This window comes from Scylla paramamosain, chromosome 43 (assembly GCF_035594125.1).
Source record: "Scylla paramamosain isolate STU-SP2022 chromosome 43, ASM3559412v1, whole genome shotgun sequence".
In the NCBI taxonomy this organism is placed as follows: domain Eukaryota; kingdom Metazoa; phylum Arthropoda; class Malacostraca; order Decapoda; family Portunidae; genus Scylla; species Scylla paramamosain.
The window spans coordinates 9,209,784-9,277,283 of record NC_087193.1 but is presented as its reverse complement, the minus strand read 5'-3'; the positions used below and the strand labels follow the sequence as shown (position 1 = coordinate 9,277,283).

General features: G+C 46.2%; 9 protein-coding genes and 1 non-coding gene across 27 annotated transcripts in view; 5 read left to right on the top strand and 5 right to left on the bottom strand.

The window, feature by feature from the left end:
• LOC135093724 (uncharacterized) overlaps window positions 1-460 on the top strand; it is a 6,742-nt gene extending 6,282 nt beyond the window's left edge. For both annotated transcript variants that reach the window (XM_063993264.1, XM_063993263.1), the window contains exon 5: window positions 1-460. This exon is cut by the window's left edge and continues 670 nt beyond it. The gene's annotated coding sequence lies outside the window, so the exon portion shown is untranslated.
• Window positions 461-611: 151 nt separating this feature from the next.
• Window positions 612-15,395, bottom strand: LOC135093723 (dynein axonemal heavy chain 2-like). The gene is made up of 9 exons (XM_063993262.1): window positions 15,176-15,395; window positions 14,453-14,618; window positions 13,588-13,734; window positions 13,091-13,305; window positions 12,676-12,793; window positions 8,617-12,456; window positions 3,337-8,423; window positions 972-3,160; window positions 612-881 (listed from the first exon to the last, which is right to left on the bottom strand). Exons 1-9 carry the CDS (start codon window positions 15,346-15,348, stop codon window positions 751-753), a joined length of 12,066 nt encoding a protein of 4,021 aa, XP_063849332.1. The 5' UTR covers window positions 15,349-15,395; the 3' UTR covers window positions 612-750.
• A 559-nt stretch (window positions 15,396-15,954) lies between these two features.
• LOC135093588 (uncharacterized) lies at window positions 15,955-19,535 on the bottom strand. Its single transcript, XM_063992981.1, has 9 exons — window positions 18,888-19,535; window positions 18,417-18,547; window positions 18,144-18,272; window positions 17,741-18,033; window positions 17,436-17,549; window positions 17,219-17,343; window positions 16,920-17,083; window positions 16,312-16,513; window positions 15,955-16,098 (listed from the first exon to the last, which is right to left on the bottom strand). The coding sequence occupies exons 1-9, from the start codon at window positions 18,894-18,896 to the stop codon at window positions 15,955-15,957; spliced, it is 1,311 nt and encodes a 436-aa protein (XP_063849051.1). The 5' UTR covers window positions 18,897-19,535.
• Window positions 19,536-23,044: 3,509 nt separating this feature from the next.
• On the bottom strand, window positions 23,045-26,184 carry LOC135093482 (innexin inx2-like). The gene is made up of 3 exons (XM_063992761.1): window positions 26,030-26,184; window positions 24,341-24,540; window positions 23,045-24,197 (listed from the first exon to the last, which is right to left on the bottom strand). Exons 1-3 carry the CDS (start codon window positions 26,042-26,044, stop codon window positions 23,159-23,161), a joined length of 1,254 nt encoding a protein of 417 aa, XP_063848831.1. The 5' UTR covers window positions 26,045-26,184; the 3' UTR covers window positions 23,045-23,158.
• A 4,521-nt stretch (window positions 26,185-30,705) lies between these two features.
• Window positions 30,706-32,359, bottom strand: LOC135093406 (larval cuticle protein LCP-17-like). The gene is made up of 3 exons (XM_063992680.1): window positions 31,733-32,359; window positions 31,182-31,384; window positions 30,706-31,058 (listed from the first exon to the last, which is right to left on the bottom strand). The coding sequence occupies exons 1-3, from the start codon at window positions 31,754-31,756 to the stop codon at window positions 30,926-30,928; spliced, it is 360 nt and encodes a 119-aa protein (XP_063848750.1). The 5' UTR covers window positions 31,757-32,359; the 3' UTR covers window positions 30,706-30,925.
• A 1,872-nt stretch (window positions 32,360-34,231) lies between these two features.
• On the top strand, window positions 34,232-34,303 carry Trnaw-cca (transfer RNA tryptophan (anticodon CCA)). The gene has a single exon. It is a non-coding gene; the product is annotated as a tRNA-Trp (tRNA).
• Window positions 34,304-36,256: 1,953 nt separating this feature from the next.
• Window positions 36,257-42,832, bottom strand: LOC135093647 (monocarboxylate transporter 12-like). Of its 10 annotated transcripts, none has more exons than XM_063993096.1 (6): window positions 42,706-42,832; window positions 39,655-39,917; window positions 39,001-39,271; window positions 38,113-38,895; window positions 37,727-37,918; window positions 36,257-37,201 (listed from the first exon to the last, which is right to left on the bottom strand). In XM_063993096.1, exons 2-6 carry the CDS (start codon window positions 39,844-39,846, stop codon window positions 37,053-37,055), a joined length of 1,587 nt encoding a protein of 528 aa, XP_063849166.1. In that variant the 5' UTR covers window positions 39,847-39,917; window positions 42,706-42,832; the 3' UTR covers window positions 36,257-37,052. The 10 variants fall into 10 exon arrangements, with proteins under 10 accessions (XP_063849166.1, XP_063849165.1, XP_063849163.1 ...); XM_063993095.1 differs by having other exon boundaries at window positions 39,655-39,970; window positions 42,706-42,827; XM_063993093.1 differs by having other exon boundaries at window positions 39,655-40,221; window positions 42,706-42,820.
• A 2,589-nt stretch (window positions 42,833-45,421) lies between these two features.
• Window positions 45,422-50,832, top strand: LOC135093648 (monocarboxylate transporter 12-like). 5 transcript variants are annotated; one of them, XR_010263441.1, is made up of 5 exons: window positions 45,422-46,457; window positions 47,698-47,968; window positions 48,190-49,041; window positions 49,268-49,445; window positions 49,773-49,911. XR_010263441.1 is itself a non-coding variant. In XM_063993102.1 (5 exons), the coding sequence occupies exons 1-5, from the start codon at window positions 46,353-46,355 to the stop codon at window positions 49,925-49,927; spliced, it is 1,575 nt and encodes a 524-aa protein (XP_063849172.1). In that variant the 5' UTR covers window positions 45,429-46,352; the 3' UTR covers window positions 49,928-50,832. The 5 variants fall into 5 exon arrangements, 4 of the variants coding, with proteins under 4 accessions (XP_063849172.1, XP_063849173.1, XP_063849174.1 ...); XM_063993102.1 differs by having other exon boundaries at window positions 45,429-46,457; window positions 49,254-49,445; window positions 49,773-50,832; XM_063993103.1 differs by lacking the exon at window positions 45,422-46,457 and adding an exon at window positions 46,492-46,751 and having other exon boundaries at window positions 49,254-49,445; window positions 49,773-50,832.
• On the top strand, window positions 49,521-52,788 carry LOC135093650 (putative L-type amino acid transporter 1-like protein MLAS). Of its 4 annotated transcripts, none has more exons than XM_063993110.1 (4): window positions 49,521-49,772; window positions 51,177-51,600; window positions 52,313-52,533; window positions 52,648-52,788. In XM_063993110.1, the coding sequence occupies exons 2-3, from the start codon at window positions 51,234-51,236 to the stop codon at window positions 52,507-52,509; spliced, it is 564 nt and encodes a 187-aa protein (XP_063849180.1). In that variant the 5' UTR covers window positions 49,521-49,772; window positions 51,177-51,233; the 3' UTR covers window positions 52,510-52,533; window positions 52,648-52,788. The 4 variants fall into 4 exon arrangements, with proteins under 4 accessions (XP_063849180.1, XP_063849179.1, XP_063849177.1 ...); XM_063993109.1 differs by having other exon boundaries at window positions 51,046-51,600; XM_063993107.1 differs by having other exon boundaries at window positions 50,980-51,600.
• LOC135093587 (Y+L amino acid transporter 2-like) lies at window positions 52,641-55,627 on the top strand. Its single transcript, XM_063992980.1, has 7 exons — window positions 52,641-52,873; window positions 53,257-53,301; window positions 53,411-53,534; window positions 53,617-53,817; window positions 53,903-54,052; window positions 54,413-54,590; window positions 55,151-55,627. The coding sequence occupies exons 1-7, from the start codon at window positions 52,641-52,643 to the stop codon at window positions 55,210-55,212; spliced, it is 993 nt and encodes a 330-aa protein (XP_063849050.1). The 3' UTR covers window positions 55,213-55,627.
• Window positions 55,628-67,500: the final 11,873 nt, after the last annotated feature.

The window sequence follows — 67,500 nt, the reverse complement described above, 5'->3', positions numbered from 1 at the left end:
TATTCCAAATGACATGTTAGATACAGGCCTAATACTCTTCTGTGGCATTATACATAGTTGTTTTCTGGTGTCTTCTGCTTGTATGCCCTTGTCATTCTTCCTATACTACACTTACTGCAGAATATGTGGTTTATGCATAGAAGGAAACACCATTCTCAGTTTTCCTTCTATATAGATGTACAAAAATATATATGGATAAGTGATGTCAGGTCCTCACCTCATTGTGGTGAGCTTCAAAGAAGTGGCAGGGATAACATCAGGGTGTGAGTGGCTAATTGGCAAGTCCTTTGAATTATGGCCTTGCTGGGACTTGGAAAGGGATACACTCACCCTCTTGTACTGCTTGTATGGGTCATTATTAGGTTTTATACTTGCACACCCTGACCCTTCTCTTATACTCACTACTCTGCGATTGAAAAGTGCAAATGTATTATGTTCTTGAATATATATTGATGGCTCATCTTGATTTTTCTTCTTTTCCTTCCCTCTGACATCACGTGAGATGTGGCATTGCACAATGGATAGAAAGTATAGCTGATCTATGAGTATATTATAAGTACAACTATAGGTATATAATCTTTCATTTTCAAGACACATATTACTGAGATGACAATGATAGTGGTTCAATTACTGTGTTAATACATATATGTTATTGGAAAGGGATGACCTTCCTCCACAAGGCTCTAACACAGTGCACCACAAGACAAGCCATCTGATAAATGTGGCAAGGCTGCAGGAAGGTGCAGCACCTCAGGCTGTGATGAGGCGCACACCACTCAGGAGACAAGTGTGGCTGGTGATGCTGGAGGCGAGAGGCAGGTGCACCCAGAACAGTGGTGTGCAGGTGTCAGCCCCACCCACATGGACAGGTGTGCGGTGGACTGCAGAGGGAAAGGAGTGGTGTGAGGGGCACAGTAGTTGTGGCAAACATGTTTTGATACACAAGCAGTACAAAGTCATAGCTGACTTACCTCTTCCAATTTTCCTGAGCACCTTCTTGACACGATTGGTGCACTTGGTGACAGTGAGATCCAGCGTGGTGGCAGCTGGCAGACCAGCACCCAGCTCCTCTGTCATGAGCACCTCAGCTGCTGCATCCCAGCAGGCACCACGCAGCACTAGCTTCTCCAGCACCAGTGAGGGGCTTTCCTCTTCATCCCCAACACCCTTCACATCCTCCTCTCCTCCCTTGGCGGCCAAACAAGCACTCAATGCCCTGGTCAACACTGCCACCTCCAAGGCTGCTTGGCGTAGCTCACCCCAGTAGCTGCGTGTCACTGCTGCCCAAGCTGCTTCTGGTTCCTGCAGTAGGCCTAAACGGAGGTTTCGTGGTGGTTCACAGCTGCCAGCCATCTCCCACAGAAAGTCTGCCCTGGCATTAAGCTTCTTCAACCTTGCCTCAGTTTTACGTAGTTCTGTGTCATCCTTGGTGATGTCGAGGCTTGGAGAACTATCCTGCAGCAGACTGTTTATGGTGTTCAGGTCCTCTGTGACAGCCAACTTGGAGGCCACGTGCTGCACAACTCGTGAACAGTCCTCATATTCTTGCCTCATAATAGCCTGCAATGCCCCTTGCACCTTCTTGCCCTTTAGCTTCCTGTCTCTCAGCTCAGCAAAGCGACGTGGCCAAACAGTATCTCGCAGTGAACGCTGGGACATCTTCTGTTCATTCAGGGTTCTTAAAGCAATGTTGATGTCCCTGGCTTCATCTCGCTGGTTCTGCAGGATAACCATCGGTGCCACACCAGTGAGGGACACATTCTGTGCCAGATAGATGAACTCCATCTGTGCCAGGTGTTCCTCAAGGAAGGTGGCCCTTGGTACAGTGTAGTGGGTGAGTGCTGACACCCTCCCAGGAACATTTTGTATGGCTTCGGGAGAGAGATAAGTGGACATGAGCTGGGTGAGAATGCTGCGGCTCTCCTCGGTGAGGCAGCCTGCGAGGTACAGATCTGTCAGTGGAGGGATGAGGGAGGCAACAAGGGAGCTGTCAGCAGGGTGTCCTCCTGTCAGCAGTGTTCGCAAGGTGTTTTCAGCCTCCTCCCACTGGGCATCGCCCAAAGTGACTGCCAGAGGGGTGCTGTTATTTTCCAGTGTCTGGCGGGTGATGAAGGCAATGTGGAACAATGCCAGACTGAGCAGACACCACTTACTCCACTCGTTGGTGTAAGCAGCGAGACGAGACTCTCCGACCAGTTCGTACAAATGGCGCAGCGACTCCTTTACTGTGCACGGCAGGCTGAGGTACACCTTGCGGCAGGCGGTCATCAGGCTCGATGGCAACTCATCATCATTGTCAAAATACATCCAGATCTGAAACCGTTTATGGGCTGCTGTTAAAGACTCATTCCTCAGAAACTTGGTAAGGCGAGAAATGCAGGTACTGGAGGTGGTGCCTTTCTTAAGGAGGAGCCAGTGACCCTTGACAAGACACCGCTGCAGCCTAAGAGTGAGGCTGTCTTCCCGCCCCTGGCCCAAGGCCAGCACGTCCAGGGCTTCAGGATCTGAGGAGATGATGGGGTGACATAGGGCCTGGATTTGGTGAAGCACAAACTCCACATCCAGTGGAACAGAGCTGTACAGGATTATTGGTGAGGCAGCATTGCCTTTACCAGCTACGGAGAGGAGTGCCTTGGCTGTGGCCTCGCTGGCTTCGTGTTTCAGTACCCGCTGCACATACATCATGGATGCCTCATCCAGGCGGTCTGGGCGCAGGCAATTTATCAGAATGAGCTTGGCCACTCCCCTGATCTTTCTATCCATCTTCTTAGGTAACGTTCCAGATTCTGGCTGCTCGGTGATGTACCAAACACGCCACAAGTTCTCATGGGTCACCATGTGGTCTGCTAACTCCTGGAATGGCTCAATTTTGGATAGGGCAATAACCTGCAACCACTGTCGTTCAGTGAGCCACACAGGCCGCAAGGCTGCATGTTGGCCTGGGTCAAATGGCTGCAGAAGGGAAGTGCTATGGGACTTTGCGGCAAGATAAGGCTTAAGGTCCAATGGAAGGGGGCGGGATTCATCCTGGTCCACCAACTGAGTGTATAGCAGCGAGCAGAACTGTGGGGTGGTGAGGCCAATGTGACACTCATACCAGGTGGCCAAGATGAGGCCCACCGTCACCAGGGAGATGGGGCTCACCTGCTCCTCCAGGTGCCTGAGGGAGAAATGTGACACATCAATTATGACTTAGCATGACCTAAATATATATATACAGAATCAATACACATTTTACTTGAGATATGACTCAATATCTTCAACTTTATATGTCAGTAATATGCATGCAATACTCCTTGGTGGTAGCAGCCTTATGTTGGTAACACTGTGACTCACCTGTAAACACTCTGCAGCATCTTGATGACAACATTCTGGCCCAGCATTCGACCCCATGAAGTGACAAGACTCTGCAGGTGCATCTCCCCAATGATGAGTGTACTAAGGTGCTCCAGGCCCAGTTCCAAGGAGGGCTGCAGACGTGGAAATCTCTCCACGATGAGATACAGGCGTGTCAGGAGCCCTGCAATCTTTCTGTATGTTGCATTCCCTTCCTTGGCTGCATCCAGACTCTTTCTGAGGTCATTACACTTACGTTTTGCATCTGAGGCCCTGGAGCATGCTGTCTGCAGCTGCTCCATCAGGGTGTTCTCCTCCAGTACATCATCATCAAAGCGAGACATGAGTGTTCGTATGGTCTCTTCCTGCTCTGCCAGCTGTTTCTCACGGTCCAGAAGGTCCCACTCATTCTTCTTTAGAGATTCCACAAGATCAGGCTGGTAGTGTGAAGCTACACGTGAGGTCAGCAACACTTCCAGACCCTCCTGCTGACTCTGCATGCTGACAACATTGGCAAGGCTTCTCATGTTGCTGGTGATCTTTGGTTCTCGACTTGTCAGAAGAATCAGCATCCTAAAATTGTCATGGACTTGCAATTCAGTGTCCCCAACCAGCAGCAAGTTCTGGCCATCACGCATGTGTTGCTCCATCTCGAGCACCTGCAGCACACTGGTGGGCAGAGCCAACTCCTCCTGTACAATGAGGCAAGTTGAACCACTCTGGAGCAACTCCGCCAGTTTCTGCATGTAGTCGCTCTTTTCAAGGTCCACCTCAGTGGTATCACTCCAGTTACGAATCCACTGCTCAAGGACATGATGAGGATCAAGGATTAGCTGAGGGAGGCTAGAGTAGCAAATAATGGCAGCATTCTCCAAGGAGAAGGCATCAAGGGGAAGGCCCTCCTCATGCCACCTGACTCGTGCATGGAGTGGTGCCAAGACATCCAGAACATTCCTTTCTGCTGTGTGAAAGAGGCACAGCTCCTCCATCTTCTCCTGCCAGTGTGCCATCACTTCACCTCGAGCCACATGTGTGGTGCCACCCAAGTACGTGACGTAAGCTGCTGCTAGCACTGCATCACCAAAGATGTTCCTGAGCTGCACGCTGCTGTGAGAGAGTGCTTCTTCCCAGTGGATTTTGTCCTGTCCAAGCTGTGTCATCACTTTCTGTGCTAACTGTATGCGGCCCTCCAGCACCTTCATCTCCTCCTCTGCTGCCTCCAGGTGCTGCTCTTTCTCCTTCAGTTGTGCCATGAGTGTCTGATGCTCAATGCTGAAGCCTGCAAGGTCATTCTTGTACTGCTTAATGGACTGTTCAGTGGCATCAATCTCCTTGGCAATGATGTCTGCCTGCACCTTGAGTGGGTGGTAGTCCTTATAGACACGGACATACTTTTCAAACACTTGCAGCCATGTTAGGAATGTTGCTGCAGTCTCTGACTCCCCAGTTACTTTTTCCAGAGTCAGTTCTTCCATTTTCAGGTAAGATTGAATAACTGAGAGGATCTTTTCATTCACCTCTTCAACAGGTTTCTTTTTTATGCCTGATATGAAGTCCAGTGCATTAGCCATTTGTTTTTTGGCTTCATTCCAGGATGGGTCAAGCTCTAGTGTGGTGAGCACTGCATCAAACACAAGCTCCACACTACGTGGTGGCCGGCTCAGGCCCCTCAGGCTCTCCATTTCTGCCCGTGTGACGCGGTCCAGCCGGCGATGAACAGTTTTCATCTCCAGCTTGGGAGCTGTCAGGTCACGGCTGATCAATTCTCGTATTCGTGATGACTCATCTTTTTGGCGCTGCAGAAGGGCATCATTCTTGGCAAGATCTTGCTCCAGACGACCCTGTTCTGATCTGATGTTCCTCATCTTGAGCACCACGCTGCCACAGGACTGCTGGATGTAGGTCACTTGGGCACGCTGCTCCTCCAACTGATTGGATAACTCCTTCACTCGCTTCTGTGTATCCTCAAACTTGACAATGCTGGTGCTCAACTTCTCCTTCTCACTGATGATGTTGTCATAGAGTCTGCGGAACACCTGCAAAAACATCTTGAGGAATTCAAGAAACTTTGATGAGGGTTTAAGGCTGCTGGTGGCATGGATGAATGCCATGACCTCTGTGATGGACTGCAGGATGATGTCTGAGAGCCTTTCTCCAATCTCGCTGCTCAGGATTTGTCTGCTTATGACCTGAAGGTCCTCTGTGCTCCACTCCTGGAAGTTATCAACACTGTAGTAACTTGACATGGCAGGAAGAGACCTGAGAGCCTCATGAGCTTCCTCCAGTGATGGCACAGACAACAGGATCTTAAAATTTGCTGGAGGGTCTCTAGGTGATCGCCAGTAATACTGTTGCACCAGCAAGTCATTCAGAAATTTTAGGTTTCTCACATTTTGCAATATATTCCAGTCAATGATGACTAAGACTGGGATGCCTGACAGGAGATCTTCAGTGATCTGTTTTGTTGTAATTACTTCTTCTTCAGGGGTTCCTGTCACATCGTGTGTCTTGTAACCCGCCAGGGAGGACACCAATCGGGCACAGGTCTTCTTGCCACAGCCCTCAGGGCCCACCAAAACCACATGGCCTCCAACACTACCTAGGGTCAGTGAAGGTTCTTTGTCCTCTTTGTGCTGATATCCCAAAATTCGTAGGAGTCGCACCACGTGATGGACGAGGCTGTTGAATACCACAAAGGTCTGGTTAGGGCCTAGGAGAGCCTGTCCATTTTTCTTGAGGATTTCCTGCAAAGACTGGATATTGGCATCATCATACAGATCCTCATCATTGCCAAGCCGTGTCAGCATAAAATTAGAAGGATCGTGAGTGACAGTATTGAGAGGAATGCACAGATACTCTGTGAGGACCTCATTCATAAGCTGGTCAAAGGCTAGTTGAGGCATCACACCAAGGTCATGGAATACACGGTAACACTCATGGGTCAGGTGTCGCAGGAAGTTGTCCCTGTCTTGTGTTTCCTCATCCCCCAGCTGGAGGCCCTTGAGCACCGAGAAAATTTGGCGTGGATGGTGCACAAGAGATAAGTAGTCTCCACAAGCTACCTGGCTCTTCTTTCCCATGCACCTAAACAGATACACCACACCCTCAGCCAACACAGTCCTCAGACATTTTACCTCTTGGTCAAAATGTCCTAAAGCTTCATCAAAGAGCTTACTGAAAATTCCTTCCAGTTCTTTGTCACAAAACTCTGGCAGCGTGAGGGAGTGAAAGGTCTCTAACCAGCGGGCATCTATGTGCTCGTTAATCTCTTGAGTTTTCTCCTGGCCAAAGAAGCAAGTCTTCCTCTGCAGAGTGAACAGATAACAGAGTGGGGGCAGTGTCAGGAATGCCTTGCTGTCATGGCTAAACAATTTTCCACGCTGAGTGGTATACCTAACAGTGGCCAAGACATCATGCAGGTGAGCACTCCCCTCACTGCAGTGAAGGTCATCAATGAGCACATGCAGCTTAGATTTCTTACAGGCCAGTGTATTCTTGCCCTGCTTCATGAGTTGGCTCTCCAGGGTGCTTTGGATATTTACAGGGTGAGTGTTAGCTGTGAAACTGAGCAGAACAGCCATTTGCTCTTTGTTTGGAATTTGTCTGAGCACATTAATGATGGTAGTTTTGCCTGAGCCTGGTGGTCCTGTAAGCAGCACAGGTATTCCCTGGTCCATCAGGGTTCTGATAATTCTGGTATACTTGATGATGCGTTGTGTGGGAACAAGACTTGACTCCACAACAGGGAGACGAATGTCGAGCTGCTCTATCTCTGAGGAGAGGTGACTCCAGGAGAGGAAGCTCCCACTGACAGGATCAACAAAGTAGTCATAGATTCCCCCTTCAGGCACATCCTCAATCATGCGGGTCACCACTTCCTCAAATTCAGCAGCTTCCCTCTGAGAGATGTTTGCTCCAAAAGACCAGATGATACTGAAGATAAAGGCAGGAGTGAGTCTGGCCACCCAGTCCTCAGGCTCAACTGACATTGTCTGTGCTTCCATTAAAGAATTCATGATGGCAACAAAGGCCTTTGCCTTCATGATCATCTGAGGCTTAGCTACAAGCTCAGCATCCAGGATGTTAATGAAGTTTGGCAAGTTCTTTTTAATAAGAGTTTGCAGGGCACGAGACACCCGCACATTGGCAATGGTTGCTCGCCAACTCTGAATGACATCTTCCCACAGTTGTGGCTGGGCAGGAAAATGGATGGTGTAGCACATGGACAGCTCACCAGGAGAGAGGTGGCCAATGTCTCCCGACACCTCCAGGATGATCTTCAAGTTAGAAGGGAGGAAGACATTCTGGCGCAAGCCACACAAGAAGGTGCTGTTGGTGGGATGGATGTGAAGGAAGAACTGTGAGAGCCACTTGTGGTCCTGGGGTCCCTCCAGCAGCAGCCACAAGTCAGATGCAGGTGGTGCCTTGTGGCACTTCTGGATGAGGCGCATCAGGTGTCCACTCCGCTCTCCAATGGCCAGGTCTTCATGTGGGCCGTACAGCAACTCTTGCTCCACCACCAACGGGCTGAGAGCCTCCAGCCGGGCAAGTCTGATGCCTGCATGGCCAGCCTCATTCAGCTGGACTGTGGTGGTGTGCAATAACTCAATGGAGGTAGACTTCCCAGAGCCTGAAGGCCCAAAGGCAATCACTATCTTATTTTTGGAGATGGCCTCATGCAACTGAAGAGTCTTATCAGTGTACACTTCCTTCACTATCAAGGTTCTGTTATTCATTTCCTCTATTAGCCCCTCCTTCAGGGTCTCATGGATGATTGGAGCAGCTTCAAAGTCTGGAAAGAGGGTCTCAAACACTTCCTTGAATATTGGGAGTTCATTCTCCCTCAGCTGTGGCAAGAGATGCTCCCGCAGGGCTAGAGGCACTGTATCCACCTCATCCACTTCTGGCTGCCGCCTGATAATGTCTTTGGCCAGATTCACAAGCAGGGTAGCACCGCGGATTCCCAGCTGCCAGCGGTACCGTCGAGGGAGGGCAGAGGTAAGACTCTCCATTGCTTCACTCACTTTCAATGACAAACTCCTGCTCTCCTTGAAGCCTTCCACCACCATCAGACACTCAGTCATCACCTGCAGGGCAGAACCTCTCACAGTCATCTTACAATGTGCAACAAATTCTTATTTACAATACTACTCATGAACAGGAATGTGTACAAAGAAGATGGTGAGTATGGTCCTGCAAATCATATTCAATAAAAAATTGTCAGCTTGCCACCAGTAGTGTAAGAAATATTCCCACAGACACAAAAAAGCATGACCTCACCTGAACATCTGGTCTGAAGGTGACGACAGGACGGCATGCCTCCTTTAGAATATCCATTGTCCTTCTTGCAGCGGCCTGATCTGGCTGCATCTCCAGCACAACAGCAGCCAGAGGCGACACTGTGAGACGGATGCCCTCCAGGACAACAGATGGCGGCAGATGCAGCTTGGAGCCTCGTCCCCCACCTGCTTTAACCGCTACTGCTGCTGCTGCCCGTTGCCCTTCCTGCACCACTCTCAGCATTTCCCTGAGGGGTGGCATGACATCCTCATCCAGGCAGTGAGCAGACTCCAGGAGTAGCCAGCTGGGAGACTGACTGACACCTAGCAACATCTGGGCCAAATGAGTGGCTGTTAGGGCAGGGGTACACTCCACAACTACCAAGTGACGCCCCAGTAGATGGGCAAGGCTCTTCACTGTCTCTGTTTTGCCACAACCATGGGTCCCAAGCAGACCTATTGCTGTTCCCTGACACAACACCTTGGCCAGCTGGGTGAAGGCCAGGGTGAGGGAGGGTGTAAGGGCTGTGAAAGACCACAGTCCCTGGTACTCCCAAGAATAGGGCAAGTCGTGGGTACCAATTTGAAGTAATAAGTTGTCTGTGTCCTTCTCCCAGGTGTATCGAAGTGGCATGTCACTCTCTGAAGCAACACTCCATTTTCCTTCAGCTGCTCCACACAAAAAGTCCCTCACCTGCAGCACTGCCAGGTAAAACAGGCGTACCTTCTCCCGCATAAGCTTGGGCAGGCTCCCCTGAAGACAACCGTCAAGACGCATCTGTGAGTCCCTCACCTTCTTCTTGAACACCTGCAGCGAGTCACCATTGAGGCAACCCTTCGTCTTGGCGAGGGTGCGGCTCACCTCCATTGTCCAGTGCATGAGGAAGGCAATCACTGTTACCTGAAGAGGCCAGAGCTTCACCACATCATCCACCTTCATGGCCACAGACTTCATGCTGTTCCTGCACTGACGCACATGCTCCTTCAGTGTTGCTTCAATGCTGGATGACAGATTTCTGAGCCATGTGTCGAAGGATCCCATAAGAGGAATGTAGGAATTGAGTTCCAAAAAGTCTCCTTCTTGGGAGTACACACCAATAACTTCCATTGTTGTCAGCTGGCTATTCTTCTCCTGTTTTATTCTTGCAATGTTGGTGAAGAGCTTTGGCAAGAAGGGCCTGGCTGATTCCCCATCTATTACAGTGGACAGTGCAGCCACCAAGTCATTATCAGAGAGGAGCCAGAAGCGGGTGTACTGCTCCCGGCGGTCCTGTAGGTATGGCCTCACCTGCTGGGTGAGGCGGCGGAATTCAGATGACATGTTCCTCACTTCCTTCCTCAGGTGATCCTGCAGTGCCACAGGCTTGAGAAAATGTTCTGTTGTCATGACATTTGACAACTGGCACCACCTCTCATTGAGAGAGTCAAAGATAGAAGTAGCATAGACCATGTGGAGCCTCACATCTGGCACAAGGAAGAAAGGCTCCCAGGTGCCCCATGTTCTCTGCAGTGCCTCCATTTCTTCCAAGAAGGTAATCATAGAGGACAGCATTGCACGAATGCCATCAATGTCTTCAGCATAGGGATGTGCATGGTGGGAGGCTGACAGAACCTGCAACCGTGTATTCAGTTCCACAATGGTTTCGTTAGCAGCTGTAGTAGACTCTAGAACAGACACACTCATGCCTGGTATGGCCCTAAGATTGAGTGGAATGTCTGAGGCAAGACTCTTGATGTTGTCAATCTCACTCACTAGTTTGGCCTCCTCTGTGGAGTTCACAAGGATAGCTGACATGTCTTTCTTGTAGGAAGTAAGGTTTAATTTCTGGAGAAACCCTAGGGTAAAATCTGGTGAGTCCTTGTCAAATTCTGCCTTGACAAGTGCTTTTATCTGATCCCAGTGGTGAGTTCTCAGCCTGGCATTCTGCAGATTGAGAGTTAGAGGAACCAGTAGCTTACATAGCTCAATCCTGGTGAGGAATTCCTCTTTCAACTCCCAGTCACCCTCTCCCACACCTGCCCTTGTACTTATTTCACCTACTGCAAAGGGCTTGATGGCCCTCAGCTTGTGACCAAAGGTAGAGAGCATCTCCTGAAGGCCAACAACACTCACCTCCCACACTATCATGTTTGCCCAACCCTCCCATGCTTGCTGCCACTCTTCCAACAGTGACCACATCTTTTCTGCTGACACTAGGTCGTGCTGGAATGCTGGAAGCTCTGGAAACTCAACAGTTGGCAATGACAGCAACATAAGGGTTTCATTTACACTCAGTTTGGTGATTATATCTGCCATCATGTCTTTCAGTGTTCTAATGACACTGTAGGCATCACACACAGGGCGATCCAGCCGTGTGGGCAATGCCTGACGGAAGTGTTCCTTGAGGGCATCTACCTCCTCCAGCACCAGCTCAGATCGATCATTGTAAGTTTTGCGAAAACCATCCAAAGCAGCATTCAACTCAAGAACCTTTTCTGTCAAGAGACCTTCAACAGCATCCCACTCCTTCTCCAGCTGTTCCAGGCTGCTGTTCACTTTTGCTGGGATGTCATAATGGTACTTCCTCAGCACATCAAACTGTTCCCTAACTGGCTGAAACTCACTTCTGTAAGCTGCCAGTTGCCGTTTGGCTGAGTGACACTCATCAGCAGCCATCAGGAGGGAAGAAATATCCTGTGGATCACTCTTGAGCAATGCTCGTGTCCCTCTACTGTAAGAGTAAAGAATGTCCAGTTTCTCAGAGGCAATCTTAAAGAGGTTTTTTTCAAAGTCAGACACCCATGACTTGCACAGCATGATGAGCTGGTGCTTCAGAGTCTCACAGTTGACATAAAATGTGCCAACCTTCATATGATCCTCTGTATTCTCTATTTCTCTTAGTTTTCTCTCAAAGGTCATGATGTCTGTCTCAAAGATATAGACTGAGTTGGCCTTGGTAAGATAGTGCTCAAAAAACTCCCTTCGATCCACTTCCCACAGGTCACGGTAGGCCTGCCATTCTTCCAGTCGCTGCTTTAACTCCTCCACCTGAGCCTGGAACTCACTGTTCAGCTTAGCCTGCAGTCGTGAGCACAGCTTGTCCTCCAGCACCGGCAGGTGGGAGTGGGCCTTTGCCTTCTCTAAGGAAAATCGTCTTAGAAGACATGGAATTTTTCCCAAACTCTCAGAAAACTGGGTCTCTAAAGATATGACAAGCTGTAGCACTTGATTGACAGAAGGCTTGCAAATAATCCTTCCATCACTAAGACTGATAGCAATAGTGAAGACTGGTGTCAGCTTCTCTGTTGGGCAGCTGCGGGACCCCATGAGCATCCCTTCAAAGGAGAGAAGAGATCTTCGCAACACCTCTCTTTGACAATCCAGAAAAAGGTTATCAATCCTGGTGACATAGGCCAGCCAGGCTTGCTCTGCCTTCACACTGGTCTTGCTGATGAGCTTCTGGTGCAGAGAGTCCAGGATCTCTTCTGTCTGACGGAACTTGGACTTCACTCCCTCAGCTGCTGCATGGAGCTGTGAACCAAGGTCTTCCTGGAAGCCATCACCCTCATACACTATGGCATCATCCCGTTTATACAGTGCCATTTCCTTGGTCTTAAGCAGCACAGATGACAGGTCCTGATTCACTGCTAGGTACTGGGACACCTGCTCCTGAACATTCCTCACAACAGCAGTGCAGCGAGTTAGCAGTGTTGCCACTGCATCTCGCTGCACCCAAGTCACAGCAGACAGGCCAGGGTAGAAGTTTTTCACTGCTGCTTGAATCTGACTCTCAAACATTTGAGCCTCATCTCGAGACACCCTAGACATGAAGTTGTTGAAGCCATTGGCACAGTCCATCACCTTGGGGAGAAGGGGTGGTAAAAGTTATCTGCTGTGAGTCTGGAAGATATTTCACTGATGCATTAGTACTATTAGTCTAAGATGTTTTTGTATCATTATAATCATCATCATCATCATCCTTATTTTGTTTAACATCCTTATTTTTCTGTAATAATTAAATATTTATTTTACCAATCCTGTCATATTGAGCTAATAAGCTATTTCTTTTTCATCATTAACCTTTTTTCTGAGATCCTTGTATACAGCAATGTCAGCAAATATTGGAGTAATGGCATCAGGAATGTCAAAGCCCATGGCCTTCCATGCCCCTGCCTCCTCCAAATCCTTATACAACTGCCTGTAAGATGAAGAACCAAGGAATTTTCCCTTACATAAATTTAACTGCTTTACGTACTTTTCTGAGCTTCTTTTTTTTGGTCACCCTATAGGAGGCAATTTCCATCCAAAAGTAGTATAGCATCATACTTGGGTAAATTAAACCAAGCAAACAAACATAGAAATTACTAAAGCAGTCATCTCTGTGTCTAATGTAGAGACTTCCTGCCCTGAGACAACACTACACTGGATATGAATTGGGGATTACATGACCTTTCCTGATGGGGTAATGAGTGAGCTGCATGAATGGATTACTCACACATCAAAGTTGTCCTGCAGGCTCTGAATGGCTCCAGGGCGCCACCTGAAAATGGATTCAAGGAGACGTTTGGAAGGGTTGGACTCCAGGGAAGCAATCCAGGCGGCGTACATGTTGGAGACGACACCTCGCAGCAGCAGCACAGTCCGGCCCCAACGCCGGTAGATGGAGTCCAGGCGGGGGTAGTATGGCAGCCAGGACTGGTTTTTCAGCAGCTGTAGAGAAACATGAAAATATTGATAGGAGGGCAGTCCAACTCTGTTTAGACACTTTCAAAACATTACCAAGATACTGCCAGGACTATTACAAGCATGATTAATAGTTTTCTCATTAGTCTATTTAAGTATTGTAGCAGCTGTAGAAAGACATGACAATAATGATAGAAAAGCAGTCCAGCATTACCTAAATACTGCCAGGACTATTAAAAGCATGACTAACTGTGTGCTTTCTTTAGTCTATTCAAGTATCAAGTGTTCCTCTCCTTGCCTGCCACTCACATTGACTTCCTGCTCCAGCTTCCTGCGTGTGTCTGCTGCCCACCGTGCCATCTTGGAGTAGTGGAACCCCTCCCCGCCCACCTTCATGGAGCGGAACACATACTCCTTCTCTACTTCCTCCAGGTCACGGTCAAACAAGTTGAGAATCTGGAAAGTAATGAGTCTGTGAAGTAGTTTTCAGTAAGAGGCACTGCTGTACTGGTTAAGGAAATGGTGATGCAGTGGAACATAACAGAAGGTGCCACAATATTAAATAAATATGATGTAACTTGACCCAAGAGAGATTTTTTATAAGAGTTAAGTGAATGGTGATATTTTAGTAGAGCATAAGACAAGATGCCACAATATTACATAAATATGAGCATACTAGATCCAAGAGAGGTTAGATTAGATGCATACATTAAAATCAAATAAAAGAAGTAATTTTCAATAAGAGGCACTGGAGTATTTGTTAATATAGAACATATTATAAGGTGCCACAATATTACATAAATATGACCTGACCACAACCAAGATAGGTTAGACTAGATACATCAAAATAACATACACAACTAAGCCTTCACTCTGAACATGAGGCCTCCATGTTATGCTGCCCTGCACTTATTACCACCTCAATACTTAAATCAATAATATGAAAAAAACTGGAAAAAAAAGGTAAGTAATAAAAACATGATCTATACAGAAAAAAGCACCATGGTTATCCTTGCTGACTGTGACCCCTCTTGATCAATGATGGTTAGTGATATGGAAACACAAAACATAAAAGAAGACAATGGAACAAAACATCAGAAAGTACAGTAGGAAAAATTAAATCAGAATAAGGAGAGAGTGTTAGACAGGAGGTAAAGGCTGGGTGGAGTCTTACATGGTCAATCATCACGTAGAATACAGAGAAGAGGGACTTGCGTGCTGCTAGAGGCTTGAACACATTGAGGACCCGCAGCCCATGAGCCACGGTGTCCACTGTCTGCACTGCTGCCACCATCACACACTGGTACCGGCGCTCCACCTCCTCCATGCCTTCACGGAACCTGCAGTGCCATGTCTACGTTGATGTTTTCCATTCCTCTTCACTCCTTGCTTGTTAGTGAAGCTTGTTTTTTTTTCTCTATTATCTCCCCCTCCACCACAGCTATCATCACCACCACCTCCCCCCCAACCACCACCACACTGCTGTCACTTAGGCACACAAGCTATATTCTGTATGCCTGGTTTCATACTATATTTGTCATAATAATTGTCATACTGTCTCATGTCTCTATTACTGTGCCTTCCTGACCATCAAGACTCATTGTGGTATATAGTGGCTTGGTGATTCTGTACTTACATGGAATACAAGAGTCAACAAAATTTCTGGGGACTTAATTTAATAGACAAATTAGAGATATACTACACACAAATATAAGTGAAGTGAAAATGAGCATGGTGTACATTAAAATAATCCACATCATTTTGAAAGTAAAGAACACCATCAGTATAAAATAATCACAGCTGAGTGATAAGAAGATCAAACAGGATAACAGAATAGAATATAAATAATGAACAAAATATTACTAACAAAGGAAGTGCAAGCATACTTTTCTCTCACCTGTCAAAATGCTTGAGCCACTCCTTGGATGTGAGGTTGAAGACCAGGTGGCTCTTGCGCTGTACAGCCTTCAGTGCCTCCTCCAACACCCGGTCTACCTGTGTCAGCTCCTCCTCTAGCAACTCACCCTCAGCTCCGCCCTCCCCAGCCCCCGCTGCCCTCACTGACATCATGCCGCCCTCACCATGCCTGCACCAGTGGATTTGTTCAGAACACTGAGACACACACACACACACACACACAAAAAAAAAAAAAGATATATGAAAGATAGTATATGGGTGAGATTACTGTATAAAATATGTTAAAAAGTTATGATAATAGATGTAAAAGATCCATATCAACAAGGAAACTCAACGTTAAGAGTGCAGAGCAGGAAACTTAACAAGAGAAGAAGGGATACAGATTTGCAGAAATACAACATTGTAAATGTAGCAATAGATTAGTGGAATGCATTACCAGAGGAAGTTGAGTGCGTAAGCAAATTCAAAGTAAAATATTAGCACTTGGTATTGAAAGACAAAACATTACGAGCTGATTCAATCAAATAAGAGTGCAAACAGGTAAACATGCACACGAGAACACACAATGATAATAAAGTATTCAGGTAACCAGACAGATACAGTGATGGTCAGACAATTAAATAGCCAAATATGAAAGTGCAAACAAACTACTTGATGATGAATCAGTCAAATTGAACAAACACAAAAGTAACATAAACCAAATAGAGTGAAAACAAAATAGAAAGTAACATTGACAAACAGCCATATGGATAACAGATTTTACCTAGTGAGCTGCACTTTGCTGAGGCCAATGTACTTGAGGTCTTCACAGCGACTGACAAACAGCTCTACTGGCAGGAACACTGAGGCAGAGTCTGGCAGCCACACCTCAGGGCTGTCCTCCTCCCCAAAGTGTGTGGCCAGCTGTAGGAATGGATTCAGACAGAGGAGGATTAAGAAAACAGTAGGATGAGGTCAGAAGAGGAAAAAGGAAGAAGGAAAATTTGAAAGAAGGATGAGTGCAAGAGAAAAATCAGTGCACAACAAAGGATCAGAGAGGAGAGGCAAGAAAAATTAGTACTGTCGTCAAACACAAAGGATTAGCAGCAGAGGGAATGGTAAGGCAGTTGTAGTTACCTCAACATAACACATCCTCCACTCCTTGCAGCATTTGATGGCACTCTCCACCAGTGAGAGGGAGTCCTTGCCATTCCCACCCGAGGCCTTGGTGTTGGCGCCCTTGGTTATAGGGGAGAAGAGGTCATCCAGGGGCAGGTGTACTTGACATGCTCGGGTCACTTCCCATGACACTCGTACACACACCTCTGTCATGACTTCCCTAGAAATAGTTTAAAGGGTTAATGGGGTCAAGGGACATTATATATGAGTATATGAGGATCAGGCACCTTCCATATTGTTAACATTTGAAATCATGGATGGTTTCTGGTCTTATTTTACATTCAAGGCTAATTTTGCCATTAGAGGCCCTCGATGATGAGAGGTATTTATTATTTGTTTCCAGTTACATTAGGAGTTGAATCCCTGATTCGAGAAACAAGGTACAACACCACAGGATGCTGGAACCATAACAATCGTCAAGTCTCAATATAATTTTTTGGGTCTTTGTGCCTTTGTTCCCTGCAATAATACAAGGTATGGTATATTACCATGAGGTGTGTCAACATATTATGCTGTGTTATGAGGATGCTGCCCCATCTCGTTTTGGTGTGCAGTCACAAACTCACGGCTGGTGGTAGTAGTGGGAGTTGATCCAAATTATCCTGAGCAGCGCCAAAACATCATACATGTGTTCTGTCAGTGCCTGCACAGAGTCAGTGTACAGCTGCTCCAGTGGTCCCTCTAGGTGCACTAGCTGTCCACTTGTCTCCTCCTGCTGTTGCTGCACCTCCTGGATACATATGGTATGTATATAATGGAGAATACAGAGATCAGGTGCTGGTTATATGTATGACCAAAGGAAAAGCGCACACACACACACACACACACACACACACACACACACACACACACAAGTATCAGAGACCTTGAGAGTATCAATAGCATGAGTGATGAGGAGAGAAGTTGGTGAGCTCTGTGTGTGCAAGTAATCCAGTGCCTTGGCCACCTCTGGAGCTTCTAATGCTGTCAAGAGCTGATGAACCATGGCTTCTGCAAGAACAAAATTAGTTAATTCTATGACTACACACACACACACACACACACACACACACACACATACACACATTGGTACTATCACTTACTCTTCCAGGAAAGTTGCCTGATCTCATGCAGAAGGCCCAGTTCCAAGGGGGAGGAGGCATCACCGTGATCAAAACAGAAGGCATGTATCTGCTCCACCCAATGCAGCACCAATTCTGGGACAACAAGAGACATTTAAATAAATGTAATAATACAAACAAGGTATCACTTTGAGAAATATCACTAATGAAAGCACATTATTGTAATAGAGAAACTGAATTTAAAATCTGGGGTCAATTTTTCCAATTGTGAGTCATGGTCTGAATTGGTGTTAATTCTTTTCAAAGATGCAGTGCCTGCCACCCACCCTCAGTCCTGGCAAGGAGTCCAGTGTCCAGTGGCAAGCGGCGACGCTGCTCAGGGTCATCCGGCAGAGCTAGCACTTCTGGAGGCAGGTAAACCATTGGCTTGTCTGTGGCGGCCCCAACATGTTGCACCATCTGTCCTCCCACCAGGTTGATGAGGCATGGCAGTCCAGCCAGCTCACGGTAATGGCCAAACACGGGTGGTGCAGCAGGCACAGCCAGCAGCACTGCTTGGTACACCTCCAGCAGAAAGTGATTCATTTCATGAGGGTCGTCAGAGTCCACAGTACCATAGCTGAAGAGGAGACAGGAGAAAAATGTTACAATGTGATTCACTGCTATACTGAGCCAAAACCTGGTAACATCATACACCCCACATGACAGTGAGACACAAGGCTGACTCACCACACACATCTCTTGAAGTTGGAAGCGGTGATATGCTTCTCTGTGTCTAGCTTGAGAAAGTACCACACCACACCCACAGGACTCACCGGCAGGTTGAGGCTCACTGCCAGCCGGGCCTTCCCACCAATCCTGCCACCACCCAGAGAGATAAGCACCTCCTCAGCAGGATGGTTTTGCCCTTCCATGCACAAAAAGGTATAGAAAATGTAAAATACATGTGATCCAACAGTATGACTGAGAACATACTCATTATTATGAGGAACACACACACACCTGACCAAATAGCAGCAAAGGATGACCTCTGCAGCTTCCCTGAGGAAGCTGGTGGCCAGAGTCTTGTGGTGAGGTGTCCACTTGAGACTGGACTTCTCAGGAAGCTGTGTGAGTGTCTCCAGCAGTGCCAACTGTAAATCATGTCAGGTCACCACTCACCAGTGCAATGCTTCCAAGGAAGGCTGTGTTCATTCTGTCACTTTTATATGTTAAGCAAACCAAAACCTAATCTAACCTAACTTAGCTTTTAGATGAAAATGCTAAGGTTATTTCAATATTATTCCACTTATCAAGTGCGATAATCAAGTGCATGCAGTTGTAATTTGCAAAAAAAAAAACAAATAAAAAATAAAAAAAATAAAAATAAAAAAAATAACGTATAAAATAGTCTGCAAAGAACAGGAGGAGGAAGGCCCTGACAAATGGTGAGCTTTGTTTCTTTATAATAAAATCTTAGGCGACCACACTCACAGCTTCCATCAACTGTTCCTCCTCCAGGGCTTTCCGCTGCGCCTCCAAGTACGCCTCCTCATCAAACTCCTCTTCTTCCTCTTCCTCCTCCTCATCTTCCTCACTGTAAACAGGTAAAACTGATGCAATATACAAAATACGAGTAACCAATCAAGCAAAAGAACATTAGGAATTGTGTGTTATTCACTTGCGGTCATCTGCAGGTCACAAAGCCAGCCGTTCCCCTACGGAAAGAGCTTACAGGTCGTACTGACTGATTTTTCGGGTAGGACTGAGACCACTCACACACCAGAACAGCGAGGCCACAGTCCCTTGGGTTACATCCGGTACCTACTTGCTGCTAGGTGAACAGGGGCTACACACTAAAAGGCTCACCCATTTGCCTCGCCGCGCCCGGTACTCGAACCAGGTGTGTATGGGTGTGTGTGTGTGTTTGGTAACTTTGTTTACATTAGACTCATTCTGCACTATATCTTAAAATTCTGCCATAGTCAAGAACATATTCAACATAATGCGCGAAGGTCAAGGAAATCTGGTACTATCTGTCATTTTGGTGGCATGCTTCACTGTCATATGCACTGATTCCTTTGACACTGAGACACTTGAAGGATTTGCCTATGGTGGTCAGTCTCCGAAGATTTTCACACAATCATTGCACCAATAGCAAGATGTCAAAGAATACAATGAATGAGATCCTGCGTTTTCTTAAAATATTTCAGTCAGGCGCACAATAATTTACAATTTTCATGGTTAATTCTTTCACTACAATATGCAGCAATTCACAACACTAAAATTAACGCACAAAATTTCCACAAGCACCTGCAAGAAAGAAAAGAGATAGAAAAGAACAAATGTTCAATGTTTTGCCTGCATAATACCTATAAGTGGCTGTAAAGAAAGAAATATTATCTCGAATGGTTTGTGACTAAGGAAAGATGTGTCAAATAGTATTGAGAGGATAATATAGGCCTTGATAAACATTTCTCATCTGACAACCACGAATGTGGACTAACTGGCTTCATCAACCTGGCAGACGAAGCATAATTTTGAGTTTTGAGACTCCGGGATGAGGCAGCGACGTACTCACGTGAAGGTATAATTTTTTGACACTTCTACGCTGCACCAACATCTTTCAAAATACTAGTTGAAGCTACTCAGTTTTTTATTTTATTTATTTTTTTTTATGGTTCTGGGGACAAACACATTCCACATTATCAAAAGGAAAACAATCTGGACAACTCGGCTAATCATCTTTGTGACCTTTGAGAGAAGTGGTGGTAGCTTTCTCAGCCTCCTTGAACCTTGTCTGCGGTTCTTTTTTTTTTTTTTTTTTTTTTGCAAGGCTTCTTATGGTCTTGATGTTTTCGTAAGTTCGTTAGCTGGCTACCAAGTGCTGCTCGCAAGGACAAGAGGTGTTGGCGACTCACAGGTTGCATTTACTAGCACGCTCTCCTCTTCCACCTCGCCCCCCATTCTCCCAAAATAGGGATACTTCAATTTTTTTTTCTTTTTTTGAATAGCGGATCAGTATTATCATCCTCATATTACTACTACTACTATTACTACTACTATTAAGGGGTAGGAATGGTGCGCCACGGGTCCTTACACCCACCTGGCCAAATCTGCGTACTCCGGGGGCTCCTCCTCGGGCATGTCCATCTTGGCGAAGCGTGGAGGTGCGGGCTTCTGGGGCTGCCGCGCTGCTCAGTGACTGTAGCGTAGTTGGTGTCCCCCGCGGTTACCCTTGACTATACAGAGTGAGGTGAGGGTGTCTTCAAAGGTGTGTGTGTGTGTGTGTGTGTGTGTCTTCTGCCCACCTGCCTCGTAAAGGTCACGCCACTCTGCCGTCAGGGGACATGCGCGTGATGTGCCGTTGCCATCTTCAGCAGCGGCACAGTGTCCAGCAGCGATGTGTGGGGCCGCACATCACAGCCAACTTGATGCACATGGTGTGTGTTCCCTCACCTCTGCGGCGCCAGTGGCGGTTACCATGGCGACGCGTCCTTAGCGACCACAACTTTCCCCTATAGGGTGAGACTTCCCCTGGCTCCCACCCCATGCTCCCCTGACCAGGCTGACCTTGCACGTTATCTCATCCCAGGAAACATTACTCTTCACAGAAATATTTATGTCTGCATCCCGTCTCATTAAGCAGATACCTAAAAGGATTGCAAAACAAGAACTCATGTTATTGTTTTTTTTTTTTAATTTCTAATTAATTCAACTATGATATATATATATATATATATATATATATATATATATATATATATATATATATATATATATATATATATATATATATATATATATATATATATATATATATATATATATATATATATATATATATATATATATATATATATATATATATATATATATATATAATTTCTTTGTTATGTTGTGTTTTGAATACTAGCGACCTTCAATGTTGCCTAGACACTAGGAAAATAATTTTTTTATTAATGCGTAAGTGCCTCATCCTGTAGGACCGTAACAGCGCGTCCAGGCAGGATGTCTCTGTAGTTAGAGGGAACAGGTGACCTCCACACACATGGCAGAGGCGGTGGGGAACAATAGTAATTATTCACCAGTCTCTTCCACTGAAATCTGTGAGGCAAGAGGCGTTGCTACTTCCATTCTTCCGGGAGGGCGTGATTGGCCTGGGGGGCATGTCGCTGGGCACACACGCAGGCTGCGGTCACCTGCAGAATGCGGGGTTGGTAGTGGCTGCCGCCCGTGGACTCGGTGCTCCATACCATCACCTGCTGCTTCACGGAAGTACACTCGAAATCGCCACGCAAGGAGCAGCGGTGCCCGTCACACAGGCAGCTCACCTCCAGAATGGCGGGGGGCAGGGTGTCGTGCAAGAATTCCCGCCGCACCAAGTGCCAGGGACACTCCCCTGCCGTGGCAGCGTCCACTAGCCAGCGCGGGCGAAATCCGGAGAGGTCTTGTAGGTGCACGTTCTGTAGGTCCCCCTCCAGACTCTGGCAGGCGTCGTGGCGTGCCAGAGTGAGGAGGAAGCGCGGCACGGACGTGTACTGGCTGAAGATGTCCTCCAGCAAGGGGTAGGAGGGACAAGGATTCTCGGGCTGCAGCCAGTCAGGCGGCGGCTCCATGCTGGAGTTGTCCCATGGGTTGTTGCCAGCCAGATGGCTCAGGATGTCCTTGTAGAGGTCATCTGGAAATGCAGATGGGTCTGGATCTGACGACGCTGACATCGCCACAAGGAGGAGGACGAGGGCAATGCAAGACCAGGACTCAGCTGCCAGAGAAACCTTCATGTCCAGACCGGCTGACGCAGCTCCTTGTCACAGTGGCACTGCGCAGGCCGGCAGTGTAGTGCGTCTTCCTCATAGCCAGACCACTATATACCCTGGTTCTTCTCCCGCCCTGAGTGGGAAGCTGTTGTGTTTGGTGAAGGCAAATTACTGAGCATGTCTCCGCCTCTGACGATGAAGAGGCGTCAGGGTGAGTCCAGACATTGGTGGCTTCCACGTATTCCACCCTCGTCTGCTGACATGATGTGTTCCAGACTAATATCATGATATTCGAGGTAACAGGTGTCACCAAGCTCTGACGAACGTGAATCCAAAAAATGTTTTTCAGCAAAGTTGCTCCTCTCAAGCCGTTTTCTCTAGCCTGGAGAGGTGTACAGAAAATGCATCTTTCATCACTAAATAGTCTGTCTACTGTCTACTATCTTTTTATCACTCACTAGTGACCTTGATCTGGCTTTAGTTGTCTTCGATTTCCATCCCTATCAGGTACAAATCAGTAACTTCAAGATGCCCAATAATAAAGGCTTCGTTATGCTGCACGTGCAATGATCACAACCACCACGGCGGCAATCACACAAGGCCTTATGTAATGAGGCAAAGCGAGGCTGGCAAGTTCAGCCCACGGAAATTCCTCTTGAACTATTAATCTTGCAGTCTTCCTTATCTTATCATGGTTTATGATTAGACGTCTTGTGTGTGTGTGTGTGTGTGTGTGTGTGTGTGTGTGTGTGTGTGTGTGGCGAAGTGAAGGAAGGTACAGACGTTTATCACAGAAAAGAACACTAATTCAACCTGCTCCTTTTCTGTTAAGAGATCTTAACAACAGATCATATAAACATGTTATCTGACGACAAGTAGGTTTAGGAAGTACAGGGGGCGACGCTCCCTCACCAGACACTTCTAATTGTGATGATGAGGTTCATGTCTACGTCGCCATCAGTGAAGCACCAAAAGATGTGAAGAGTATGGTCCCGTCTTAACGCTTTAACACTCCTCAATGAGTATCTTCTTTTCAGGGTTGTTTTCTTTGGAATCTCCTTTTTGTGACTTTGGGTTTTCTTTCTTGTTAAAAGGCTTCTGTTTGTGTATGTCGGGAGACGAGGGGCTCGTGTCCTGGCCTTGTCCTTGCCGTCCTGCTTCCATGTACACATTGGGTTCCGTCAGCTTCACCATCACCTCGTAGAATCTGGCGTGGCTCATATGCTGTCTGAGGCGGTACAGCATGAACACGTCGCCGATCTTACTGACCTTCAACACGTCCTGGATGAGCGCGGTGATCTTAGTGGAAATATGTCTAGGCTTTGAAAAACGCAGCAGCAGGAGACGTACGTTTGGCAGCAACAGGGATAACAGGAAGATGATATAGCAGGAAGTGATGAATATAAGGAGGATCAACCACAGCCACAGGCCCAAGAAGATCTTCTCGTACAGCTCCATGACGGTGAGGTGGCAGCCAAATTTTTCCGTGCGAAGGCTCACCAGCTGATTGTCAGGGCTAAGCTCGCACCACACGAACGGCGGGAACGTTTGGGACATGTGATCAGTAAACTTCCAAGGGTCACGTGTGAACGGGTAAGACATATACCCGTACCAAATAAATCTTCCCTGTAGCACGAAGTCAAAGAAAACCATGGCTATTATGTCAATGAATAGGGCCAACGCGTTCACTACGAGGTATTTCCAGTAGAGGCCGTTGTGAGTCCGGATATTGTAGCACATGTAACGGTGTGCCTTTTCCACGATTTCGGCTTCTTTCTGGTCATACGTCTCGGCGCCTTTGTGCAAGTCCTCCAGCACCTTCTTACACTTCACATTCTCGAAGTTTTTGGAGACCTTCCGCGGGAGGTAGAAGAAGACCGTCAGCAGGAGGAAGGACCAATGGACCCACCGGTAGAAGAGAATGTACCGCCGCCCTCCCTCCTCCGCGAGATACGGGTACGAGAGACACACGTTCACGTACTCTTCTTTCACCTGCGCCTCTGCGTTGAAGTGTGACACACAAGTGATTGTGTGCTTTTGGTACCTGACGAAAGTGAGGAGGTGAGTGGGGAGGAAGTCATTGCAAGACTGTACGTCACACCAGCATTGAGAGAGAGAGAGAGAGAGAGAGAGAGAGAGAGAGAGAGAGAGAGAGAGAGAGAGAGAGAGAGAGAGAGAGAGACCCACCAGGAGTGCCAGATGGCCAGGAAGCCTGCCAGCAGGGCCCAGAAGGTCCAGCGGTAATGCATGCGCAGCACCAGGCCGTCACATGGGGCGACACTGGTCTTGGTGGCGTGTGACTTCACCACGCTCAGCACTGCCTCTATCATGTGGCGGACGTCCAGCAGGTTCTCTTTTCCTCCTCCCTGTTTCTTTTTACCATCATCCTGTGGAGGATATAAAGAACAAAGAGGATGACGAAAAGTGCCCAGAGGAGGAGGGAAGATAAGACTCACGTATTGTACAGAGAACAGTAGTAGTTTTAATGTCTTCTGGCCAATTACTTGGACATATGCATGGCAGAGTTCCTTTTTATTTCACTACCACCACCACCACCACCACCACCACCTTGATCATCTTCAGCTTCTGTGATTCCCTTAACTTCTCTTAGGCTGCCCGTCTCTCCCACGCCAGCGTAACTTATCTTTTCTCACCATCTAATTCTCCTCATTCTACATGTCTGTCTGTAAGTCTCTCTCTCTCTCTCTCTCTCTCTCTCTCTCTCTCTCTCTCTCTCTCTCTCTCTCTCTCTCTCTCTCTCTCTCTCTCTCTCTCTCTCTCTCTCTCAGGGCTATCGAAAAGGTGATATTACTAACGATGTTTTCTGCTAATCTACACACAATCAATCTGCTCGAGGAGGCATCTCTGCTCTCAACTGTCGCTCTCTTCACGCCAAGGCCGATAACAGAATTCGTGACAGTTCTGCCGGGATCCAAATACTCAGTTGGAAAGTATGATAATCAGCGCCATCTGGGCATCGTGAATCATGCCTCTCCATCTCATGGAATTAAGAATACTACGATAAGGTGGCAGTACTGTCAATGCTATGGTTGTGCGTTATGGGGTTAAACATACTTTGGGTAAGCTTCGTCGTAAGTTTTGTTTAGGTTATTCTTTTTTATGTACTTTTTGGCTATGTAGGAATGACTCTTTGTTATGTTTGTAACATAGGGAATGTCAACTGTCGCCATGGACGAGATGACGTCACAATTCCTTGATTTCTTCGTGACCAAGGTTTATTTTACAAGGTCAGAAAATTTAACTAAAAAGTGCACAAGACATTAGCCATTGTTCGTTAAGACAATCTCGAGTTTCTACGCGTACGGTAGTCATGTACGATAGTTTAGTGACATGCCGCGCTCACCTTCACTACATTTCACATTTTTCCGATACATCAGGTTCTCTGATCTGGAATGTGTCAGCTATCTCGAAATGTAACTGCCAGCATACCAGGGGACTTCAGACTAAGACGAAAAGCAACACACAGTGGAAATGAGAGCAGCGTGTCACTAGACTAATGGCCATGACTGCTGATGCCGATAACTGTACTAGTGTTCACTTCAGATCTTTACACCAAAAACACCAGGAATGCAGGAAACAGGTAATGTAGCAGGTAGTCAGTCTCCTCAGCAGCCAATCAGTTGAACGTGTATGCAGGCGTCATATGTGGTGGTCTGCACATCATCAGAATAATAATAAGAAAAGAAAGAAAAATTTCTACAGCAAAATTCTGTGGCTACCTCATGACTTGTACTTTGTTAATAACACGATCTGAGATTTTGTTGACTCGCAAAACAATAATTCACACACTACTTCTCGCTGTCCCAGATCGTATTTTAAATCTCATGGACAGTAGGAACATTGAGGGTTCGTTACCTTGTCCCCCGCCATTTTTCATTCAGTATTTGGTAAGGTGATAAGTCTCCCTCCTGCTCGGGTGTGTTGTCTTGGCTACAGCCTGGTCTGTACTGCATGCCCACTCTCACGGCGACCTTGTATGTGTTCGTTTGTGTGTGTGTTTGTGTGTGGGTGGGTGTGGGTATGATGTGGAGGATAAGTGGAAGGTGCAAGATAAAGAATGATACAGATACGTAGAAGTGTGTGTGTGTGTGTGTTGAGAGAGAGAGAGAGAGAGAGAGAGAGAGAGAGAGAGAGAGAGAGAGAGAGAGAGAGAGAGAGAGAGAGAGAGGGAGAGGTACATCCACCCCCGCTGTGGTCGCCTAGCTTCCATCTGTCGCTGTATGAGTTACCTGGCAGATTGCTCGATTACAGGTGGGCGCTCCTTAACTCTCTCATGGCACCCGGTAACCTCAAATTGCCTAGTTTTTGCTAATTTTGTTTGTTCCTTTTCCCCACGTACGGTGTGGGCTTCAGAACTTATATGACAGCAGACGGCCATGACTAGACATAAACAAATAGAAGGAAACAGTAACGACCTAACCACCAGATGTTCTAAGGTAGATTTAAATAAATGTCTTCGCGACCACTGGCTCTCTCTCTCTCTCTCTCTCTAGCATTCTTCTTTTCCCTCAAACTTTCTTCTATTCAATTTATCTTATCTGTTTTCCTCCTTATGTCTTCGTCCTTCTTTTTTTTTTTTTATTTTGGTTTTGTCTCTCTTCCTTTCTCACTTTTCCTGTAGATACGTGAGGTGTACTAATCGTGTAAGTATTTCCTTCCTAAGCATCGAACGGATCTACTCACATCTTCCTTCTCGCATTTATTTTACAATTTTCACTGTTCTCGTCTTCATTCTCTCTCTCTCTCTCTCTCTCTCTCTCTCTCTCTCTCTCTCTCTCTCTCTCTCTCTCTCTCTCTCTCTCTCTAACCCCACGGAACCACCAGAGATACCAGATAAGATATTTTTCTCCTTTGAAAATAAGGTTATTAACAATGACAATCCCTCACCTTCCCTTTAAAATCAGTAATATGCTTGTATGAGTTGATAGCGGTACGTTAGTGGACATTATGAGTTAACGATCAGGAATATATATAATGTGTTTAAGCGTTAGTTATCTTTTACCCCCATATTTTGTTTATCGCCTTTGTCGTCCTCATGATGTTTATTTGTTTTTCTTTTTCGTTATTCATTGCTTCATTCATCGTAGTTCAGGAATATTTTTCGTTAATCCGTCATTATTTACTGATTTATTTTCTTTATTTTATTTATCAGTTATTTTTGTTGTTTTTATTTTCATGTATTTATTTATTATTATTATTATTTTTTTTTTGTGTATCATCTGTTCGTCTCAGTTCTCATTCTCTAATATCCTTCCGCTCCTCTCCTGAAATCTCTACATCCACATCTGGAATGTGTCAGTTATCTCGAAATGTAACTGCCAGCATACCAGGGGACTTCAGACTAAGAGGAAAAGCAACACACAGTGGACATGAGAGCAGCGTCTTCTTCAGTTGTAGGTTGCCCTGGAATCGTTCAGCTCACGAGTTCCTTGCATCGTTCAGTTCTTCTGTCCACATCACCGTCTCCTCACTAACTCACTAACTCCTACATGAACACTCTAACTGATAATGACATTTGCTAATTAATCTGAGTAAGCTGAATTCGACTCAGCTGAAAATAAATAAATAAATAAAACAAATGGCGTTATGAAAAAAAAAAAAAAAGAAAGTCTTACTAGATCATGTTTGTCATCGGTGATATCTTATTGTACATTTCAAAGTTACACCATTTAATTCTTTTAAGTTTGAGATACCACAGTAGTCGTTAGTTAATTCATCCCCCCCTTCGCTCATATGCCAGCTCGGAACACTGCCACCCACCGCCGCATCGCAAACACATCATCAAGAAGCCTCTAATTCTGCCGAAGGAGGAGCTGCGCTGTGTGATACCCAAGACTAGCAGATGCACCCTTGATTGGAAGACGTGTGGCTGATCAGAGACACAGGAAAGAAAATTAAGGAGGAGGAGCAGGAAGAGCAGGAGAGGATCTATAGCGTCTAGTTATTACACACAGTCTCTATATTTATCAAGTGCTACACGTTTCTCTGAATTGATACAATGCAGCACCAACATGGGTTTGTTACGTGCTGGCGCCCACGTAGTACCATGTGATGCGTCAGGGTCACACTTGCTTGGGGCTGGGAATTTATGACGGTAAGGGATTTGCCACGACAAGGAAGATTAAGGTGACATAGAAAAAGAAAAAAACAAAAAAATTGACAGGAGGAGGAAGAAGAGGAGAAGGAGGAGGAGATGTATTAAATTAAATACATTTCAATCCCACCAAATCCAGCATCACTGATCCACTTCACTTGACACATTTCAAACAAGGCAAGGACTGACGAAACAAATACACAAATAAATAAATGAACAAACTAATCAATGAATAAATGGACAGAATAAAACCCCAATTCATACAAAGGGACCACAAACTTTACATTAAAGGAAACATTCTGTCAGGGATTTCTTATTGGAGTTTAAACAAGATGTGATGAGGGAAAGGGAAGAGCAAAGTTACCCTTCACAGCTCCCACACAACTCCTCCTCCCTCTTGGTGCCGGCTGCTGCGTCCACTCACGGCTCGAGGCTTGCTGGCGGCGAAAGTAAGGAAGTGGCAGGACCCGAGACGACACGCACACGGGGGAGGGAGAGGCGGCGCAGGGGAACGAGGAAAAATGTAAGGGGAAAAAAAAAGCAGGAAAGTAATAAGCAGATAAAGACAGAGGATAAAAAAAAAAAAAAGGCGTAAGGCGGAGTTTTAAAACACACACACACACACACACACACACACACACACACACACACACACACACACACACACACACACACTACAGTAGGGTAGTTTATTGACTAAAAAAAATCGAACGTGATCCAAAACAGAAAAAAAGACAATGAAAAATCCAAAATCATAGACCAAAAAAAAAAAAAGTCAAATCAATATACGAAAATATGTTGCATAAACTCACACACACACACACACACACACACACACACACCACGGTTGCTTTTCCTTTCCTCGTTAGCTTAGAAAGGACGTTGTCAATATGAACACGTGAGCGAGATAGGCGTGGCTTGGGGAAAGGGAGGAGGAAGAGGTCTGTGATAAGAGGTGTCCCCCGACAACACTCAAGAGACCCTCCTCGGCCCCTTGATCCCTCCTCCTCCTGTCCCGAATGTAATGAGTGAGTCAGGTGTGCGTGTCTTTTTTATGTGGTGGTGGGTGGTGGTGGTGGGGAATGAATGACAGTAGTAGAAGTTTCAGGTCCTACTGTACTAATATTTTACGTATAACAATATCGTTACTGCTAAAACAACAATAACATCAACATAAACAATAACAACAACACTACCACCACCATACCTACAACAACAATAACAATAACAACAACAATAACAACAACAACTACTACTATTACTACTGCTACTACTACTACTACTACTACTACTACTACTACTACTACTACTACTACTACTACTGCTACAACTATAGCAGTGATAGCAGAGGCGGCGGCGGCGGCGGCGGCGGCGGCGGCTGCGGCAGTGGTGGTGGTGGCAGTGATATTATCATTAAAATTTCAATAGGGGCACTTAATAGTCTGCCGAACACCACGATGAAGTCACAACAGATCTCTTTCCTCACAACACGAGCCTCGATACAGCCACACAGCACCGCATGTCAAAGGACACACCTGTACCTTGCTGCCTCAAGTGAAGGGATATTAGGTTAGGGCAGATTAGCTTATCAAGATTATCAAAGCATATCTTTTCCCTTCCACTCACTTTCTGCAAGGAGCACTCACCCCTCTGGGCTTCTGAATAAGTGCTATCCGACGAGGCTCTCCTGGGAAAGGGTTTAATAATGTAGGATAAAGACCGTCGTGAGGCGGGAAAGGCTAAAAACATCATAATTTTCCGTTGGAGTGAGCAAAGGTTCCCTTTCGCCCGTCAGGTGGCAAAGGGACGCGTTACTCAACACGGCGGCAGCAGCAAGTGACGGGACACACATGGCGGCGCTGTGGGAGACTCGGCATGCCGCGCTCAACGCCTTGGCAAGGACATTACTAATAAGAATACACGGTAGGAAGTGATTCCAGATGATTCGCTGGTCTGTAACGAGGGTTTGTGAACTAAACTATGTGCGAGAGAACAGAAAAGAGAGAGAGAGAGAGAGAGAGAGAGAGAGAGAGAGAGAGAGAGAGAGAGAGAGAGAGAGAGAGAGAGAGAGAGAGAGAGAGAGAGAGAGAGAGAGAGTATATATATATATATATATATATATATATATATATATATATATATATATATATATATATATATATATATATATATATATATATATATTATATACACACACAAACACGCCTCTCTCTCTCTCTCTCTCTCTCTCTCTCTCTCTCTCTCTCTCTCTCTCTCTCCAGCACGTGTTCTTGGTCCGCCATGCAGTGAAGACGGAAGACATTTATCAGCATTGGTACACACTGTGTACAATTCTTTTCTCAGTTAGCGTTTCTTCAGCAGCTTCACTCATTGCTCATTCCAAGAAGCCAGGCCTAGCTGGGGTGAGGCCGATGGTGGAGTGAAGGAAAAAGGGAGCTGAGGCGCGACTCATTTATTAACAAGTAAAATACTACAACAGACAAAGTAATTCAGAGTGGGTGGTGTGCTGAAGGAACAAGGTGAGGGACTACGGTACTCGCCGACCAGCGGCGACTCCCGGGCTGCCGAGCTGGTCTGGGGAAGGGTGGTCGAAGGGCTGAGGAACTGCAGAAGAGATGCAGCCCGCATTCCCGAATGTCCGATTTAGAGGAAGTCGCTCAGTGGTTGAAGGCCTGGACGCGCTGGTAGGGCAGCTGTGGGGGCACGGGCAGCACTGCTCCGCTGGGCTGAAAGCCGCCGTGATCAGCAGTGAAGGCGATTTCGACGGGTTGGCCCTCGGGAGAAGTGAATCTGTGGCAGCAGGGACAAGTGTGAGGAAAATCACCCACCACTGAGGCTCCTCACGGCGGCACACCAACACCAACACCAACACTCACACTTACACCCACAACGATACCAAAGACAGATACTCACGCATATCTGCCGCGGGACACCTGTCCGTTGTTCTGAGCACCCTCCTCCTGCCTGAAGGTGCCATCGCTGGTCTCGTATTGGAAGGAATACTCCCCGTAGGCGTTCTGTGATCTCTGGTCGTTCAGCAGGGCGGCACCGGAGAAGCGACCTCCTCCACCTGAGTAGCCACGCTCACAGGACACAAGGGCCACCAGGGCTGCCACCTGAGAGACAAGAAGAGGAGCTGAGGTGGCATGATTAACCACAGGGGAAGGCTCAAGACGTAATGTGAATAGATCCTGCCACGGGGGTGTCGGAAACTGTTATATTCATAGGATGTGAGAGAGTCTCAAGGAAAGACACCAGTAATACAAATCAGGGACTGATCTATACACCCACACCATTGCTCCCGCCCTTCAGCACTACCTTACCATCATTGGTGTGCTTCATTTAGTATCTACACAACAAAAGTGATATATTCAGACTGAAGAGTTGTCAGGCACGAAGAGAACCAAGAGGTGAAGTTTAGTACTATGAGAGAGATACGAATACAGCAGAGAGGAGGCACTCACCACGAGGAGAACACGAGCTGCCATTGTGCTGACTGAGGGAGACGATGGAATGATGGTGAGGAAAGAAGATCACGCCTTTTATAGCCGGCTAAGCCACTCTCCCTGTAATGATGGCTTGTGCACGCAAGGGAAGTCACTTCTTGCGCGGCGTGGGCGGTGGGGGGAAGGGGTGGGTTAAGATGCGGTAGATGACTTCACTTGCACAGAGCTTCATGGAACCGTCTCGCAACACATTACTGTAGTACTGCTGCACACACCATCCATACACAGAGTACCCACACTTTCACTATATATGTAGAAATACTTAAACAGTGCTCCATTTTTCCTCTAAGGATGTTTGAGTATTTTGCTTCAAACGTACTGAAATTGTACCCTCCCCCATGCCGTATTTTTGAGTTGGAATGATTTTACTTTCCCTCTCAGAGAAACAACAGGTGATGTGCATTCTCTCCGCCAGAAAAGAAACTCTTTAATCATGACACGCAGCGGGAAACACTCTGTGCTGTGCTTACGCCCCACTTGAGAATTACAACACTTCCCTGCCACTACATTACTGTGCTACAACACTGTACTACGAAGCGACCACTACTGTGTCTCAACACTTAAATATACTGCAGCCAATACAACTACTACAACACTATTACACTGCAATAATAATGAGAGAGAGAGAGAGAGAGAGAGAGAGAGAGAGAGAGAGAGAGAGAGAGAGAGAGAGAGAGAGAGAGAGAGAGAGAGAGGTGCTTGAGTAAGATTTCCTACACGCGTGCGGGGCAAGTTTCACATCCTCATGGCGACCCACAGTAATGACAAGCTTCCCTTTTAATAACGTATAATTCTGCAAGCATCTGACGGTCATTGCGTCACTAATATTTCTCGTAAACATTCAAAATATACGACTGAGGAAGAAAGAAGTGCTAGGGACTACACAAGACTTTCCTGACATCGCTCGAAGACTCTCATTAGAAAGGCACTGGAGTTTTCTTTTCTTATATATACGAGTATATATATATATATATATATATATATATATATATATATATATATATATATATATATATATATATATATATATATATATATATATATATATATATATATATATATATATATATATATATATATATATATATATATAGCTGTGATATGAATAAAGAAAGTGATATTTTTTTTCTTTCGGATTGCGAGTGAGAGAGTGAGTGAATGAGTGAGTGAATGGATGCTTGTTTTCTTCTATTTTCTTCGGGTTTGTGATGCAAAGATAGATATTCTTTTTCCCTTCAAATTGTAAGTGAGCGAATGAGTAAATGATGATGTGGCATAAAGACAGCTGGCATGACATTTTCTTGGGGTGATGGAGTGAGTAATCAGGAGCGTGGAGCGGAGTGAACGACATAAATTATCCCAAATTATCTACAGGTGTACAATATTCTGAATTTTCTGAAAGATATAATGTGTTCGCGGTGGTTTGCTTTTTTCTTTCTTTCATTTTTACTGTTCCGCTTTGGGATTCTTAAGATTTTACTGATTTACAGTTTTTACTGTTTCCATATATATTTTTTTCCTATAATTTTATTGACTGATTCTTACCTACCAGTGATAAATGCATGGTAGAAATTAAGAAAACGAAATAGAATCTAGGAAGATCAACATGACCAAAAATTAACGCATGAACTTTATAATTTTGTAAGTATATCAACTAAAAGATCAACTAATAAAGGTAATAAATAATAAAGGTGTACTGAGGCTTAGCATGAAGACGTGTGAGGCAAAATGACGGAAGTGAGTGCGTCTTGGGAAGCGAGTCTGTGATATAGTGAGTGAATGTAATGTAAAATGAAGAAATGAGTGAAGTTAATGCAGAGTGGTGTGTGTCTGTGTGTGTGTGTAACATAGAAATAATGAACATGTCATGAATGAAGTCTGTGAAAACTGAAACAGCAAGACAACAGCAAGACGAACAATGAGGAACAGAGGAATGAAGCGTGTAAACAGACAGGAAGAGTGAGCGAGGAAGTGAGAGCAAAAGTGAGTGTGACATGTCTGGCAAACAACAAATAAAGGTGTGTGGAGAGCAGTGAATGGGAGGCGTGTGTGTGGACAGTGAGTGGGTGAGTGTGTGAGGCGTGAGGCAAGAGGGGCCATATTCTGAAACACGTGCATCACACCACTACATAAAAAAAAAGATAAATAAATAAAAAAAAAAACTCTAGTTGAAAATACCTGGCTTTTTTTCAGTGTTTATATGATTCTAGTGAAAGATTAACAAGATTAACAAAAGAAACACTCTTGAGACCCCGGCTAATCATTACAGTGGCCCTGGAAAATAGCCGTGGTGAGAGAGCAGAGCGTCACAGAATACGGGCCAAGACGAGGCGAGGGGAGGCGCAACACGGCGGTCTGGGAAGCCGTCGCGGATCAATACAGGGAAGCAGGTGGCGGCGGTGTCGAGCCTGGTCAAAGCGGAGACAAGACGCCTTCCTCCCCACTGCTTCTCCCAGGGACCCCGTGGCGCAATGGTAGCGCGTCTGACTCCAGATCAGAAGGCTGGGTGTTCGAGTCACTCCGGGGTCACAGTGTCATTTTTATGGGGAATTCCTGGCGGCTATACCTTCTTCAGACAGGTACCCGATTATTAATGTAAACCTGCGTGTGTACAGGTAACTTTCACGTATACTTTTGCAATGAAGAGTGCACGCTGCTCACCTTGGCCAATTTAGCAATACTTACTGATAATCGCTCATGATGCACCCCTGAGCACGACAGTGGCAAAGAAAAACTGAGGATATAAACAGAAAGAGAAAGAGGCGGCGAATAAATAAGTGAAACGAATACACTCGAAATACAGTGAAAAATATGTCACAAGGAAAAAAAAAAAAAAAAATGTAAAGCTACATAACAAAGAAATAAAATCTAGAGCACAGAGCAACAGTCCAGGAAGCACAAGCACTTTCCGCTTACTACTCATTTACTATCCGTTCAATATCGGTCTCTTACATCAAAGCATCGAATGAAGTACTATTGAGTTAGTTCGAACACTACGTACAGGAAGCAGTACAGGAAGCAGATTCGTGACCTTTGACCTGATATGTGTCGACTATCTACAACATTGACTTTATCTGCTCACACATCTGAAGCCCACGAGGAGTTTTTCAATGATAAAATAAGCGCTCTATTATCAAAATTACAGACATGAGAGATAAAAATACCCTTCTAAGTAAACTCTATGGGAACTCGTGGCCACAAATATCTGTCTTGGAACTGCAGATGTTCAGTCGGGATGATGAACATCAAGACCACTAAGAACCTAAGTGCTAATTCGCCTGCCAAATTTCATCCGGTTTGAATATGATTGCGTTTTAATCTCTCTCTCTCTCTCTCTCTCTGAACTACTGTAGGAACATGAATAACGATTAAGTAATATTGATAATAACAAGAGGCAAGGAAGTAGTGTTGGTGGCGGTTTGGGATGTTGGAAGGGAGGACAAGGAAGGGGATGCCGAGGCTGATCCATTTTTTTTCTCATTGCTTGTCTATTAAACTTACATGTAAAGCAAAGTGTTTTATGCACTTTATGGCTGCATGTAAGATCGCGGTGGTGAGCAATACGCAGATGTGGTGTGTGGTGTGCCTGGCAGGATGCGTGTGGAGGAGGAGGCACGGGACTGATTATTTTGAATTTCTGAAGAAATGCGTGTGTCAATAAACTATCTATCTATCTATCTATCTGTGTATGTGTGTGTGTGTGTGTGTGTGTGTGTGTGTGTGTGTGTGTGTGTGTGTGTGTTCGCGCGTGTGCCTCGCTATTCCGAGACAGGTCACTTCCCTCTCCAACCTGCTTTTGGCGGAATGCTTCGGCCGCCCCCGCAGTCCATAGTACATAAAAATGGTGACCGCGGTGGAAGAAGTCGACGCTACAAATCCTCCTGGCCCACATGCCCTGCCTGCTCGTCGCCAGCTACTCCAGCTACCTTCATCGCCTGCGGGTAATCTGCTTAGCCGTCACCGATGCATTTCTGCTAAGCCATTACCGACGCGAATTGGTACGCTACTACACGTCTACGGTACTTTCTTCAAGCTGCTTTTAGGGCCTCTTTCAAGCTTTTTATGCCCCGCCAGCCTGTGCCCATACGACTTCAAGCCGTCACCGACTGCTTTGCTGCTGATCCCGTCGTTCTAAGACTTTGTATCTCATGCCGTCAGTCTTCGCATCTGCGACTTTTGGTGTTCCTGTCCGTGTGGTCTTTCCTCCTCGTGGCTTTCCAGTGCATAATCTGCCACTCATCCACCACACTTGAAGATTTTATCGCCATCATGTGCATTATTAGTGCAATGTTATGATTTTAGGCATGAATGCATGCCTAAATGAGTGGCCAAGCAATGTGGCAGGATGCTTCACCCGTCGCCCGCATTCCATTCTTCCGTCCCCTGGGACCTGACACCAGCCTCGGTCAACCATGTGGTGTGAGGGTAGTAATAGTACACGTTTGATTTTATGTGTGACTAAAGGAATCACACAAACACATATCACCTTCCTTCTTTTAATGATGATATAGTAGTAGTAGTACACGCTTGATTTCGTGAGACACTGATATGACGGACGTGATGTGACATGATATGATTAGATGTACTCAACTCTCTCTCTGAATTGACTGACTCTCAATGCTACATACACGGTCTATTTATGTAAATCTGCCTACTCAAGATCAGAAGGGAACTGGCCAATAGAGATTCTGGGAAGACTGGCAATCAGATGGATAGAAAAAGGGGTACTTAGGCCAATAACAGGTGATCCTAATTTGTGACCAATGACCTGCGAGGAAGGCAATGCAGGTGTTTTCCCTAAGGACTGGAGAGGAATGTAGGGAAGGTGAAGAAACTTCCTTGAGAGTGGGGTACAAGTAAAAGATAAAAATAGGACAGACTCACCACATGGAAAGAATACTGAACAACAGGACACACATGAATTGATGAATATATAATAATAATAATAATAATAATAATAATAATAATAATAATAATAATAATAATAATAATGATACGACTGATATATTGTTTTTTTCTGTTATCTCTGAGGCGTCGCTCCTTACAATAAAGTTTGCTGGACACCTAACCTGCAATTTTCATAACCAGTAACATTATGAAGACACCTGTACTGACTGTCAAATGCAAAAGTCCAATTGGAGGTTTTAATGGTAAATTTAAACTCGCCTCTAAACGATAACCTTCAGACTAACAAAATAAAACAATGTCTTTCACACATAAGCACCCTGGCAGCTCTAACATATAGCAAATCCCACACGAGGCTTATCCTGTCTTTGGGTCACAACGCCACCACCTCGCCCTCCACCTTGCGCCGGTCGTATGCCTGGGCAGCTGGCATGAAGATCCACAGGAGGAAGCTGACGTAGACGTAACCAGAGACAACCCACATGCTGAATGGGTAGCTGCCACTAGTGTCCCGCACCAGACCTAAGGATGCCGGGCTCAGTTAGGACAGGTGGAGTGGAGAGTGCGATGGAAGGCTGGGTGATAAAGGAGGATCTGAAACAATACTGGGCAAATAAAAACCTATCTCTTGTAAACAGATAAATAAAAAAAAATCTATATTTCTTGTACACAGACATATGAAAACCTGAATTCCTTGTAAACAGAAGAACAAATAAAGACGACTACAAGTGAAGATGTAAAGGTTAGTAAAGTCAAGACGGAACTCCTAACGGGACAAAAGTTCTGCCTGCGCTCGTAAAAAGAACACACATTCTACATGACTATTTGTGAGATGGTTTCCGAAAGCTGCCCAGGTGAGACTTAACGTGCTGGAGAAGGACAGATAAAATCCAGAAAAAGGAGAGTGGAAAGATGGAACAGAAGGATGAGTGGAGGAGAGAAAAACGAGCATGGAGGCGAGGTGGAGGAATGGGCAGGGCAGGCAGAGATAGTAAATACACGTAAATATTGTTCAATACACGGAGGAGGAGGAGGAGGAGGACTTACCTATAAGAGGACCAATGGTGAGGAAGCCAGTAGCCATCATGAGCGAGGTTCCTCCAAACATTAGCGGGAGGTTTTCAAGTCCCATGAATTCAACCATGATAAGGTTGAAGAGACTCATGGTGGTGCCGACGCCCATGCCCCAGGTCGTCATGACCACCATCATCCACGGCACCGACTCCAGCAACGGGAACACTTGGGGAGGACATGAAGCGTTCAGGTGTGCAGGGACTTTTAAGTGAGATATTTTGGCGTGATTGATGAAGGTATGTTGTCATTAGGAGGCTGTCCAAATATGGTGTGTGTGTGTGTGTGTGTGTGTGTGTGTGTGTGTGTGTGTGTGTGTGTGTGTGTGTGTGTGTGTGTGTGTGTGTGTGATGTTCCCTTACCCATGATGGAGGTGGCGGTGAGAGCTAAGCCAGCCATGTAGGCGAGGCGCATGTTGTACCAAGCATAGTCTGAGAGCACGGAGCCCAATATGCGCATCACTAGGTTGGAGAAGGCCGAGGCGGAGATGCAATTGACGGCGTCCGCGAGGCTGTGTCCCGCGATCTGCATGGCGAAGGGAACCATCATAATGAAGTTGTAGAAGCCGATGAGAAAGAAGGTGGAGCCGAGGCCAATGATGAGAGCACACGGTGACCGCAGGATGGCGAGGCCTGCCACAGTGTTGCGCGCCACGCGGGCCATCAGCCTTCTCAGGTCCACGACTTGCCGGGGTGCACCCGCGTCTGGCTCTACTCCATCTGGTTTATATTTCGTACTTGTGGATTCCTCTCCGTCCCAATGAATGCCGTCCTCGCCTCTAGCCCGTGTGTGTGCCACCAGACTCGCCCACTCAGCCTCCTCGCCGCCACAGTCAGCCTGCCTGGACTCCCTGGCTGCAGGCTCTGTGTAAGGGGGGCTTGCGGATTGCGGCGGTTTCTTCAAGTGCCACTCGACCGGGTGGTAGAAAGCAGCGCCCACGCAGCAGTTGAGGATGACGGCGGCCAGGATGAGCGTTGCGCCCCGGTAGCCGTACTCGTCCTGCAGAAAGCGCAGGAAGGGTGGGCCCACAATCTGGCTAGTGCACACGCCTGCCATCATCACCGCGTTGGCCAGGCCGCGCCTCCGGTCGAAGTAGGATGGCACGATGATGAAGGTCATGCACATCACCAAGCCGCCGCCTATGCCTGCCGACCGGAAAGCGTCAGTCAGGGAGACACAAAACGCACTTTACGACAACCGACTTGCCTTTTATTAGTCTCACAGAGGGGCAAGACGCCCTGTGTTCTGACCTGACAGCAAGGAGAAGGAGAAGAGGAGGAACACAGGCGACGGCGTGAAGGCGGAGAGCAAGAGGGAAACGAATGCCAGCAGCACCCCAGTTATGGCCACGGGTCTCCACCCGAACTCCTGCGTCAGTGGCTTTATCATCAGCCCCATCGTGTTCCATATACAAGACTGGACGTTGAAGAGCCAGAAGTTAAGACTGGAGGAGCTGCCCTCCTGCAGCAGGTAGCGGGAAAAGATCACGCCGAACCCTTGATTCACCAGAGGCATCACCATCTGTGGAAACGTGGTACTAAATGACCACCTCAAGACTCATCAGGCGCCCGACACTGCCACAAGAGTCACAGTGGCCCACAGCGGCCGGTCTAAAGCTTGGCGAGTCACGGGAGGGGGAGCCTTGAAAATGATGGGGTATTGCAAAATATGAAAACAAATCTTGGTTAATCACTCAGTTTATCATATTGATGCAAAGGTCTGTGAGACCCCTAAAAATATTATAGATACCAGACAGTAGATATGATTGGTCAGTTTTCACAAATAAATGCCCTAAGGGAATTTATTTGCAACATCGGGCAGGTGGCAGCGTGTGGGGGTTGTTCACCAACAACAACAGTGTCACGCAGCCTTCCCTGAAAACAAGACCTGTGGTCATCACTCACCGCAAGGATGAAGCTGCCGCCTACCACCAGCCATCCCCACCCTCCATCAGGCACCCGCGACGTCCAGTCTTGGGTTGGGGTCCTGCTGGCCGAGCCCGCCTCCTCTGAAGGCGTGACGACCTGCACCACCGAGTAACCCTTCCCAGGCCCCGGGGTGCACCCTGCCTCGGACATCTGTGGCGCCTCGGGCATGGCGTGGCGTGCAAGTCAGGTGAAGAGGCCCTGAGCGGGTCGGGCTGTTCCAGCAGAGGAGTGAGGCGGGACTGTGATGGAGGTGGAGAAGCATCAGGTCATTACCGCGCCGGGCCACTATCACCTGCCAGTGAAGTAAGGCTGATCTAATCACTGCTCAGCCATTGAACAGACGCCTCCAGAGTCCACACGCTGGCGTGACATCGGACGAGGTATCAATAGTCTGCTTCCTGACGCCCATAAAGCCCATAAGACCATAAGGGCGAGGCAAGTGCCGTCTTTATTGGTACTTTTTAGCAGGCAAATTTGAAAGCCAGGAAACAACCGTTCCCATTTACTTCCGTAATTATTTGTAAAATTTAGACGTAGAGCTTACTGTAAGAAAAATATCAGTTAATTATCCCCAATAATGTTATAATTTCTTTGGTCGAAAATAAAAAAAAAGCACAAATAAACTAGCAACGTCATCACAATTAAACAAAAAGATAAATCTTGGGGAAAAAAAAAGAATAGTAAGGTATAGCGTTATGTAATAAACACCGGGGAACTTTCCATTGTTATTGCTCAGAAACCACACGAATAACTTCTCCGAACCACACGGTGAGAGGGAGTACACATATTGGCGGGGAGTGACGCACACGCTCCTCGCACACAGAAAACGTTAAGTGCAAAAATTAATACAAATAATTCCCGTCAGGACGTATAATAATAATAATAATAATAATAATAATAATAATAATAATAATAATAATAATAATAATAATAATAATAATACTGCAACAATAACAATGCTATTCTCGCATGTTGACAACCTGTGCACAAACATCATTCAACATTTCAGTGGATACCAACATCACCCTAATGCAACACCAGCCACCACCGAGTATTTCATCACATCACACGATCACAACGACACTGATATCTCGACACTTTACCACCGCACTTAATACCGCTGCACACACACACACACACACACACACACACACACACACGCACACACACACATGCACACACGCGCGTGCGCAGAGAGAGAGAGAGAGAGAGAGAGAGAGAGAGAGAGAGAGAGAGAGAGAGAGAGAGAGAGAGAGAGAGAGAGAGAGAGAGAGAGAGAGAGAGAGAGAGAGGGGGGGGGGAGGTGTACAAACTCCTTGCTTTTCATATTTCCATACCACGCATCATGTGATCAGACAGCGACAAAGATCTGTAAATACGCAGTTACTAAGCACACCGAAAACTTAACTCACTGATAAATCTGATGACATGATAACAGTCAGCCAACAACAAGAAAGACACAGATGAATGACCAATCAGTTTTCAGCGAAACGACCCTCCCGTGCCTCTGAATGAGAGTCCTGCCGCCTCACCATTTCACCTGACTTTCCAGATTCAAGTTGCTTTCAAATTCATGAAAAACACCCATTTTCTTTTTTTTTTTCTTTTAATCTCAAAGTTACACATTATATCATCTGTTTACAAGCTTGTGATTTTTTGTGTAGGAAAAGCGAGAGGAGTCTTCGCCTCTACTTTCTTACGCCTCTTTACATTAAGGGTGATAGGCCTATTGTTTGTTCTTCCTTTGTGTTCTGAGAGATAGCGAGCCATACATAAGTATAACTATCAAATGCAGTGAATACAACATCTCACAGAATAGAAGAGAAGTAATGGTGGTTAGCTGATGACTCATGGTATGGGGTGTTGAAATTAATTCAGTAAACGTATCATTGGTTTTCATTATGAGAAGTCACACAATCGGCTACTGCACTTCTGGTCCTCCAAGACACAATTGCCTCACGTGTGCTTATATCACCTTAACCTACTTTCCGCCCCATTACCAAGCAGGCTAAAGAGTTTTGTGGGTCACTCACTCCTTGTTGCCGTTGTGTTCTTCTATTGCTTATCACTTTTTTTTTTTTGCAGTTCTTGATTTACCCCAGTTTTTAGTTACCGCACTTGCCATTACAACAACAACAACAACAACAACAACAACAACAACAACTACTACTACTACTACTACTACTATTACTACTACTACTACTACTACTACCATCTATCCATTTATGCATCTATCCATTTATTCATCCTTAAAAATTACTGTATTCGTGACCACGCCAAGGAAAGATGAACACGTGAAAGAAAACGAGGGGAGGGAGGGAAAGAGAAAGAGGAAAGGAGGGAGGGAGGGGAACATAGGGGAAGTGTGTGAGGGGAAAGGAGGGGAGACTAGCATTTTGAGGCCTAACCGATGCCAGGAAGAGTGGGAGAGGATGAAGTAAGGGAATAGCGGGAGCAGAGAGGGGATGAGTCACTGACAGAGAGAGAGAGAGAGAGAGAGAGAGAGGTGCCCTTGACATGTTTTCGTAATATGGTTCTATAATAAAGGGATGTATGGAAGTGATGGAGGATTGCTTAAGTTTCTACTTGTTTATTTTTCTCTTTATCTACGAGTTTGTTGTGTTTGTTATTCCGAAGACAAAAAACGTACATGGAAACTATACATATATTGGAGAAGGAAACGAAAGAAAGTAAGAAACAAAGAAAAAAAAAAAAAGAAGGAAAGATCATAAACTTGACACCTGAAAGTTTACGTAAGAGTAGATATTTATGGTGTGAGATGATGGCGTGCTCTCTCTCTCTCTCTCTCTCTCTCTCTCTCTCTCTCTCTCTCTCTCTCTCTCTCTCTCTCTCTCTCTCTCTTCTAACAGCAATCCATCAAATGAATCAAAACATTAACTAACCTCCGTGTGTACTCTGTCCGCACTGCAATGATAAATAATGAAGAGGAGGAGGAGGACATTATATTAGTGACAATGCATAATCTCTTCTTCACACACCCTCCTCCGCCTCCTTCCCTCCGAGTACCTGCTGTTGGCGTCGCAGTGGGCAGAGGCGGGGACTGTTGTGTTGTTTCTGCTGCAGCAAATACTGCGAGGAGAGGAGGCACCAACTGACAGGGCCGCCGCCCACTGCCAGATGCCGCCAGAGACCCAGAGATAAGAGTGTCAGGGGAGGACTCGAGAAACAAGGGGAGAGGAGCCCTTTTATTTTGATCTATCTGTTTGTTGATTTGAGAGGTGCTTAGACCTTGATGAGGGGACGAAAGTAACAATAACAACAACAACAATGACAACGACGACAAAGGCAACAACAATAATATCGACAACAGCGAGGGAGCGACAACAGCAATGACGGCAACAACAACGACGACAACGAGAGCGACAATGACAATGACGACAACAACAACAACAACAACAACAATGACGACAACAACGACAACTACTACGAAAACAAGAACGACTACTACTACTACTACTACTACTACTACTACTACTACTAATAATAATATGTTTGTTCATTTGAGATATGCATCCTTAAGACCTTGGTGAGGGAACAACAACAACAACAACAACAACAACAACAACAACAACAACAGCTTCTCCTTCCACTGCCAGCAATCTGTTGCGAATTCTGTCCCGACTCGACAATTTCTCGGCGGAAGAAGTAGCGGCATATCGTAACCCTACCTGGAATCACATGATCTCGGTGACCTCCATGCTGCGGCTCAAGTCAATAATCAATTTACGTTTTCTTTTTCTTCCTGTCTCGCTTGTCTCGCTCCAAGTCACACTTATTAAGCCGAAATAGTGTCTGTGGGGGCGCGAGGATTCACACACTGATAGAAATTCGTTGGTGGTATTATTATTATTATTATTATTATTATTACTATTATTATTATTATTATTATTATTATTATTATTATTAGTAGTAGTAGTAGTAGTAGACAGAAAAATAATCAGCACAGTCATAATGTTTGGGAAATTACGCAGCAACTTTAAGTACATTCCCTTGAAGATCTGTTCATAGGTGACCTCAAGGTACCACGGAAGTAAGACAAATATGACCTTGAATAAGACTAACAAGTAGTAGTAGTAATAGTAGTAGTATTGTAGACGTCATAATTCCTTCACTATTAAACATAATCCCATAATCTACATGTTATAAAAGCACATTTCAGTCGACGAAAAAAACAAAACAAAAAGAGAGAGAAAGAGAAAAAAGAAACAGCTTAGACTATGAGTTATTTACCGCCACCACTTCATCATTCACAGCACAGTAAGAAACAACACGATCGTCCCATAGCTTGCTGGTTGGCCTCGAGTGTGGACTTGGAATGCAACACGGATGATTACCAAGAACACTGCACGCTCGGAATTTTAGGGGAAGGAAAGAGGGAGGCCAGGCAGGTCACCTCTGGAGTCCTAATGGGTTGCTGTCTGCCACAAGGAAAGCATAACAGTGATACTGGATCAGCGAGGATGAAGGACGAAAAGACTCACGGAATGCCTCAGTGCAGGTTTCTTTTAAGTTCTCCCTTTATACTTACAATAATATCGTTTTCTATCACCGCGTTAGAGAAATAGCTACACGTACGAGGGTAAACGTTTTAAAGACTATGCATGCATTTTGAAGCACTCTGGGCTCTCATAAGGACTGTTTCCAAAGGCCACAGGTTCTCGTGGGTGTTTTGTAGACCTGAGAATCCGCTAGTAGTAGTAGTAGTAGTAATAGGAGGAGGAGGAGGAGGAGGAGGAGGAGGAGGAGGAGGAGGAGGAGGAGGAGGAGGAGGAGGAGGAGCAGGAGCAGTAGTGGCAGTAGTAAAGGCTTATCAATGCGTGGAGCACAAGGAGCACTTTCCAAGGTATTCAAGAATATCTACCCTTCGGACAAAGTGAACGCCATATTATCTATCACACGGACTCCAGGGAAGCTAGCAACAGCCCTATAAAGGACATTATATATGGAAAATATCGGTGTTATTTCAGTATTACCTCCGCATCATGAGTGAAGTCTTTTTGTGACAAGTAATAATAACTAATATGGTCAACATTTACATCAAGTCGGTCATATTATTTATTTATTTATTTTTCTCTCTCAGTGGCTTACATTCTGCGAGACGGATTTTTCCCATTAGTGCAATCTTACAATTAATATCCCGTCCATTCTCTTTTAGCGTTTTTTTTTTTATAAGCGTAGGTTAGTGTGGATTAGTGAAGTCAAACAACATAGCGAAACTGAGTTCGTGTGACCAAAAACAGTGAATTATACCCGCGTATAAAGAAAATATGGTGTGGGTGAGAGAGGTACGGTACTTCTAAGCCAGTGGGCGATTTTCAATCCTAATAAACGTCATGATGGTCACAATCTATCTTAAAATTCAGGTACAAGACACACCGTAGAAATAGCTTACGTAAGTTCAACAAAGGCTAAATTAAAAAGAAAGGAAACAGCTACAAAGAAAATAGTCTGTCCACACGAGTACGATCATTCTGAAGACTTACCAGAAGCTTGAGAGAAAAAAACAAACAAACGAAATGGAGACTGAAATGTAAGAAATCGGCAGTATGAGATTAAAGACAACTCAGGATGAGCGTGCTGCGATGCAGCGTGACGATTAGTCCCCAGCACGACTCGCTTCACCTCACTGGAATAGATAGCATCAAGATCACCAATGTTATTTTTATAACTTTGTAGAAACAGGAGGAGGAGGAGGAGGAGGAGGAGGAGGAGGAGGAGGAGGAGGAAGAGGAGGAGGAGGAGGAGGAGGATTACATAAGATTACAAACAACAAAGGAGCTTCATGTTTTCGCTGTGCTGTTTGACTTCACTAATCCACACTAACCTACGCTTACATAAAGAAAAAAAATGCTGAAAGAGAAGGGAGGATGAAGGAGAAGGAAGATAAGTATACAATTCGTAGTAACAGCGAATGTCATGAGCTTATCCTTATCGTAGAATGATAGCGACGTGCATGTCCCCACAGCTACAGAGACATACAAGCACGCGTGTCTGTGAAGGTTTATTTTTCTAAGCGATTCCTCTCTTCCCTCCCCAGCCCCTCTCAGCCAGCCTCGCCTAGCCTGGTGATTGGGGGTATCCGGCATGTTAGGACACAGCGGAAGAGGGTGGCAGATGAGACGGGAGGGAGGATAGGGGTGGGGATGGGATGGAGTTGAGTCACTGAACGATATGTGAGGGAAAGAAAAGGAAAATAGGACAGCTATGAGAAGTGTCTGAGGACGAACAGTTGTGATAACGTACATTCTTAGCACGCTACACCACGCAGATACCGACATTCTCTCTCACTCTCACTCTCTCTCTCTCTCTCTCTCTCACACACACACACACACACAGGTGGATAATACATAAGCGTCACCACAATAGCAGGGCAGCGGCGCCAGGGAGTCATCCACTGGCACCTACGCGGTGAGCAGGGACTGTGATGTGGAGGTGCTGTGGTAAATTGTCTCAGTCGTCCCTCTAAGTGTGATTTACAGATGCTCGGTCACGGTCTGGTATAGTGTCCCATTTTAGTAGCGAGAATGTAGTGAACATGTGACAGTGTTTGGTTGACGGTCAAGGCGAGGCAGTGTTGGGGGGAAGCGCGACCAACTCACACTCCCCGCCAAGAAGGACCCAGGAGTGCACTTCCGCTGCGTCACAGTGCACGCATGGCAGCAGCGGCGCCCGAGGAAGCCAAGGAGAGTCAGTGCGAGCCTCAGCCTCCTGATGGCGGCTGGGGATGGATGGTGGCTGCAGGAGTGTTCCTTATTGCTGTAAGTGGCGCTCCACACTTATCATTTGTGTGTGTGTGTGTGTGTGTGTGTGTGTGTGTGTGTGTGGGCGCACACAAGCTTGAATAGCTTACCAAACACATTACAAGAACAGATAAACACAAAACATGTGACCAAGCACACGTACGCGTTAATTCCTATCTTTGTTAAGGTGTAAGTATACCAAAGGACGTGTTCAGAGGCAACTTAAGAAGGTCAAACTAAGGGGTCGTGCAGGTACATCAGACTATGGTGGTGCGTCGGAATGAGGCTGCAACACATCTGGCAGTCACCGTGGTAAGGCACAGTGGCATTATTCCTGACACTAAAGTTACCACTGGTCATCTCGCGTCCCTCCTCCTCCTCCTGTCTATCAGCGGTGAGTGACCACACCACACCGTGGCGAGAATGAAATGATAGGAAGATAGGTCCTTTCCCTGCCGTGGTCAGGGCGAGCTAGGTCTGGCCGCTCACGGCGCCGCCGATCAGTTAGGACGCTATCTCCGTATTCCCAATGTGGCGCAAAAGGAAAACAAAGAAGATGGAAGAAGAGGGCAGTTTTTACTCAAACATTAAGACAAGGCATGACGTCTTTTGCCATCTCCTCTCCTGTCAGGGAGATAACACTCTTGTGTAAAGATATTTAAAAGATACGTCCTTATCGCATGAACCAATTACACAGAAGGCGTTGCCATGTCATCTTATCTACACCCTGGTAGATACATAAGATTTTTATGGCTCGATCTACGCGTATTAAGTATTATCTGGTTTCGGTCGTGTGTTCGCTTGGGTGTGGCTCTGGCACTGCCGTGAACACTTCCCGTCCTCAGTGTAGGAAGAGAAGACCAATTCTGAGACAGGCTGGTCCGTGGGGAACCGGATCTTGCAGGTGAATAAAAGGACCAGTGTAGCTACGTCAAACATCTTCCTTTCCGATGTTTGGGCACAGAGGAACTGTGGACTAATAAGAGCGTGTGAAAGCTATATATACGTATAAATGTATATATAGTTTTCACACGGTGTTATTTGTCGAAAGGTCTTTGATAATGGCAGTCTTTGTGCCTAAGCGTCGCAGAGAGATGTTTGACGTAGCTACACTGGTGCTTTTAATTATCTGCAAGAGAAGACCAAGTTGATATCTATGATACGACAAGACATGAATTACGATTTTACTGCACTACGAGCATATAATGTGATAAAGGTTTCTCTCTCTCTCTCTCTCTCTCTCTCTCTCTCTCTCCAGCTGGTGGTGCCCATGCTACTACCCTCCTTCGGGATCCTGTTCTCGCGGCAACTGCTGGAGTGGCACACCTCCTACACCACCATCGCCGTCATCTTCAACACTTTCCTGGTGGTGTGGCGCCTCGCAGGCGTGGTGGTGGGCACCCTCACCAAGGAGTTTGGCTTCCGGAGGGTGGCCGTCACAGGGACGCTCCTCACCGCCACCTCCCTCACCCTCAGTGCCTTCGCCGCCTCGCCCCTCCATCTCCTCATCACTTTCTCACTCGGCTGTGGTGAGTGAGAGAGCAGGTCACAGTGAGAGCAGCTGTTTCTTTCTCTATTGTTACACCTGAGTATATTGTTTGCTATTTACTTCCTCATAATATTTCAGCTCATTAAAAGTAGTGCAGAACTAAATTAATACACCTTCCGCGTGCCTATGTAGATATCTCATTGTTTTCTGGTCGTGCCGCTGGTGGAACAGAGCAATGTGACACTTACATTTTGGTAGCAGGACTCGGCAATGGGCTCTCCTGCGTCGGCTACCTCATCTTGGCTCATTACTTCAAGAAGCGACGCGGCCGCGCCACTGCTTGTCTGGTGGCCGGGGCGGGGCTGGGTCACTTTGTCAGTCCTCTCGTCATCCGTCTGCTGCAGGAGGAATACGGAATGCGGGGCGCCACCGTCGTCCTGGGCGGCATTACCCTCCATGCAGTGGTGGGGGCCTCAGTGTTCCAGCCCGTCGAGTGGCATTGGAAGAAACCAAAGGAAGACATCGCAATGGAGGACACCGGTACTTTCTCATCCCTGCTGCCCTCACACGCCAAGACAAAAGAACCAAAGAGGGCGGAGGTGAAGGTCGCCAACGACAGTAAAGAGGGCACGGATGACCCACTGTGTGTGGCGCCCTCGCCCAGGCGCGTATCCCAAAGCACCAGTGTTGCGGAAAGGGAAGGCACTTCGTTCTCAGTCCACACTGTGGTTATTGTGGCCAAGACGGAAGCTCCCGCTGTGCCTCTTGCAGCGTGGAGGGACAGGAGTCGTGCATGTGGTCTGTGCAGGACACTGGGTCGCGTGCTGCGGTCTGTGGTGAGGGACATGCGGGTGCTGCGGAAGCCCACCTGCCTCATCATCGGCTTGGCCTCGTCTCTCATCATTAACGCGGAGGCAAACTTCTTGGTGATGGTGCCCTTCGCCCTCCAGGCAGCAGGATACCCGCTCCAGACAGCCGCCTGGTGCTTGTCCATCGCTGGGATGAGTAACCTCTTCACCAGGCTGTGCGTGTCGGCGCTTTCCGACCTGCCGTGGTTCAACATGCGGCTGTGCTACATGGCAGGCATGGCCGCCATGGCAACCTCCGTTTTGGGTAAGCCTAACTTCCTCCTGTGCCGGTGGGAGTGGCACTAAACGCGGCACTCCCACGGAGGTGACACTTGTGGTTACTTACTCTCATCACCCAATTTTCTAATCCAGTTACTCCTTCCTCTTGATGTATGTGACCGAAAAATGGACTTGCATTTAACATTTTCCAGCGAAGTGATGTGTTGTTGGGTCAGATAATAATATTGTGTGTTTCAGTGTTCACCTTCCAGATGGGCGCCGTGTGGCAGGCGGCAGTGATGGGCGTGTGGGGATGTGCCGCGGGCATGTTCTACGGCCTCAATAACCTCCTCATGACGCGAGTGGTCGGCCTTCGCTGCCTCATCTCTGTCTACGGCGCCAGGAATCTCCTCGGGGCGCTCGGCTTCTTTATTGTAGGACCTGTGGTGGGTGAGTACTGCGTGTCCCCCTCAGTACTGTGGCTACACTGGATATCATGACACAATAGTCAGTGCAGGGCAGGTTTCCTCTCCTCCCCTCCGCTACATGCCTGACTGACAGGTGGGTGGTGGCGGGAAAGGGAAGGGTGTGAGGGTTGGGGGTGGGGTTGAGTGCTGGTAGGATGCCTGCAACACTGTACGACAACGGTTCCCTGGCCCAGTCCTGCCAGTCTCACTCCTCCCACGGTCATGTAGTCCCGGAGCAGCCTTCATCCTGCACTGCCTCTTACTTTCACTCTCGATCGTGTGTCGTCCCTGCAGCCAGTCTCTCTCGCAGGTGTGATCCGTGACGTCAGCGGCAGCTACGCCGTTAGCATGTGGGTGCTGGCGAGCCTCATGAGCTTCAGCTTCTTCCTGTGGCTCCTCATGCCTGCTGCACAGGCCTATGAGAGCCGCCAGGAGCCTGGGGAGAGAAGCAGCATTGGGGCGTGACACTCCGCCAGGCGGCTTACTACTGCAACAATACATCTTCTTGGGTGGTGCTGGTGGCTGAGGGGATAGTAGAGGTGGTGGTGGTGGTGGTGGTGGTGGTGGTGACGACGACGGTGGCGGTGGCGATGGTGGTGGCGCCGCGATTAAAGTCATTGTCTCTTAACCATCAGTCATTTGTGGTGACAATGAAGTTCGTCCTCAGTTTTTGCCCCGCCACTCGTCCATCCGGTGCGGTCCCGCCCTGCAGGTGTGGCAAGGACAACGCAGCCACAGCCTAGTTCCGATCCAGCCTGCAAACATTTAGCGTGTGAGCGGCGTGCCCTTGCGCCCTACCACTCCTAGTGTTTGTGTGGCCCTGAGTCACGCACCCAGGTGAAGTGAACGGCAAATTCGGACAAGGGCACACTGTCCTCAAGATTTACGCTCCCTCCATCCCTCTCGCTCTCCCTCTTCCAGTAATCCACTCCCTCCTCCTTCCCCAGGACACGCACTCTTACTCTCTTCTCACGTCACACTGGTTCCTTTCCTTGCGGAATGCACCCTCATTTCCTTCCACACGGCAAGTCTTTCCTCCTCCCTCATCACAACACGAACACTTACCCTCACTCCGCTCCTCGCGATGCACAGTCCTTCCCTCCCCGCTGAAGATCACTATTTTCCCTCCCCCCCATCCGGGCATGCACTCCCGCCTCTCCGTACGCCGTAGAGTGCTTGGACCATCATACGGGTCAACGGCTGCTTGTGGTCTCGTGCCGTGTTCGCAAGGTCCTGGCACGTCCTGTTAGCGCGGCCACCACCGAGGCGCGGATCTCTTCTATCGGTAGTGTAGATTACTTTATCCTAGATCTATTCATTTATAAAATATTAACAGCTTTTCGATTATTGAAAATAAATAAATAGCAATAGTTGGTCTTGTGATTTGCCCGATATCTTAAAAAAAAAAAAAAAAAAAAGTGCAATTCTGCCTCTTCGGGTAAGTAAAGGAATGAAGTGGTGAAGTAAATGTCAATAATATTTGTAAAGGTGGACTGATGCTGGTGGTGACCATACAGTGTCAGGGACGGCCAGGTGAAAGCGCGCGGTGTGGAGGTGAGACTTAAAATCTAAACAATACGCAGCCAGCAATCTGAGCCTTCCGGTGTCGCCTGCAAGCTGTGGCCACACGGCTGCTGGACTTAACGAAGAAGAGTGGTCAGAGTCTTGCCGTACTCACACACAACCGTAAGCAATACACGGCTGTTGCTTCCAGGTCTTACTGATCCAACAGTCACGAGGCAGTCCAGGCATCGTCCAGGCACGTGGCGTCATGGACAACCCTGGATATGCTGGGGAGGATCCGTCCTTTGAAAAACGTCTACAACCTCCCAAAGACGATGCAGACGTGCACATGGAAACAGAGGGACATCTGGAAGCGGAGGGGCATCCCAGGAACACAGCAGTGGCTGAGCTCCCCACCAGCAGCCCCAAAGAGCAGGGGGCTTCGGTGCGCCTGAAAAAGGAGCTTGGCCTGCTGGAGGGCATCACAATGATCATGGGCATCGTCATCGGCTCAGGCATCTTCGTGTCTCCCAAGGGCGTCATCTCCTACGTGGGCAGCGTGGGCATGTCCCTCGCGGTGTGGGCGGCCTGCGGGGTGCTCTCCATGCTGGGTGCTATCTGCTTCGCTGAGCTGGGTGAGTTACGATCAGTCGCAGTCACTCACAAATGTACAGACTACACCACTACAAACAATGTTTCAGTGACTTGTTCACTGAAACTTGTTTCCTGTTCACTGGTCCCGCTGAAGGCGGGACCAGCCTGACATAAACACGCATGTTTCTTTTAGTAATTCGTGCTAGCAGCGCCATTTTCATAATGCTCAAAACGAAAACAAAGTAGAATAATTGCCACCAGGTTACTCGCACAAACACAACATCTATAAAGGTGAGGTGGCAGGCTGACTCGAGAAAGTGGTCTTGAAAACGGTCCCTCTGGCTTTACGCCGAGTGGCAGGCCGCTTTCATGTGCTTTGAGCGGAGTCCCTCTCACGCCAAGGAGACTGACAACACCTCCACACTCTTTGTTGCATCATTACTGAAACCACTTGAAATGTTATAAATTGTCTATCTTAACCCTTCTGCTGCGATGGTCATCCTTCCTTAATTTTCCTAAATGTAAAAACTGTTTGCATGGAGACACTGGAGAGAAAGAAAAAAATAAATGATTAATTTTGTCTTTCTACGCTGAAATATTGATGCCAACTTAGCCCAAGAACTTGTTTAAAAAGTTATAAGCAATGAATGAGAAAATTTGTCAAGCAGCGTAAGGCTTAAAGGGAATAATATAAATAATGGCAAAAAAAAGTTATACATTAATGCGTCTGGTCTCTGTCCTACGTAACACCAGGCACCATGATCCCTGAGAGCGGCGGTATGTACGCCTACCTGCACGCGGCGTTCGGACCCCTGCCGGCATTCCTGTACGTGTGGGTGACAGCTGTGGTGCGCAACAACGCAGGAGGGGCGGTGGTCGCTCTCACCTTCGCCAACTACCTGCTGCGAGCCGTCCTGGAGGAGTGCGAGGCCGTCCCGAGGCGGCTGTAAGACTGGTCGCTGCCCTCCTCATATGTGAGTGTCGAAATCTCTCAACACACACACACGAACAAACATCACATAAGCAACAAACAACTCTAATAAGCAGGACTTGGCAATTTCTTCATATTGTCTTGCCGTTCATGCCAGGCCTCCACTCGTGGATCAACTGCGTGAACGTGAAGTGGGCGGCCAAGGTGCAGAATGTGTTCACGTTCAGCAAGGTGGTAGCCCTAACGGTGATCATCGTGGCGGGGGCGGTCCACCTGGCCACAGGACACCTGGACAATTACAGGAGCCCCATGCACGGCACCATCTCGGGAGCCGCCGCCATTGCCTCCGCCTTTTACCAGAGTCTCTTCTCCTACAGCGGATGGTGAGGAGAGAGAGAGAGAGAGAGAGAGAGAGAGAGAGAGAGAGAGAGAGAGAAGAGAGAGAGAGAGAGAGAGAGAGAGAGAGAGAGAGAGAGAGAGAGAGAGAGAGAGAGAGAGGAGAGAGAGAGAGAGAGAGAGAGAGAGAGAGAGAGAGAGAGAGAGAGAGAGAGAGAGCTAGAGAGAGAGAGAGAGAGAGGAGGAGAGAGGAGAAGAGAGAGAGAGAGGAGAGAGAGAGAGAGAGAGAGAGAGGAGAGGAGAGAGAGAAGAGAGGAGAGAGAGAGAGAGAGAGAGAGAGAGAGAGAGAGAGAGGAGGGAGAGGAGGAGAGAGAGAGAGAGAGAGCGCTGGCAGTGCAGAACAGTTGCTGACTCAGTTTTTCCCCCGCAGGGAGAACCTGTACTACGTGGTGGAGGAGCTGAAGAACCCAAACAGGTAAGTCTTGGTGTGGTGAGCTGGTGAGTGTTGTGACGAGGTGCCCGACACAGCTGGAGGGCGGCAGCTTGGCGGTCTGTATCCAACGTGAAACAGTGTGTCCCCACAGGAACCTGCCGCTGGCCATCATCTGCTCCACGTCCCTGGTGACGGTGATCTACACGCTCACCAACGCCGCCTACCTGGCCGTGCTGACGCCCACCGAGATGATCTCCTCAGACGCCGTGGCCGTGGTGAGCGGGCAAGGGCCGGGGCTTCTTGTTGACTGTCACTGTGTCTCTTGCTTCACGCCCTTACCTCTCCTCGTCCCCCTAGACGTTCGCCGGCCGCACACTGGGTGTCATGGCGTGGATCATGCCCGCCTTCGTCATCTGCTCCACATTTGGCTCCACCAACGGGGCCATCTTTACGCAGTCACGTCTCTTCTTCGTCGGGGCGAGGAAAGGACAGTTCCCAGAGGCGTTCGCCCTCGTGCACGCTGAACATCTCACGCCCGTGCCGGCAATCGTCCTTCATGTGAGTCTGGCCGCAGGGGGAAAAAAGCCACATACACACAGCTTTCCTTCGTCGTAAAGATGACAGCGCTTGTGTCTCGTTGCAGGGCGTCGGGCTCCTACTGATGCTGATCACCACCGACATGGTGCTGCTCATCACCTACTCCACCTACGCCATGACGCTCACCAACCTGGGCTGCATGTTTGCACTCTTCTGGTTCCGCTACAACCAGCCCGACCGACCCAGACCCTTCAAGGTGAGTCCCGGCGCCCCTTGACCCTTGCCTCACCGCGGCTGGCATGCTGCTGGTGAGCTGCACGGCTGTAAGCCGCACTGTGCACTTCACACTATTCACCACGTCACGCTGCACGTACTCGCTGTTAGATATCAGTTACCGTGTCACACTTGTTTCTACTGTTTAATGTGTTGCCCCAGGCTTAAGCCCTCTGATCTGCTACAATCCCCTCACAAAACCAGCTATTGGCAGATTATAGGCAGTTCAGATGGCTTAGACAGAGGAAAAACGTTAAGCAGAGTGGAAGTGAGTGTGGAAAGTTAGTCAATAAAGCGCCGTGACTACCATGTACTATTCGTCCACTGTATTCGCCCCTCCCAGGTGTGGCTTGGGCTGCCCGTGGTGTTCTCCGTGATCCAGGTGTTCCTGCTGGTGCTGCCCGCTATTCAGAGTCCCCTGGAGGTGGGCGTGGGCCTCGTCCTCATCGCCTCGGGCCTTCCAGTCTATTACTTCGCCATCTACAGGCAGGACATCGCGGAGAAACTCTCACGACTCCTGCGTAAGTGTTCAGGGGTTGTGGTGAGGTAGTGACATCAGGCTGCTGTGGTGTGGGTCGCTTCAAATAGCGGCCAGGTGAAGAGGGAACGCTGGGGTGAATGAGGGATGGGAAAATGAAGATGAAATAATAGCCCGTATTCAAAAACGCTTCTCCCTTTCACTGCGACTGTTTCCCAATGTCACAGGGATGAACAGACAGATTCTCAATTTTTTTTCCTGTTAATAATGTAAATATCTTGTTAACCTGTAACTAGAACCGGGTCACTTCAACTAAAGCCTCTTGAAAGTCGTGGAGGTGCGGCCAGAAGTGTTTCAGAATATGGTCCAATGTGATGAAGGGAACATAAATTTGGTTGGGGGGAATGGAGTGAAAATCAGGACGAGAAGGAAGGTTAGCCGTGGTGTGTGGAGCAGTGGCAGTGTAGTGGTGGCTAGAGTGGTGTGCATGATGACTGGGGAGAGAATCAGGGTGAGAGGAAAGGTTAGCTGTGATGTGGCAGTGTTGTGTTGTTTGGTGTGGTGTGCATGATGGCTGGAGTAAGGCTGGTGACTGTGTTGCAGGACGCCTGACCGTCTGGTGCCAGCTGGTGTTCAGGGCGCTGCCGGAAGAAAAGGCTGCCTGAGAGGGTGCTCTCGCTACCATCACCACCACCATCACTATCACCACCATCTGCTGCTGCTGTTGTTGACGATGGCCATCAAATCTCGCATATCGTTCATTGTATATATGATTTTTTAAAAATTTTATTTATAAAACCCTCGTCATTATGAGCAGGCAGAAGAAAAAGTCACCTAGTCAAGACCGGCCATTCAGGATTTACTGATTGATGTATTTGTTTGCTTCTATTTAGTACAAAACTGTCGCCACAAGTTAAAATTTAGTCCACTGCTTGGTCGTCACGCAAAGCCTCACAGTCCTGCCCAGGGAGTCTCCTTGGCCTCCACGGGCGCCCACACTAATGTCAGGAGAGGTAACATTACTCCTTTGCCTTGCTTGTGTACAGAGTGTCATGAAGCTTGAATAAACGAGCCTCATCACTGACTTTGTGAACACCCTTGTGCAAGGCTCTGTGCACGAGGAGGAGGAGGAGGAGGAGGAGGAGGAGGAGGAGGAGGAGGAGGAGGAGGAGGAGGAGGAGGAGGAGGAGGAGGAGGAGGAGGAGGAGAAGGAGAAGGAGAAGGAGAAGGAGAAGGAGAAGGAGGAGGAGGAGGAGGAAAAGAAGAGACAAAAAAGAATAAAAAAAAAGAAAAACATGTCTCTGTCCCTTCAGTAGAAAAGCATCAGTTACATTCCACTCTGGATACTATTACAGATTTTATTAAGTTCGGAATGAAATTTTTCGAATTCAAGTTAATTCATTTAAGTTAATAATGGCTGTACTCACTCAGCTGCTACAATGACATGGTTTTATGAAGTTTGGTAATTGTGTGTATAGTACATACTGGTTAACGCACACACACACACACACACACACACACACACACACACACACACACACACACACACACACACACACACACACACACGTACGTCATGCTCACTTCATCTTTCACTCATTATGCTTCATCCACGCTCCTGTTATAAAATTACCACACAATCACGCTTCCCCCTCCCCACACCTGCACACACACCTGCATCTCGCGCCACATCGGCGGGGATACAACTGGTGCAGATAAACCCCAATATTTTCTTCTCTCTTCTTGTCTTCGTTTCCCTCGATTTCAAATTCAGCTTTGGTCTCCGTGATGTCTTCAGTCCCAGCTGACTCGACCGCCGCTCAGTCCACTAGCGAGAATCAGGATTTTTTTTTTCTCTCTTTTAACGTCTGAGTGAAGTGTTGTCGTTTTCCAGTTTCTTTTGTGTCTCTACTTGCTATATATTTCAAGTAGAATAGCATCTGTACACCCTTACAAAGCATACTAAACAACACCACAACAAAGAATATAGTTTAGAAAATATAATATAGAATTAGAAATAAACAAGTAAATAAATAGCTAAAAATACATAAAATCAGTAAATGAATAATTGAATAAACGAATATACAAACAAAATACAACTATGAGCATAATAAAAGAGGAGCAGGAGAGTATAAATTGCAGCTGCTATCATTTGTCAGGAAAAGTAAAAGAAATAAGAGCTGTTGTCATCATTTTTGCTCTGTACCTCCTCCTCCTCCCCCTCTTTCACTATCTCCATCCCTCACTTTAGATTAGATAATGCACTTTTCACAAGCAGCACCAGAAGGGTTAACAGTGCTGCTGCAGTTGCAGTTTATTCTTCTTTTGCATTACTCTTTTTTATCTTTATGTTGTTTAGAACTACGATGAAACTAAAGATTTTATGACTCCACCTCCTCCTCCTCCTCCTCCTCCTTGCTCTTACTGATCTTGCCTCTTTTAATGCTCTTTCACTGCAAAGCCTCTCCCATCGCTGCTCCTCTCCTCTCTCCTCTCCAATCTTCATTACATTAGGCTCAGTGCAAATTGCCTCCCAATGCAGGGCCACGCGGCGGCCTAGCGGGCGGCGCCACTAACGAGGCCAATTAATTAGTAGCGATTAATGGCTCACCTGCGGCGGCAAGACAGGTACGTGATTACCGCGTTTACCGGCGGCCCACGCAAGCACTGCTGAGGGGACTGTGTGTGTGTGTGTGTGTGTGTGTGTGTGTGTGTGTGTGTGTGTGTGTGTGTGTGTGTGTGTGTGTGTGTGTGTGTGTGTGTGTGTGTGTGTGTGTGTGTGTGTGTGTGTGTGTGTGTGTGTGTGTGTGTGTGTGTGAGGAAAATCTTCATCATTAGGTTTATAAAGGTGCGGGGAAAAGAGCAGCGTGCGGTGAGCAACATCAAACAGACGTCCACCTTTAGGATTGTCCCAGTTAGCGAAGAGTGTGCAAAGAAAATAGTACAACATAAAAAAAAAAAAAAAGAACAGGGGAGGGATGAAGAAAACCCAAGATTGTCCATCATCAATGAAGCCATCTGGAAAAGATAATGACGTAAATTGAAAACAAGACACTTTCACCTTTTATGTCAAGAAATTAGAAGAAAAGGAAGGTCAACCTAAGGAACATCAAATTATACCGATAGCAATAGTCGATAAGCAGCGAAGTGAAGACACTTGGCACAGATAATTGTGGTACTTTCATCCTCCAAGCAAACTCAATTTAAGTTTAGCAAATAAATCAGTACAATGAATAAATGGATAATAAAACACAATATAAACAAATAAGTAAACATGGTATACTTAGTTTAAACGATGGTGAGTTATTAGAATATCTTTAGATCTTATATAAATTTTCAGACACTAACATTACTTTAACCTGAAGTGCCGAAGCTCCCCTTAAGATTGCTGCATTCCTTACAGAATTACTAAGCATTAACACTTCCTTCAAGTCACAGATACGAATGTAGTTCTAATTTACCAGCGTGTACCTTAACATTCCACATTTTCTGTGTTCCAGGGAGAGATAAACCAGGGGGCACTCAAGAGAACATCATAGATATAATCGTTGCCACACGATGGAAATAAATCTGAGTGGTTTAAGTTCACCAGATTAATCAAGGGCAGGTGTGCTGCATTAGGTGCTTGTGGTGGTCAGCCGCCAGGTAAACAAGGCACCCAACAGGTGCATGGTTAGCGGTCGTTTGTCAGCCCGCAGCGAGGCCACGCCCTCCACCCTAATACCTTTTAGACGCCAGGACAATGGAACGGTAAATATCAGCACTTATTGCCTCCCTGCCGGCAGGTCACGTGAGCAGCGCCAAGTAAACACCATCACACGCACTATGGGGTTCCATATGGTCTATTTTGAGGATACTGTGTGGAAATGACAAGGAACTTCCACCGCAAGAGTTGGTAAATGTCCCTACACTGTACCACACTCCTCTGGAACACACCAGTTAGTACGTGTTTTCCATTCACTCATTATCCACACTGTACAGTCACCTCTATGAATCTGTACGGTACAATCACCTCTATCTTTCCCAGACGGAGCTACTCTTTGATCCGAAGTGAATACAGGCTGTCACGCCTCCCCTTTGTCTGTACTCTCTGAGGAAGACACTTGTCGAGACGATAGAGGAGTCAAGTTTCAAATGGAGGACAGTGACGCTACTATACTGTTCTATACTCCATCTTTTCCATTAAAAAAAAAAAAAAAAAAAATCCATAAATCAAGTTCACGTAGTCACTTTAAGTCAATATCTAAGTGTACCGAAAAGAAAATGGTAAATAAACGAGAGAGGCAGAGAGAGAGAGAGAGAGAGAGAGAGAGAGAGAGAGAGAGAGAGAGAGAGAGAGAGAGAGAGAGAGAGAGAGAGAGAGAGAGAGAGAGAGAGAGAGAGAGAGAGAGAGAGAGAGAGAGAGAGAATTATGACATCTGATTGCTAAAATAGAGAAAACAGTAAAAATATTCCCACATGACATCCAGGTACTTCAAGGTGTTAATTAAGTACCTGTAAATACCAACAGGTGCGACGCTCAGGTGTTTAGTTACATAATACCTCTAATGCCTAATGACAACCGTTTACCTTTAGAGTCACGCATTTTCCTTAGTGACGTAACTTATTGACATTCTCGTGATGAATATTTCTGCTAATGCTTATCTCCCTTCGTGATCTTTAATGTTTCAGATGGACAGGTTTTTTTTTTTTTATTTTCCTCCCCCGAGTGACCAAGACGCAGCACCCTCCAGTCCCCTCGTCTCAGTTTTACATTTCTGGAAAAAAAATTGTAAAAGGAAAAGAGTTTCGTTAAAGGTGTTGAGTCTGTGTTGGAAAGGAGAGAGCCCTTCCTCCAGTTACCTCTCTTCCCTCTTCCTCTTTCCACTCTCCTCTTCCTCCTCCTTCTCCTCCTCTTCCTCTTCCTACCCCTCGCCCTTGCCTACATCTCATCTTTCTTCTCTATTTGCTTTTCTCTCGCACAGAACTTTCTATCGTCTCTCTCTCTCTCTCTCTCTCTCTCTCTCTCTCTCTCTCTCTCTCTCTCTCTCTCTCTCTCTCTGTCTCTCTCTCTCTGGTTCACTTTCCTTTACAATTACACCTCTTCCCATTTTTACCTCCCCTTCCCTTTACTTCACATTCACATCCTCCTCCTCCTCCTCCTCCTCCTGCTCCTCCTCCTCCTCCCTCTCTCCACCTCGTTAAACTGTTCCCTCTACCCTCCATTTCCTGCCAACTGAGCGAATATTCCTTGACTTACTGACTGAGATTCTTGCAGGGGAGGGTGACGGGAGTGAGGGTGAAGGGAGTGAGGGTGAAGGGAGAGAGGGAAAAGTGCTCGAGGGAGAAGGGAGGGTTCACTATCTTCCTGACGCTTCCGTGACGCTCTTATCACGGTCTAAAGAAGTGTCAATTACGGACCGCAAATGATCCGAAGAAGGCGATGACGAAGGGAGGAAAGAGAGAGAGAGAAAGGGAGAAAGAGAAGAAGAAAAATATAGTAAAAAAAAAAAAAAAAAAAAAATGGAGGGTAGGAAGAGGAAGTGAGCCAGACCGAACCCCGCACGAATTCCCGAAATACCATAAGAAAATAATCGTCTTTCCGCCTCGAACTCCTACAGAGGGAAACGTCATTTTGGGAAGCTCCGTCCGGCCGCGGAAAAATATTGAAAAATGTCCGCAAGGAGGGGGTAAGGGGGCGAGAAATGTCCCCTGAGGCTTCGGTGAAAATCTGCCGGCGTGGGGAAAATGTCGCTTCTCAGAGCATTGGACAGTTCGGCAGGCGCCATTTTAGTTATTTGAGGCCTGCGAGGGGAGAGGTAAAATATCTTGGTGTCTGGGTGAAGCTCTATCTCCTACTGGTCTGCCCCGGTCCTTCTCTCCTTCCTCCTCCCCCTCCCGGTGCCTCTCTTGCCCGCCTTTACCGAAGAGATACTGCCAGGGATTGAGCGGCGGTCAGCTGTTGGCTTACAGTATGAAGGTTTTCTCTCTCTCTCTCTCTCTCTCTCTCTCTCTCTCTCTCTCTCTCTCTCTCTCTCTCTCTCTCTCTCTCTCTCTCTCTCGTTTATCCTTTACCGTTTGCGTGTCAGTCTATTATTGTAGCAATCTTTACTCTCTCTCTCTCTCTCTCTCTCTCTCTCTCTCTCTCTCTCTCTCTCTCTCTCTCTCTCTCTCTCTCTCTCTCTCTCTGCAGGGTTCCCAAACGTGCACGCGAGGCATTCCCTGAAATAAAGATCCAATCACTGTGTTCCGTTCCGCGTTCTTTCCAAAAGACATATAATATTTCCGCAGTTTTAAAGTTTCTGGCAGTAGACACGCGCACACGAGCACACACACACACATACATACACACACACACACACACACACACACACACACACACACACACACACACACACATTTCTTCCCTTAAAAATAAAGCGAAAAAGGAGAAAAAAAGTTGCGATGGCTAACAAAGGAAGCTTCATGTTCAAAAAAAAAAAAAAAAAAAAAAAAAAAAAAGGGGGGGGGGGGCGGGAAAAAGGAAAGGAAAGGTGAAAAATGTGAGGAAAAATGGCATCTCTCTTTTCTTACGTCAATACCCAACAAAGGCAACAGGTCGCTCTGCTGCCGCGCCGTTAAAGACAGGCTGTCCTGCCCACGGCGAGAGTTACCTTTAAAATAGAAACTTACGGGAACAAGAGGTGTGCGAGGAGGGAAGTGCTGTGCTGTTATGTATGCCAATGTAAAATGCACAGACAGACAGACAGACAGACAGACAGACAGACAAACAGACAGACAGACAGGCAGATATATATAGATCCCGTGCTTCCAACCCCACCAAGCTTCTTTCTTTTTCTATTTTATTATGTACTTTTCTGTCTATTTCCTTCCTTTCTTTTCCCTTCCCTTGTCCTGATTTTCTTTTTCTTATCTTTCCTTCACTTGACTTCCCTTCCTTTCATTTTTTTCTTTTTCCTTTCTTTCCCTCTCCTTTATTTCCCTATGTCTCTCTCTCTCTCTCTCTCTCTCTCTCTCTCTCTCTCTCTCTCTCTCTCTCTCTCTCTCTCTCTTCTTTCTTTACTTTCCTGACCATTTCCTTCCTTTCGTCTCCCTTTCTTTGTCCTCATTTTCATTATTTTTCCCTCACTTCTCTTCCTTTCACTTCACTTCTTTTCTTTTCCTATCCTTTTCCTGTCTTTTCCCATCTCTTGCTTCACATTTCCGTTTCACATCATTCTCTCTCTCTCTCTCTCTCTCTCTCTCTCTCTCTCTCTCTAAGTCGAACGCATATCAATAAACAAGACCACAATACGCCAAGTTGCCATAAATCATAACGATGATGAAATATTTATAAGGGTGGCACATTGTTCCTCAGGATGCTGGCTTGAGGGAGGCAGCGGGAAGGAGAAGGAGGAAGGAGAGTAAGGAAGACGACAACGAGGAAATGTATGAATGAAGGAAGGCAAGGAAAGAGGATCCAAAGAGGGAGGAGATAAAGGCAAGGCAGGGGATAGTGATAAATAAAGGGGAAGAAGTAAGGAAGGAATGAATGGGGAAAGAAGGAAAGGAAAGGATAGATAGGGAAAGAAAGGAAAGAAAGTGAAGGAAAAGGGAGAAGAGGGAAAGAATAGAAATGATACTGATAAAATGGTGGAAGGAAATAGGGAAAAATAAGATACATCAAGGAAAAGTTGGAGAAAAGATAGAGGAAATAACAGTAAGTAAGGGAAAGGAAAGAAAAATAGAAAAGAGAAGCGAAAGGAAAATAAAAAAAAGGAACAGACTGAAGGAAAAAGTAGAGAAAGAAAAATAAGGAAAGAAAAAGGAAACGACAAGGAGAGATAAAGTTACTGGGGAGGAGAAGGAAGGGGATAAGAAGGGAGGGAAGGGAAGAAGAGAAATGTTTGCAGTGTTTTCCTTCTGCAAGTGTTGGTGTCACTGACCTTCGTTATTTCACACTTAATTATACAAACATAGCGTGAACACAAATGAAACTCTCTCTCTCTCTCTCTCTCTCTCTCTCTCTCTCTCTCTGAATGACTTTGTTTACGTTTTTTTTTGGTTTCTATTTCTTACTTTTTCTAATTTCTGTCTTTTCTTATTTTTTTATTCGTTTTGTTATTGTTATATTTTTTCTTTATATTTTATTTTCTTGCATTTGTCTTTTTATAGGAAATATGCAAGTCTCTCTCTCTCTCTCTCTCTCTCTCTCTCTCTCTCTCTCTCTCTCTCTCTCTCTCTCTCTCTCTCTCTCTCTTTGTACTCACCACCTTCCAGCGAGTCAGTGATCCATTTTCATTTTCTTTTTTCCGTTTCTGTAAAGTAAGAAGACAAAACGTTAAGAGTGAAATATTACCGTGCATCTAATTAACGTAAGAAAAGTACTGTAAGGTAACGTAATACACTAAAGTAATATAATGAGTATCAAAAGTAACCAACCAGAGAAAAATATACAAAAAAAAAAGGTGGGAGAAATGTAAGGAACAAGAAGGAAAGTAGAGAAAAAAAAGCGAAGAAAGGAAAAGGAAGGAGGTAGGAAAAATAGCACAGGGGGAAATCAAATGATGGTGAAAATGACACGCCTCATTTGAGAGAGAATAGTGAATAATGAGAAAAATGAAGGGAGAATAGCGAATAATGAAGAGGAGAATGAAAATGGAAAGAATTCGTGATAACTATGATAAAAAAAAGGATGTAAATGAAAGAAAATAGAACAAAAAAATATCAGAGAGAGAGAGAGAGAGAGAGAGAGAGAGAGAGAGAGAGAGAGAGAGAGAGAGAGAGAGAGAGAGAGAAAGAGAAAGGCGGACACGAGTCTTAGTGACGTATGCAAAGGTGGTCAGGAAGATATGTTGATTTGCATACACTAATAGAAACTTGTTGGTTAAGGGAAAAATGACCTCATTAAAATGCATGAGTTTTATGGAAATGACAGTATTTTCGGAAATCGCCTTAATAACGGTGCTATTCCCTACGCCCCAATCTGAGCCTTCATGGACTACACGTAACCTTCAGGAGCACGTACACACACACACACACACACACACACACACACACACACACACAGAGGACATTACAAGCTTTACCTAATCCTATAAAAATACAAATAGATAAATACGAATAAGTGAACTCTCTCTCTCTCTCTCTCTCTCTCTCTCTCTCTCTCTCTCTCTCTCTCTCTCTCTCTCTCTCTCTCTCTCTCTCTCTCACTCACTCATGCGGTTTCTCACTCCATATTCTAGTGATTTGCATGTTTCACGTGGTCTCCCCTGCACAGGTGTCACGCCAGGTGAGCACAGATGGCTGCAGCTTCCATTTGCACGGTTTTATGGAGGACGGATGGTGACGTCACTCACAAGATGGTGGTGGTGGTGGTGGTGGTGGTGGTGGTAGTGGTAGTGGTGGTGGTGGAGCTTACAGACACTCTAGACTCAGACGTCTGGACTACAGGGTTCGTGAGGGCAGCATGTGGATCCGCACACACTAATGTAATGTTCATCAGACCATCCATCTGCTAATTCAACCACATCCACGCATGCACTCAACCACTCAACCATCCACCCGTCCCTCCAAACCACTGACTCCCATCGATCCATTCATTCATCCACCCCATACACTAGTAGCAGTAGTAGTAGTAGTAGTAGTAGTAGTAGTAGTAGTAGTAGTAGTAGTAGTAGTAGTAGTAGTAGTAGTAGTAGTAGTAGTAGTAGTAGTAGTAGTAACTGGTAAAAATAGTAATATATTAAGTCGTATATCAGGAAAATACTACTACTAATGCTCTCTCTCTCTCTCTCTCTCTCTCTCTCTCTCTCTCTCTCTCTCTCTCTGTGTGTGTGTGTGTGTGTGTGTGTGTGTGTGTGTGTGTGTCCACGACTACTCCAGCACACACACACACACACACACACACACACACACACACACACACACACACACACACACACACACACACACACACACACACACACACACACACACACACACACACACACACACATAAAGGGGGTTTCCGGGAGCGGGCACTGCAGAAGAGGAAAATCAGATTTGTTGAGGTAAATGAACTGTGGAAAGGATGGGGCTCACTTTTCCTCTCCTCTTCCCCTCTTCCTCTTTAGGGTTTGTGGAGAGGCACTGATGTAGAGGAACAACAAAAGAGGGAGGAAAAAGTAGGGATAAATTAGGGGGGAAATAGAAGGAGAGAAAGAAGTACTGGGTCAGATAGAGAGGGAGTAAATGAAGAGGAGAATAACAAAAAAAAAAAAAAAAAAAGAGGGAAAAGGAAAGAAATTATGAAAGGGGAAAAAAACAATGGGTTAGATAAACAGGGAAGAACAGAAGAGAGGAAATAGGATATGAAATGCGATGAGAGAAAGCAAAAAAGAAGGTAATGAAGGAGAAAGAAAAGTTTTAAGGACTGAAAAAAAAAAAAAAAAAAAAATGAAGAACTGAGGCATTTGCTTAGAAGGAAAAGGGAAAGAGGGGAAAGAGTGAATAAGGAAGAGGAAGTAGGGGTAAAAAGTGATGATGGATGGGGGATATTTGTCACGCCCCCAACAATTCTTTCTGAGGAGGAAAACACAGCCATTCAAATAGGGAGGAAAGATGAATAATGGCGGCGGGAGCAGAGAATGAGATGGGTGACTGTACACTTGAAGGGACGATTTTGTTGCCATGAAGAAAGTAAATCTGGTAGTTGAATAAAAAAAAAAAGATAAATAAATAAATAAATAAAAGAAAAGAAAAAAACATGAATGAATAAAAAAAAATGATAAAAATATAATGATAATGATAATAATAACAGCAGCAACAACAAAAACAACAACATTACTACTACTACTACTACTACTACTACTATTAATATTAATAATATTAATAACAACCAACAACAACAGCAACAAAAAAACATAAATTAATACATCAATCAAAATTAAAACATCAATCAAAAAACCTTATGATAATTAACACACACACACACACACACACACACACACACACACACACACACACACACACACACACACACACACACACACACACACCTGTACATACAATTATTATTCACCTTGTAATCTTAATGAAGCGCGTTTATCTGAATAACGGCTAGCAACAACAGGTACACCTCGACACACCTGCATGTCAACAACCCACTTACCTGGGCGGGAAGGTGCTAATTGGACAGACGTACTATTCAGTGTGCGGCATCAAAGGTGTGGCTGACATTAATTACAAATACCTACGTGTTGGAGGCGCCCCGTGTGTGTGTGTGTGTGTGTGTGTGTGTGTGTGTGTGTGTGTGTGTGTGTGTGTGTGTGTGTGTGTGTGTGTGTGTGTGTGTGTGTGTGTGTGTGTGTGTGTGTGTGTGTGTGTGTGGTTCAAAGGTAGTGAATAGATGGCTTCTGCTTCGGGTGCGTCGGTGTTACAAAGGGTTCCGCGAAAAGGCTCGTTACCTTCTACCGCAAATCTGGCGAGTGTGTGGAAACGTGAACTCGTCAACTGAATATACTGAGTCTTGCGGAACATTTCACCTACGATGGAGATACACAACCAGACAGACAGACAGACAGACACAAAGGTAGACAGACAAACAAACAGACAGATACAAAGTTAGACAGACAAACAGACAGACAGACAACCAGACACACAGATACAAAGGTAGACAGATAACCAGACAGACAGGCAGACTAGACAGGGAGACAGACAGACAGAAAGGGAGACAGACAGACAGACAGACATACGAGTATACAGACATACAAAGGGAGAGAAAACACACACAAATAGAAAGGAAGAAACAGAACTAGACTGATACAAAGAAAGGCGGTGAAAATAAACACAAAAGGCACTGACACGCACCAAAATAGACACAAAGGGAAGAAGGTAAGCAATCAGAAAAGAAAAAAAGAGCAAACAGAGAGAGAGAGAGAGAAAGACAGAAAGGTAATTGGTAACAGACAGGTAAATAAAGAAAGACAAGTAGACCGAAGACTTTGAAAACAAAACAGGTAAACAGATAAAAAAGATTACCAGACAAACGGACAGAGAGATAAGAAGGGAAAGTAAACACAACAGATAAACACAGAAAATGATAAAAAAAGAAAGACAAAACGGGCAAAAAAATAAAACAGATAATCAGATAAACGAGAGAGAGAGAGAGAGAGAGAGAGAGAGAGAGAGAGAGAGAGAGAGAGAGAGAGAGAGAGAGAGAGAGAGAGAGAGAGAGAGAGAGAGAGAGAATAAAACACACATATATAAACAAAAATTAACGAAAAGACTAAACAAACACGTAGGAAGATACGAGTACATTCACGTAACACACACACACACACACACACACACACACACACACACACACACACACACACACACACACACCAATATCCTGTTTACGCGTACATTTTCGCGGCGCGGCGGGAAAAAGATGATCCATTGGTAAGAATTATTAGCCACATAACCAACACCAGTGGTCGACTAATATATGCCGGCAAATTATGGCTGCTGGGGGGAACGAGTTAATGTTTTCCCCGTCGCCACAAATTTAGGTGCGGTGTGTGTGTGGGGCCAAGGAATTACCCGGAATTAAAGGTCACGCTGCGGAGATCTAGCCCTTTGTTTCTCTCCCTATTCTAGATGTGCTCCCGTTTTTCGTTGTTTTTGCTTTTCCCCCTCCCCTTTCTAGCTGTGTGTTTTCCTTCCTATTTTAGATGTGTTTTCGTTTTTTCCTCCCTCCCTGTTCTAGATGTATCCTTTTTTTTCCCTTGCTTATTCTAGATGTCCTATTTTTTCCTTCCTTTTCAAGATGTGTCCTCTAGATGTTTCGTTGCTTTTTCCAGCCTATTCTAGATGCATCCTCGCTTATTTTCTTCCTTTTCTACATGTGTCCTCGAGAGAGAGAGAGAGAGAGAGAGAGAGAGAGAGAGAGAGAGAGAGAGAGAGAGAGAGAGAGAGAGAGAGAGAGAGAGAGAGAGAGAGAGAGAGAGAGAGTAATCTAATATTTACAG

What these genes read in the sequence shown, in the direction of transcription:
- LOC135093482 (XM_063992761.1), bottom strand. An exon ending in CTGGCCATCTGGCACTCCTG is followed by an intron (nt 24,198 to 24,340) that starts GTGGGTCTCTCT and finishes CACTTTCGTCAG; the next exon opens with GTACCAAAAGCACACAATCA.
- LOC135093723 (XM_063993262.1), bottom strand. Translation starts at nt 15,348, where the DNA reads ATGATGTCAGTGAGGGCAGCGGGGGCTGGGGAGGGCGGAGCTGAGGGT. An exon ending in TCTACGTGATGATTGACCAT is followed by an intron (nt 13,735 to 14,452) that starts GTAAGACTCCAC and finishes ATTACTTTCCAG; the next exon opens with ATTCTCAACTTGTTTGACCG. An exon ending in ATGCTGCAGAGTGTTTACAG is followed by an intron (nt 3,161 to 3,336) that starts GTGAGTCACAGT and finishes TTTCTCCCTCAG; the next exon opens with GCACCTGGAGGAGCAGGTGA.
- LOC135093406 (XM_063992680.1), bottom strand. Translation starts at nt 31,756, where the DNA reads ATGGCAGCTCGTGTTCTCCTCGTG. An exon ending in CAGCTCGTGTTCTCCTCGTG is followed by an intron (nt 31,385 to 31,732) that starts GTGAGTGCCTCC and finishes CTTGTCTCTCAG; the next exon opens with GTGGCAGCCCTGGTGGCCCT. An exon ending in GTGTCCCGCGGCAGATATGC is followed by an intron (nt 31,059 to 31,181) that starts GTGAGTATCTGT and finishes CTGCTGCCACAG; the next exon opens with ATTCACTTCTCCCGAGGGCC.
- LOC135093647 (XM_063993096.1), bottom strand. Translation starts at nt 39,846, where the DNA reads ATGCCCGAGGCGCCACAGATGTCCGAGGCAGGGTGCACCCCGGGGCCT. An exon ending in GCGGCAGCTTCATCCTTGCG is followed by an intron (nt 39,272 to 39,654) that starts GTGAGTGATGAC and finishes ACGTTTCCACAG; the next exon opens with ATGGTGATGCCTCTGGTGAA. An exon ending in CTCCTTCTCCTTGCTGTCAG is followed by an intron (nt 38,896 to 39,000) that starts GTCAGAACACAG and finishes TCCGGTCGGCAG; the next exon opens with GCATAGGCGGCGGCTTGGTG.
- LOC135093650 (XM_063993110.1), top strand. Translation starts at nt 51,234, where the DNA reads ATGGACAACCCTGGATATGCTGGGGAGGATCCGTCCTTTGAAAAACGT. An exon ending in TATCTGCTTCGCTGAGCTGG is followed by an intron (nt 51,601 to 52,312) that starts GTGAGTTACGAT and finishes ACGTAACACCAG; the next exon opens with GCACCATGATCCCTGAGAGC.
- LOC135093587 (XM_063992980.1), top strand. Translation starts at nt 52,641, where the DNA reads ATGCCAGGCCTCCACTCGTGGATCAACTGCGTGAACGTGAAGTGGGCG. An exon ending in TGCCGGCAATCGTCCTTCAT is followed by an intron (nt 53,818 to 53,902) that starts GTGAGTCTGGCC and finishes GTCTCGTTGCAG; the next exon opens with GGCGTCGGGCTCCTACTGAT. An exon ending in ACCGACCCAGACCCTTCAAG is followed by an intron (nt 54,053 to 54,412) that starts GTGAGTCCCGGC and finishes CGCCCCTCCCAG; the next exon opens with GTGTGGCTTGGGCTGCCCGT.
- LOC135093588 (XM_063992981.1), bottom strand. An exon ending in CTTTGCTGCTATTTGGTCAG is followed by an intron (nt 18,273 to 18,416) that starts GTGTGTGTGTGT and finishes GGGTGGTGGCAG; the next exon opens with GATTGGTGGGAAGGCCCGGC. An exon ending in TCCCACTACTACCACCAGCC is followed by an intron (nt 16,514 to 16,919) that starts GTGAGTTTGTGA and finishes AACTATTTCTAG; the next exon opens with GGAAGTCATGACAGAGGTGT.
- LOC135093648 (XM_063993102.1), top strand. Translation starts at nt 46,353, where the DNA reads ATGGCAGCAGCGGCGCCCGAGGAAGCCAAGGAGAGTCAGTGCGAGCCT. An exon ending in CACTTTCTCACTCGGCTGTG is followed by an intron (nt 47,969 to 48,189) that starts GTGAGTGAGAGA and finishes TTTTGGTAGCAG; the next exon opens with GACTCGGCAATGGGCTCTCC. An exon ending in CATGGCAACCTCCGTTTTGG is followed by an intron (nt 49,042 to 49,253) that starts GTAAGCCTAACT and finishes TGTGTGTTTCAG; the next exon opens with TGTTCACCTTCCAGATGGGC.